Consider the following 72,089-nt stretch of genomic DNA (forward strand, 5'->3'; position numbering starts at 1 on the left):
TTTTTACTGTAAATGACTATTCTATGTAAATTATCACTTTTGGAACTAAAATAAGTGTTTAGAGTCACTTTAATGCCTGAAATTGGTCCAAATAGAAGCTTCTGAATAGGAGCAAAAGTCTGTAATAATGGCAATTTTGTCACATTGAAGCTTTAAAAAGTAGTTATTCAACATGAGGCACATTCCAAATGACATTTTTAATCAATTTTTCTACAGTCCAAAAAATCAATTTTCTGATGAAAAATGATGACCCGTGACCTCTCGAAATTTCTCCAGATGGTCAGAAATGGACATTTTTTAACGTTTAATGTTTTGACTGCAAATGACTATTCCATGTGAATTATCACTTTTGGAACTAAAATAAGTGTGTTTAGAATAATTTTAATTACTGAAATTGGTCAAAAAAGAAGCTTCTGAGTAGGAGAAAATGTCTGTAAAAATGGCAATTTTGGTCCCGTTGAGGCTTCAAAAAGTAGTTATTCAACATGAGGCACAATCCAAATGACATTTTTAATCAATTTTTCTACAGTCCAAAAAATCAATTTTCTGATGAAAAACGATGACCCGTGACCTGTCGAAATTTCTCCAGATGGTCAGAAATGGAAATTTTTTAATGTTTAATTTTTTGACTGCAAATGACTATTCCATGTGAATTATCACTTTTGGAACAAAGATAAGTGTGTTTAGAGTCACTTTAATGCCTGAAATTGGTCGAAATAGAAGCTTCTGAATAGGAGAAAATGTCTTTAAAAATGGCAATTTTTGTCACATTGAGGCTTTAAAAAGTAGTTATTCAACATGAGGCACAATCCAAATGACATTTTGAATCAATTTTTCTACAGTCCAAAAAAACAATTTTCTGATGAAAAACGATGACCCGTGACCTGTCGAAATTTCTCCAGATGGTCAGAAATGGAAATTTTTTAATGTTTAATTTTTATACTGTAAATGACTATTCCATGTGAATTATCACTTTTGGAATTTAAATAAGTGTGTTTAGAGTCACTTTAATGCCTGAAATTGGTCGAAGTAGAAGCTTCTGAATAGGAGAAAATGTCTGTATTAATGGCAATTTTGGTCACATTGAGGCTTCAAAAAGTAGTTATTCAACATGAGGCACAATCCAAATGACATTTTTAATCAATTTTTCTACAGTCCAAAAAATCAATTTTCTGATGAAAAACGATGACCCGTGACCTGTCGAAATTTCTCCAGATGGTCAGAAATGGAAATTTTTTAATGTTTAATTTTTTGACTGCAAATGACTATTCCATGTGAATTATCACTTTTGGAACAAAGATAAGTGTGTTTAGAGTCACTTTAATGCCTGAAATTGGTCGAAATAGAAGCTTCTGAATAGGAGAAAATGTCTTTAAAAATGGCAATTTTTGTCACATTGAGGCTTTAAAAAGTAGTTATTCAACATGAGGCACAATCCAAATGACATTTTGAATCAATTTTTCTACAGTCCAAAAAATCAATTTTCTGATGAAAAACGATGACCCGTGACCTGTCGAAATTTCTCCAGATGGTCAGAAATGGAAATTTTTTAATGTTTAATTTTTATACTGTAAATGACTATTCCATGTGAATTATCACTTTTGGAATTTAAATAAGTGTGTTTAGAGTCACTTTAATGCCTGAAATTGGTCGAAGTAGAAGCTTCTGAATAGGAGAAAATGTCTGTATTAATGGCAATTTTGGTCACATTGAGGCTTCAAAAAGTAGTTATTCAACATGAGGCACAATCCAAATGACATTTTGAATCAATTTTTCTACAGTCCAAAAAAATCAATTTTCTGATGAAAAACGATGACCCGTGACCTGTCGAAATTTCTCCAGATGGTCAGAAATGGACATTTTTTAATGTTTCATTTTTTGACTGTAAATGACTTTTCCATGTGAATTATCACTTTTGGAACTAAAATAAGTGTGTTTAGAATAATTTTAATTACTGAAATTGGTCAAAAAAGAAGCTTCTGAGTAGGAGAAAATGTCTGTAAAAATGGCAATTTTGGTCCCGTTGAGGCTTCAAAAAGTAGTTATTCAACATGAGGCACAATCCAAATGACATTTTTAATCAATTTTTCTACAGTCCAAAAAATCAATTTTCTGATGAAAAACGATGACCCGTGACCTGTCGAAATTTCTCCAGATGGTCAGAAATGGAAATTTTTTAATGTTTAATTTTTTGACTGCAAATGACTATTCCATGTGAATTATCACTTTTGGAACAAAGATAAGTGTGTTTAGAGTCACTTTAATGCCTGAAATTGGTCGAAATAGAAGCTTCTGAATAGGAGAAAATGTCTTTAAAAATGGCAATTTTTGTCACATTGAGGCTTTAAAAAGTAGTTATTCAACATGAGGCACAATCCAAATGACATTTTGAATCAATTTTTCTACAGTCCAAAAAAACAATTTTCTGATGAAAAACGATGACCCGTGACCTGTCGAAATTTCTCCAGATGGTCAGAAATGGAAATTTTTTAATGTTTAATTTTTATACTGTAAATGACTATTCCATGTGAATTATCACTTTTGGAATTTAAATAAGTGTGTTTAGAGTCACTTTAATGCCTGAAATTGGTCGAAGTAGAAGCTTCTGAATAGGAGAAAATGTCTGTATTAATGGCAATTTTGGTCACATTGAGGCTTCAAAAAGTAGTTATTCAACATGAGGCACAATCCAAATGACATTTTTAATCAATTTTTCTACAGTCCAAAAAATCAATTTTCTGATGAAAAACGATGACCCGTGACCTGTCGAAATTTCTCCAGATGGTCAGAAATGGAAATTTTTTAATGTTTAATTTTTTGACTGCAAATGACTATTCCATGTGAATTATCACTTTTGGAACAAAGATAAGTGTGTTTAGAGTCACTTTAATGCCTGAAATTGGTCGAAATAGAAGCTTCTGAATAGGAGAAAATGTCTTTAAAAATGGCAATTTTTGTCACATTGAGGCTTTAAAAAGTAGTTATTCAACATGAGGCACAATCCAAATGACATTTTGAATCAATTTTTCTACAGTCCAAAAAATCAATTTTCTGATGAAAAACGATGACCCGTGACCTGTCGAAATTTCTCCAGATGGTCAGAAATGGAAATTTTTTAATGTTTAATTTTTATACTGTAAATGACTATTCCATGTGAATTATCACTTTTGGAATTTAAATAAGTGTGTTTAGAGTCACTTTAATGCCTGAAATTGGTCGAAGTAGAAGCTTCTGAATAGGAGAAAATGTCTGTATTAATGGCAATTTTGGTCACATTGAGGCTTCAAAAAGTAGTTATTCAACATGAGGCACAATCCAAATGACATTTTGAATCAATTTTTCTACAGTCCAAAAAAATCAATTTTCTGATGAAAAACGATGACCCGTGACCTGTCGAAATTTCTCCAGATGGTCAGAAATGGACATTTTTTAATGTTTCATTTTTTGACTGTAAATGACTTTTCCATGTAAATTATCACTTATGAAAGAAAAATAAGTGTGTTTAGAGTCACTTTAATGCCTGAAATTGGTCGAAATAGAAGCTTCTGAATAGGAGAAAATGTCTTTAAAAATGGCAATTTTTGACACATTGAGGCTTTAAAAAGTAGTTATTCAACATGAGGCACAATCCAAATGACATTTTGAATCAATTTTTCTACAGTCCAAAAAAATCAATTTTCTGATGAAACACGATGACCTGTGACCTGTTGAAATTTCTCCAGATGGTCAGAAATGGACATTTTTTAATGTTTCATTTTTTGACTGCAAATGACTATTCCATGTAAATTATCACTTTTGGAACAAAAACAAGTGTGCTTAGAGTCACTTTAATGCCTGAAATTGGTCGAAGTAGAAGCTTCTGAATAGGAGAAAATGTCTGTATTAATGGCAATTTTGGTCACATTGAGGCTTCAAAAAGTAGTTATTCAACATGAGGCACAATCCAAATGACATTTTGAATCAATTTTTCTACAGTCCAAAAAAATCAATTTTCTGATGAAAAACGATGACCCGTGACCTGTCGAAATTTCTCCAGATGGTCAGAAATGGACATTTTTTAATGTTTCATTTTTTGACTGTAAATGACTTTTCCATGTAAATTATCACTTATGAAAGAAAAATAAGTGTGTTTAGAGTCACTTTAATGCCTGAAATTGGTCGAAATAGAAGCTTCTGAATAGGAGAAACTGTCTGTATTAATGGCAATTTTGGTCACATTGAGGCTTCAAAAAGTAGTTATTCAACATGAGGCACAATCCAAATGACATTTTGAATAAATTTTTCTACAGTCCAAAAAAATCAATTTTCTGATGAAAAACGATGACCGTGACCTGTCGAAATTTCTCCAGATGGTCAGAAATGGAATTTTTTTTATGTTTAATTTTTTTACTGTAAATGACTATTCCATGTGAATTATCACTTTTGGAACAAAAACAAGTGTGTTTAGAGGCACTTTAATGCCTGAAATTGGTCGAAAAAGAAGCTTCTGAGTAGGAGAAAAAGTCTGTAATTATATCAATTTTGGTCACATTGAGGCTTTAAAAAGTAGTTATTCAACATGAGGCACATTCCAAATGACATTTTTAATCAATTTTTCTACAGTCCAAAAAATCAATTTTCTGATGAAAAATGATGACCCGTGACCTCTCGAAATTTCTCCAGATGGTCAGAAATGGAAATTTTTTAACGTTTAATGTTTTGACTGCAAATGACTATTCCATGTGAATTATCACTTTTGGAACTAAAATAAGTGTGTTTAGAATAATTTTAATTACTGAAATTGGTCAAAAAAGAAGCTTCTGAGTAGGAGAAAATGTCTGTAAAAATGGCAATTTTGGTCACGTTGAGGCTTCAAAAAGTAGTTATTCAACATGAGGCACAATCCAAATGACATTTTTAATCAATTTTTCTACAGTCCAAAAAATCAATTTTCTGATGAAAAACGATGACCCTTGACCTGTCGAAATTTCTCCAGATGGCCAGAAATGGAAATTTTTTAATGTTTAATTTTTTGACTGCAAATGACTATTCCATGTGAATTATCACTTTTGGAACAAAGATAAATGTGTTTAGAGTCACTTTAATGCCTGAAATTGGTCGAAATAGAAGCTTCTGAATAGGAGAAAATGTCTTTAAAAATGGCAATTTTTGTCACATTGAGGCTTTAAAAAGTAGTTATTCAACATGAGGCACAATCCAAATGACATTTTTAATCAATTTTTCTACAGTCCAAAAAAATCAATTTTCTGATGAAACACGATGACCTGTGACCTGTTGAAATTTCTCCAGATGGTCAGAAATGGACATTTTTTAATGTTTCATTTTTTGACTGCAAATGACTATTCCATGTAAATTATCACTTTTGGAACAAAAACAAGTGTGCTTAGAGTCACTTTAATGCCTGAAATTGGTCGAAATAGAAGCTTCTGAATAGGAGAAAAAGTCTGTAATAATGGCAATTTTGGTCACATTGAGGCTTTAAAAAGTAGTTATTCAACATAAGGCACATTCCAAATGAGATTTTGAATCAATTTTTCTAGAGTCCAAAAACTCAATTTTCTGATGAAAAACGATGACCCGTGACGTGTCGAAATTTCTCCAGATGGTCAGAAATGGAAATTTTTTAATGTTTGATATTTTTACTGTAAAAGACTATTCCATGTAAATTATCACTTTTGGAACTAAAATAAGTGTTTAGAGTCACTTTAATGCCTGAAATTGGTCAAAATAGAAGCTTCTGAATAGGAGCAAAAGTCTGTAATAATGGCAATTTTGGTCACATTGAAGCTTTAAAAAGTAGTTATTCAACAGGAGGCACATTCCAAATGACATTTTTAATCAATTTTTCTACAGTCCAAAAAAGCAATTTTCTGATGAAAAACGATGACCCGTGACCTCTCGAAATTTCTCCAGATGGTCAGAAATGGAAATTTTTTAATGTTTAATTTTTATACTGTAAATGACTATTCCATGTGAATTATCACTTTTGGAATTTAAATAAGTGTGTTTAGAGTCACTTTAATGCCTGAAATTGGTCGAAGTAGAATCTTCTGAATAGGAGAAAATGTCTGTATTAATGGCAATTTTGGTCACATTGAGGCTTCAAAAAGTAGTTATTCAACATGAGGCACAATCCAAATGACATTTTGAATCAATTTTTCTACAGTCCAAAAAAATCTATTTTCTGATGAAAAACGATGACCTGTGACCTGTTGAAATTTCTCCAGATGGTCAGAAATGGACATTTTTTAATGTTTCATTTTTTGACTGCAAATGACTATTCCATGTAAATTATCACTTTTGGAACAAAAACAAGTGTGCTTAGAGTCACTTTAATGCCTGAAATTGGTCGAAATAGAAGCTTCTGAATAGGAGAAACTGTCTGTATTAATGGCAATTTTGGTCACATTGAGGCTTCAAAAAGTAGTTATTCAACATGAGGCACAATCCAAATGACATTTTGAATACATTTTTCTACAGTCCAAAAAATCAATTTTCTGATGAAAAACGATGACCCGAGACCTGTCGAAATTTCTCCAGATGGTCAGAAATGGAAATTTTTTAATGTTTAATATTTTTACTGTAAATGACTATTCCATGTAAATTATCACTTTTGGAACTAAAATAAGTGTTTAGAGTCACTTTAATGCCTGAAATTGGTCCAAATAGAAGCTTCTGAATAGGAGCAAAAGTCTGTAATAATGGCAATTTTGTCACATTGAAGCTTTAAAAAGTAGTTATTCAACATGAGGCACATTCCAAATGACATTTTTAATCAATTTTTCTACAGTCCAAAAAATCAATTTTCTGATGAAAAATGATGACCCGTGACCTCTCGAAATTTCTCCAGATGGTCAGAAATGGAAATTTTTTAACGTTTAGGTGCCGATCACGATCCGGTAAAAAATTCCCCCGTGCGACTCGTATCGGGTCTTTTTACCGTACGAATCGTACAAGTGCCGTACGAACTGGCAATCACGATTCGCATGGTAAAAAGTCCATACGAACCGCACCGGGAATCATTCCCCACACGTCCTCGGGTCGGAAAATGTGTCCGACACGTCCTCGGACGATTTACCTTACAAACGTAAAAATCCAAGTCCGACCGAGGAATCACGATCCATCCCGTGCGTCCGAGCCTACAACCGTATGGAAAAAACACCGTCCGCACCGAACACCAATAGCAACCATGGAGACATGTGCCCGCATACGCGCCCAACACTCCCCCCAGCCCCCGTACGTCCGACACGTACCCCCGTATATGTATACCCCCACCCGTCTATGTACACCCCAGTACGTACCAGTCGTACCCCCACCCCAGTACGTGTCGTACCACCGTCAATGTACACCCCCCCACCCCTGTACGTGTCGTACCACCGTCTATGTACACCCCAGTACGTTCCAGTCGCACCCCCACCCCAGTACGTGTCGTACCCCCCGTGTACCTACACCCCAGTACGTTCGAGCCACACCCCCACCCCAGTACGTGTCATAGCCCCGTCTACCTACACCCCAGTACGTTCCAGTCGTACCCCCACCCCAGTACGTGTTGTACCCCCCGTGTACCTACACCCCAGTACGTTCGAGCCACACCCCCACCCCAGTACGTGTCATAGCCCCGTCTACCTACACCCCAGTACGTTCCAGTCGTACCCCCACCCCAGTACGTGTCGTACCCCCCGTGTACCTACACCCCAGTACGTTCGAGCCACACCCCCACCCCAGTACGTGTCACAGCCCCGTCTACCTACACCCCAGTACGTTCCAGTCGTACCCCCACCCCAGTACGTGTCGTACCCCCCGTGTACCTACACCCCAGTACGTTCGAGCCACACCCCCACCCCAGTACATGTCATAGCCCCGTCTACCTACACCCCAGTACGTTCCAGTCGTACCCCCACCCCAGTACGTGTCGTACCCCCGTGTACCTACACCCCAGTACGTTCGAGCCACACCCCCACCCCAGTACGTGTCATAGCCCCGTCTACCTACACCCCAGTACGTTCCAGTCGTACCCCCACCCCAGTACGTGTCGTACCACCGTCAATGTACACCCCCCCACCCCTGTACGTGTCGTACCACCGTCAATGTACACCCCCCCACCCCTGTACGTGTCGTACCACCGTCTATGTACACCCCAGTACGTTCCAGTCGTACCCCCACCCCAGTACGTGTCGTACCACCGTCAATGTACACCCCCCCACCCCTGTACGTGTCATACCACCGTCTATGTACACCCCAGTACGTTCCAGTCGTACCCCCACCCCAGTACGTGTCGTACCACCGTCAATGTACACCCCCCCACCCCTGTACGTGTCGTACCACCGTCAATGTACACCCCCCCACCCCTGTACGTGTCGTACCACCGTCTATGTACACCCCAGTACGTTCCAGTCGTACCCCCACCCCAGTACGTGTCGTACCACCGTCAATGTACACCCCCCCACCCCTGTACGTGTCGTACCACCGTCTATGTACACCCCAGTACGTTCCAGTCGTACCCCCACCCCAGTACGTGTCGTACCACCGTCAATGTACACCCCCCCACCCCTGTACGTGTCATACCACCGTCTATGTACACCCCAGTACGTTCCAGTCGTACCCCCACCCCAGTACGTGTCGTACCACCGTCAATGTACACCCCCCCACCCCTGTACGTGTCGTACCACCGTCAATGTACACCCCCCCACCCCTGTACGTGTCGTACCACCGTCTATGTACACCCCAGTACGTTCCAGTCGTACCCCCACCCCAGTACGTGTCGTACCACCGTCAATGTACACCCCCCCACCCCTGTACGTGTCGTACCACCGTCTATGTACACCCCAGTACGTTCCAGTCGTACCCCCACCCCAGTACGTTCCTGGCGCACCCCCAACACAACCTCCTAAGTACGGAGCGCACCCCATGCCCCAACATCACAACCGCATGTACGAGTCGTACAAAGCCACACACAAGGACCAAATCGTACAACCAAATGGCCCATGTACACACCGTACACACGCACAAAACGCACGTACACAACAAGGACAAAACAAAACAACTCAACAATACACCATTCGAAAGGCACACAGCCACTAAACATGGCCAACAACCACTAAAATAACACAATCACTGACCTGCAACTGTCAAAAACAAACAGAGGCCCAATACACCACCACTCCTTATAACACACCCACCCAAAATTCAAACACTGCCACACCCACCCATGGACCAATAAAAAGGGCCCACACACACAAACCATGAGCCTTTGCAACAGACCCACTGCTGCCAGACACCACAGAACCAGACTACAAGCGACACCACATCTTACACTTGCACACCTTCACACGACCACCCTCACAAACACCCTCTCATCACATTCACACACACACACAACCATCCACACCCCCCCCAACATCCACACACCCCCCACACCCACACCATCCCCACCCACACCCCTCACCATGCCCACTACCAAGAATCCAAAGTTCAGTCACCGAGAGTTGGAGGTCCTTGTTGATCAAATCCTCAGAGTCGAGCCACAGATCTTTGGAACATTGGTCAGAAGCACCAGCCAGGCAGCCAAAACAGCCATGTGGCAGACCATCGTCGATGCTGTGAATGCTGTTGCGGACACCAGGAGGACCAAGCAGGATTGCCAGAACAGGTGGTACGATCTGCGGAGGAGGGTCAGAGCCAAGAGACAGGAGGAACACGACCAGGCCAACGCCACCGGAGGAGGGCCCTCCCGCAGACCCGTACAGTACCATCCCTGGGAGGAGAGGGTGATGGCCATACTGCCGGTGGAGGCAGTTGAAGGAGTAGAAGGACTCCGAGACCCGGGTGAGTACACAAACAACGCACCTCACATGGGGGGAACTGCAACCACAACCAAAATTAATAACAGGCACGCAACCACCACAAGCCATCGCATTACTCAACCACACTCCATGAGCAGGCACATGCCACTGCTGCCACCATGCCCCATGCACCCAGCTGGACAATGTCAAGTCACAGGCCACAGAAGACAACAACACATGACACGGTAACCCGGATGGCGGGAGGCTGGGCACCAAGAATCACATAGTGCGACTCCAAAGCAGACAACAATGCCCTCTGCCCATATGGCCTAGGTCACAGCCAGACAAACACTGTGTCCCAACACAGGAATGACTTGCCAGCAAATGGCGGATGCCTTGCATCAACACATGGGGGTGAAGGCACTGTTTTGCACATGCCAGCAGCTAATGAACAGCCAACAGTGTGAAAGAGTGGCAGCACACACCACCACAGCAGCAGCGCACAGACACACAGCAGACAAAATGGGTGCCTGGAGATCAGAAACAAACTCACATCAACAGGCCAAGGGCCACTCAAAGATCTGCTAACAGTGTGTGCCCAGGAAGCTGGGCCAAGGTGACAGAGGGTGACACACGGAGGGAGGGAGAGGGGGACACAGAGGGAGGGAGAGGGGGACTGAGAGGGAGGGAGACGGACAGAGGGAGGAGGCTGACACACAGAGGGAGGGAGAGGGGGACAGAGAGGGAGGGAGAGGGGGACACAGAGGGAGGGAGACACAGGAAGATGGACAGAGGGAGGAGGCTGACACACAGAGGGAGGGAGAGGGGGACACAGAGGGAGGGAGAGGGGGACACAGAGGGAGGGAGAGGGGGACACAGAGGGAGGGAGAGGGGGACAGAGAGGGAGGGAGAGGGGGACAGAGAAGGAGGGAGACACAGGGAGAGCAAATCAGTCCTGTGGTGTGTGGGAATGTCTGTTCGTCAGCAGGTGGACTGCGTGCATGTAGACAAGGGTGGCCAGTGCCAGAACCCCCCTCTTCATCATGGCAAAACGCAGGGCCATGTCACAACCTGTACACGAGCACAAGGACAGCCACCTGCATCATATGAGTGTGTGGATCCACTCCATGTGCACATGTACAGTGCTACAAGGAAGGCGCAAATGCATAGCTCGGCACACATGCACACTCCACTGCTGACTGCAGTCACACTTGACGCAGCAAGTAAGACTGTGCCACACATAGTTAAAGGGGCCAAATTGGTGCCCAAGGGACACACACATGCACAAGTGCACTGTGAGTGGAATGCAAGACAGATCCTAATTCCAAGAGGAAATGTGCCAACTTTGTAACGGATGAAACATGGATGTTGCATGGATCAAAATTTACATTTTCTCTCTCACACACAGGTCAACGTCGTGCTGCACCCCCCAACACTGGGGGGGAACACTCACAGGACCCGGATCTGCAGGAGACCGATCCCACCGGCAGCGACCACTCTCACCACTCTGCGGACGACCCCGACCGACCTGGCCCCTCTGGTGTCCAACCACCTGCAGCACCTGCGTCAGGTACAACCGTGCCAACCACCACCCCCACTCCTGCCACTTCCCAGGAGACACCCAGGATCCCTGCCCCAACACCACAATGCAGCCAGGCTCGCCAGGAGGGACACGGTGTCCCGGGCACCCAGGAGGAGGCAGGCGACAACGCCAATGCCACCCCTCAGGGGTCCCGGAGACCCGATGTGCCCACAAGTGCAGGCCAGACGCAAGTGGGCAGGGGTGGTGGGAGTGGAGGACGGCGGAGGCGCGAGCCTGACCAGTTGGCTGGGGATGCGGTATTTTCACATGTCCGTAACATCCTGGACTCATACCGGCAGGACACCACGGGCATGGCCCAGGTTGTGTCCGTCCTCGAGGGGATCAAGGTCCAGCAGGCCCAGCAACATGCGGAGCTAATAGCCTGTCTACAGCTACACCAACGGAGGATGGAGGACAGACAGGCTGAGCAAGTGACGGCGTCCCAGGGGATTCACGCTGAACTCCGTCGGATGGCCGACACCATGGCCGACCCTCCCTGTGCCAGAAGGCGGAGAACATCACCACCCACAGGGAGGGATCATGAGGAGGAGGAGGAAACATCCGACGGAGCATCCCAGACGTCGTCACGGCCTGCTGCTGAGGTTCCCCGCAGGAAGCCGGGTCGTCCACGGAAAGGACCGTGAGGGTGGCTGCTACATCACCATCGCCCAGGACACCTGGCCTGGCACCTGGCCCACTGGAGCAACAGCATCACAGCATCAAGAGACATTCTCTGCCACATGGCCCTGCTGGTCACTGGCTGACCAATGTTGACAAAGACTGTGGCATGGACTCTGAGGATTTCCAATGGCAAGGACACCAACTCCCCTACTGAACTTTGGATTCCCTAATCCCGGAAAGCCCCCCACTTTGTCCCCCCCCCCCCCCTAATAAATCACACTATTAAGAGTAGATGCCTGCTGGTAGCATTATTACCTAACATGTGTCTTGTACAGTCTAAACATGCCTGAGTCATCTGTTCACTTCAACCATCCACACCCTGGGGCCTGAGTCTGGCACAGGACACATGGGTCACAGTTTATTAGGCAAGACAGACATGGAGCACCATACACACCCGTGATGTGCAGAACCAGCTGAGGGGGTGGCCGAACAACCGTGCTGACAGACACATTGAGTACAGCAACAGTCATGCGCAGAGGTCAGGGAACCTGGCCCGTGTCCTGGGGGGCACCCAGGTACGTGTAGACAGGTGGCAGAACCATGTCCTGCAAGCTTGAGTCCGGTGGATGCAGAGAATGGGGGCCTGGACAACGTTGGATGCATGGGGATGGCACATGTCACACTACCCACACAGTCATGGACATCATGCCCAATACACAGTCTCAGCACACACACACAGCTTGCATCTTGCCACTCGACACATTGACACATAGCCACAATCTGGGAATACCATGCCAGACATGCAGGATGCACCGTGCCAACACACCAGCATTGACTGAGCAGAGGCACCTTGGAGGCATAGGGACACCTTTAATAGTCATGTTTTTGGGATTGCAGAGGCAACTTGAAGTACACATGAACACATCATGTGGAGTAACATGTGGCTCAAACACTGGCACCCCCCTTCTGCAGCACAAATGCGTGATAGCCATGGTACTGGCACACAAGCGTCGGCTAACAGCTAAATACCCACAGCTGCACACGGAGAGCCTGCCATACACCATAGATCCGCTGATGTGGAAGTCCCACGCCATGTCAAGCCAATGTCAACCGTATGTGTCCGAGGGCAGTGTCACACACATTGATGCCATCATCACAATCCACCATCCCATCACTGATGACTGACAACCAGGCAGCCCATCTATTCTGGTGTACCCAGCTGCATGTCGTGTCCCATGGGGATGCCACATGACTGCAGAGGAACCAAACCCCGACCTGGGCAGTGTGCACACATCGTGAACAACTGCCACACCCAATACACCCCAGATGCATCCCTTACCCCATGGAGACTTCCAAACGTGTCCGTGCCTGTAACGCTGAGTCAGCCCACGATGCCATGTCGATGAGGAATAGCAGTGCCACAACAATGCAACCAGCAGATGGCATGCGCAGGTACCTGGGGAAGAGAGACACACAAGAAGTCAGCCACAAAAAGCACAGCCACTTGCATGTGCATTGACTCGACACATGTATGGATGACAACATGCTAGGTCACAATTATGACTGGGGAAATACTACCATCACTGCCACCATCACTCCAGTGACACACCCACACACACCTCTGACTCACGTGCCATACATGCAGGTGGACACACCCATCACAACACATGCCACACGGGGACCAAGGCGTGCACACTCAGACACTGGTACTCACCACTAAGCAAAGAAGTCGCGTATGAGCCGAGTCCGGATGTCCTCTTGCGGCTCCACATCCTCCACATCACTAGCCCCATTGCCAAGCCCTTCGTCCTCCACGGGTGGATGGTCCTCGTCATGTTGATTCAGGATGAGTGGCACAGCTCTTTCAACTGCCATGTTGTGCAGCATGCAGCAGACCATGAAGATCTTGCAAACCTTTGCCGGGGCATATGGGAGTGCGCCGCCGGTCTTGTGGAGGCACCGGAATCGGCTCTTCAGCATGCCAAACGTCCTCTCTATCACTCGCCTTGTCCGGCCATGGGCGGTGTTGTAGCGGAGCTGGGCCGGCGTGATGGGGTTGCGGAGAGGTGTCAGCAGCCAAGGCATGTTGGGATAGCCAGCGTCCCCTAAATGGAAAGCACATGGATATCGTTAGAACTGGCGAAGCGGTAGTGCTGCTCGGCCAAACAGAATACAGGACAGACAGACTGTACCCACCAACAACACATGCTCGTTCGTTGCGCAGCTGCATCATCATATCAGGCATCCCGCTACGCCTCATGATGTAGGCATCGTGTGCTGATCCTGGGAAACGAGCACAGACATGTGAAATCACCATGTTGGACAGACACACCACAAGGGCATTGATGGAGTGGTAGTGCTTCCGATTGCGGTACACCACCTCCCGTGCGTGTGGTGGTACCAAACCTACATGTGTCCCATCTATGGACCCAATGACATGGGGCATCCCTCCCAGGGCATAGAAACCACGCTTGACCTCAGTCATCTGTTCAGGGGTTGGGAACTTGATGAAGTCATCCAGGTGAATCAACATGGCCTCCAAGAAATCATGCAGCACACCGCTGAACATGCTCTGGGACATGCCACCAACATGAGCTATGGTATTTTGGAAGGTACCCGTGGCAAGGAAATGTAGGGCAGCCATTACCTTCAGCTGGGGTGTCAGTGCCGTAGGATACCTGTGCTGCGGTTGCAGGTGTGGTGCCAGTCTCGCCGTCAGCTCCAGAATCAACGGTTGGGTGAAGCGGTAGAGCCGGATCCTGTCATTCTCCTGCATGGTGGCCAAGTCTGGAATTCTTCGGGCAACAGGAGGCGCTCTGCAGTAATTTGGAAGTGACAAGGAAGAGTGAGTGCACTACGAGAACAACTCATGTCTACTGAGCACATGTCAATCTGGCAATACACACATGCCACATAGGGAGTCAGGCATGTGCTACATGCCCAGGACACGTATGGATGCAAGGTGACACTCCTTCCAAGACCCAGCTACACACGGTGATTGAGAACCTCCCCATGCCACGCCATGGAAATAGCTGTGTCCCAGTGCAAGTGCACTGCCCGACGCAAGACAGGAGTGACATACACCCACACATCAGCAGAAGTGTGATGCCGATTGCAGAGACTGGCAGCGGAACACTTGAGCCACAGGTCACATGACATTACACTAGTCCAGCCCACACACCTTGCCATGAAGGTGCACATGTCATGACTCACCACACATTCCTTGTGAGTTTGCTGACATGGCCTTGTCACGCTACTCCGTGTCCCTTGCATACATGTGCACCTCACATCCGAGAACACATGGGGCATGGTGTTGGGAACAGTGTGCAATGACAATCTACACACAGCCACATGTTGGTTGCTGCAACGGCTGCAGCTTTTGAGGGTGCTACAACATCAACCTGATGTAAATCCCGGACACATATATGGCATAGTCACATTGTGCACTGTGGGTAGTGATAAGTCATGTGTCATGACCCCTGTACCTGGCATCATGGGACACTTCCGTGTGTTGGTGTCGGTGCCATGCCAGTGACGCTCACCCCAAGTGCGCAGTCCCACATGCACACATGTCAAAGGAGTCAAGGGCATGCCTGGCACACATTGCACCCTCACACAGTACACATGTACACATCTCATCATACATCTGGTGCCTTCTCCACTCAGGAGGCATGTTCCACATCACAGCCTGTGACACCTGTGCCCCACACATGTGGTAATGCACAGACGATGCCTTGATGTCCATTCCTGGACAAGTATGTCCATCCATGGACAAGTATGTCCGCCCTATTCCTACATGTGTGTCGCCTATCACCACAGTGATGTGTAAAATCCGCCGTACTGCTGCTGAGAGGGCCTGTGCATGTTCCCAAATCACTGTGGGAGTGCTGCCGTATGTGTACCCATCGTGATGGCGAGCGTAGATGCGAGTGTACGGTCCGTGTCACTACGGGTACGCATACGCGTGCAGACCCATAGTGATGGAGAGCGTAAATGTGAGTGTACGGTCCGTACCACTACGGGTACGCATACGCGTGCAGACCCATAGTGATAGCGAGCGTAGATGCGAGTGTACGGCCCTATCACTATGGGTCTGCACGCGTATGCGTACCCGTAGTGTTACGGACCGTACACTCGCATCTACGCTCACTATCACTATGGGTCTGCACGCGTATGCGTACCCGTAGTGGTACGGACCGTACACTCGCATCTACGCTCACTATCACTATGGGTCTGCACGCGTATGCGTACCCGTAGTGGTACGGACCGTACACTCGCATCTACGCTCACTATCACTATGGGTCTGCACGCGTATGCGTACCCGTAGTGGTACGGACCGTACACTCACATCTACGCTCACTATCACTATGGGTCTGCACGCGTATGCGTACCCGTAGTGGTACGGACCGTACACTCGCATCTACGCTCACTATCACTATGGGTCTGCACGCGTATGCGTACCCGTAGTGGTACGGACCGTACACTCGCATCTACGCTCACTATCACTATGGGTCTGCACGCGTATGCGTACCCGTAGTGGTACGGACCGTACACTCGCATCTACGCTCACTGTCACTACGAGTACGCATACGCGTGCAGACCCATATTGATGGAGAGCGTAGATGCGAGTGTACGGTCCGTACCACTACGGGTACGCATACGCGTGCAGACCCATAGTGATAGTGAGCGTAGATGCGAGTGTACGGTCCGTACCACTACGGGTACGCATACGCGTGCAGACCCATAGTGATAGTGAGCGTAGATGCGAGTGTACGGTCCGTACCACTACGGGTACGCATACGCGTGCAGACCCATAGTGATGGAGAGGGTAGGCATGCATGTACGGGCCGTTGCCATGCATTTGGGGTGCCCTAGGGCCCCCACACGCACCGTACCTGTGTGTGATGCTCCAAATTACATAGGGGACAAGTATTAAGGCCTACATGCATGCTGGTTGTCATGGAGACCAAGTTCAAAATTCGAAATTGTTCTGGAAGGTGCACAGCAGAAGTCAGTTGGAATTTGTCTACTTTGTTGCAATGTGTTTGTGGGGCTGACATCATGCAGGAGAATGAAACCGATAGAGAACCCACAGACTGCTAGGTTTGAAGGGATTGGTGGAAACATAGGATGCAAATGTGAGTGACCAATCACTCTGTACTCCTGTGCATGAGACTGGGCAGAAGGGCACATATAAGGCAGCCAGGTCCCATGAGGGAGCACTTGCCTGCACATCTTTGCATTCGTCGACCCAGCTGCTGCTACTGATTCCCTGGAACCATGTCAAGGGCTGTGGAGAGGACACAGCCATTCACCCTGGAGGAGAACATGGCTCTGCTGGATGTGATCCTCCCACAGTACCCCATGCTGTATGGGCGACCAGGGTATCAGGTGAGTGCATAGGCCACTGCCACAGACTGTCCCTATGTTGTGACTGTGACTTCTGCCATTGCGTCCAGGTGTAACACACATGCCATGTACTGTCGGGGGGGTCCCAGGGGGGGGTGCCTGATGTCTCCCAGCAGTGCCCTGAGACAGGAGGGGTGGGTACAGTGTGCTCCCAGCAGTGCCCTGAGACAGGAGGGGTGGGTACAGTGTGCTCCCAGCAGTGCCCTGAGACAGGAGGGGTGGGTACAGTGTGCTCCCAGCAGTGCCCTGAGACAGGAGGGGTGTGTGCCTATCACTAACAGCAGTGCCCTGAGACAGGAGGGGTGGGTGTGATGCACAGTGTGAGCCTTGATCATTGATTGTGACATTGCCATCATTCCACCTGTGTACCCACTGTGGCACGTAGTGCTTTTTCCCCTCAACAGGGGATGATGTCCCTATGACAAAGGTGCAATGCGTTGGCTGCATGACATGCCTTGTTGTAACCAGCTAATTTGTACCCATATGTCTCTCTGTGACATGTGGCTGGTGTATTGATGTGGTGTCACTTGTTCTACCTCACAGGTGGGCGCCACTGCCAAGGAGCAGATCTGGCTGACCGCCGTCAGTGCCGTGAGGCGTGTGGATGGTCGGAGGCGGAGCCTGCCCCAGGTGAGGAAACGCTGGCAGGATATCCGGTGCTGGACGCGGAGGATTGCACGGCTCCTGCTGGGGGACTCACCTGAGAGCCACAAGAACCGCGGCCGCCGCCGTCTGAGCCACCTCCACAGGCGTGTGCTGCCGGTGGTCTTTCCAGACCTGGAGAGGCGCTTACAGGCGATGCAGCAGCCGGAAGGGGGTAGGTACATGTGTGTTTGTTGTGTGTCACCGGCATTTGTAAGGGCACAGTAGCATGAATTCACTGGCAGGGTTTAAAGGTGCTGTGCAGATCCTGTTTGCCCCAGTATAGCACTGTGCCCCTGCCACCCTTCCCCTCCTTGCAATGTGTTCCCTGGTCTGTGTGTAGTCACTCCTCCACAGGGGAATGTAGGCTGGCGCTTTGTCCACGGGAACAATGTCTGTAGCATCATGTGTGGGGGTGGTGTGTAACAGGTTGTGGGACATTGCCTGTGCACTGTCAAGTTCACTGCATGTGGGTTCCATATCAGTTGGCACTGATGCTGACTCCAGACATGGGAGTTGGTCTCTCATGTGTCATGCCTTACAGCGCGCATGTCCCATGTAGTGGCCTGTGACATGATGTGCATGAGTGTGCGATACACATAGTGCGGGGATGGTGACGTGTGTTGCAGTCATTACCATTCAGTAGCATGTAGTTGCGTGCCCACTACTGTCCCCTGGGGCACCTTTTCCTCAGTGGTGTATGTGTCATCATAAACGTGGCCACTGTCAGTGTCTACAGCGTAAGTTGTGCTCTCTGCCATTGTCCCCTGTCACCATGTATATAGACGTGCTATTTTGTACAGGTGTCCACTGTGCAGCCTGACCTGATTGTCCTTCTTCATACTCACAGTTGCCAGTGCCTGTGTGTCTTGCTATACTCATCTGAGGATGGGCACTGGTACCACATTATTTGTACAGGCGCACCTTGGCTGTTTGGCGTCCAATCTCGCTTTTTGCCTGCCCCTGTGTGTATCACCCAGACTATGAGATGTTGGTGCCACCTGTGTCTCAACAATTTGCCTCGTGTAGGGTCTTGTTGGGGCGGGCAATGCCTATGTGTTAAATCCTGATTACCACTTGCTGGGTCTGGGCAGTGTGTGATGTGTCTGGACACACACGCAATGTGCAGTGACAGAGTCATGTTGTGCATGTTTTCAGCATTACCTATGCAGCATGTGTCTCAAGTTCATGGATATGGTCCCTGGTCATCGGTATTTTCGCCAACGCTGTGTGGTGCAGATGCAGTGCTGGATTGTCCCCAGGGCCTGGGTGCTATGTCAGACTCCTTTTCCTGTGTTTAGCTATTGTCTCATGCTCTCCATGGTATTTCAGTGGCATGGTGGCTCAACCAACTGTGTGTTTCATGCCCTACATCGGTACCCTGTTCAGTAGATGTTAGGGATCTTCCTTTTCAGGCCATGCAATGTTACCTATGTGGATTGGACTCATGTGACAGATGTGTACAGATGTCTGATTATTTCTGTCTCTCCACCCTGCCCACAGCATCGTCGGGGGACACAGAGGGAGACATGGACACAGACCAGGCGGAGGGACCGAGCACCAGTGCCAGCCGTGACATCGGGTCTGGCACATCGAGTGGTACAGAGGCGGAGGAGAGTGTGGCCGAGGACCTGTCGACTGGCACATCAGACTACGAAGCTGACAGGTCCGGGGATGATGTCTCCGAGTGGGCGGAGGCTGCACCAGCAGCTGACAGCGGAACAACACCTCGCACCGCCCCCTCAGTTTCCACCAGCCGCCTCCCACTTGCTTGTGTCCCTTCCCAGCGTGCCCGGTCACAGCATGTCTCCTTCCTGCCAGGCACCGCACCCCCTGCCCCTGTCTCCACTGCTGCCGCCAATGCAGAGTCTGTGGACATCCAGCGGCAACTGCAGGTTGGTCAGGCTGCGATCCTTAATGTCCTCCATGCCCACGGCAAAACCCTCACCAACATCGAGGCTTTCTTGGAGGGCATTCATTCATCGCAGGCTGACCAACGCAACTTGCTGAGGTCCATCGACTCCACACTGACTGCAGCAGTGGGTCTCCTGCAGCGCGACCTCCCCCCACCTACCCCTGCCCCATCCACACTTCCCACTCCCATGCCTGTCACACGTACACCCAGACGTCGGCATGCACCCACATCAACAGACACGGGCACCACACCAGCAGGGAAGGTCCACCGCACTCCTCCTGACACGCACACACAGGGTGAGGTAGGCACACCCACTGGGTCGGGGGGCAAACGTGTGACACGCAGCCATAGTGGGAGTCCGCATTCCACCCAGTCCACTCCCTCCAAATCCCCTCCCCTCAGCTCTCCTGGCCACATCTCCCCCAAGGACACCTTCATGGCCGCTCTGTCCCTGAGCCCCACAGTTACACCACCACGCAAGCGGTCAAGGAGGTCCCCGGTCAGGGTGGTTGAGTCTCCCCCCCTGTCTCAACCCTCCCCCGGTGGCGCTGCGACCCATCCCTCTGACCCCCCCCCCCTCCTTGGGGCCTGAGGTCCCTTCGGGTGCAGGGGACTCCCTGGAGGACCTTGCAAAGGTGTGTAGTGCCATCCTGGCCTCCGCCTTTGGCACTGACCCACCCCCTGTGGTGGAGTCCTCCATCCCTGCACCCACAACGCCTCCCCTTTGCCCTGATGTCCCTGCGGTGCCTGTTGCTTCCCCCCCCCTGATGCCCTCACCAGTGTGGAAGACGATGCCATTTGACTGTGCAGGCAATGTAGGGGACACGCATCCCACTGTGTCCCCCATCCAGCTGAGAATCATTGACTGCCCTATGGGCTTTGTGAAGATTGAACTGCCTGCGATCCACGGACATTGTGCTCATGCTGAATAAAGCTTAATTTTGTTTTCATTATCACACTACTGCTATGCTGGTATTGGTGTTGGTGGGGCTGCTACATGGTTTTGGGTGGTGTGTAAGGGTTTGGGTGTGTGGGATGTGTAGTAGTGTACTGCTCATTGGTGGGACCCTGTGATCTGTGTGCCATCACAAGGTGTTGGCTAACTTTCTTTGTTCATGTAAGCAGTTACTGCATGGTGCACTTGTCCCAGGGTGTATTCCTTCCTCTGTGTACCCAGCTTTCTTCCCTGCAGGGTGTTCCCAATGTTTAGCGCAGAGCTGTGTCTACATGAGCTGTGTGTGTGACGGAGCCCTTCTACTTTGGCCATGCATGCAGGGCCATGTCTCCACCTGCGACAATCGTGGCATCCTTGGTGATCACTGTACTTGTGTGTGGAGTCTGTTGACATGAGTTCATGGGGACATGTTCCCTTGTAGCCAGTATGCATGTGGATAATTCTGGCCTCACACACATGTGTTACACCCCTCCTGTATCAGGGCACTGCTGGGAGTGATGGGCACCCACCCCTCCTGTCTCAGGGCACTGCTGGGAGGACTCCACACCCACCCCTCCTGTCTCAGGGCACTGCTGGGAGGACTCTGCACACACCCTTCCTGGGTCTGGACACTGCTGGGAGGACTCCACACCCACCCCTCCTGTCTCAGGGCACTGCTGGGAGGACTCTGCACCCACCCCTCCTGTCTCAGGGCACTGCTGGGAGGACTCCACACCCACCCCTCCTGTCTCAGGGCACTGCTGGGAGGACTCCACACCCACCCCTCCTGTCTCAGGGCACTGCTGGGAGGACTCCACACCCACCCCTCCTGTCTCAGGGCACTGCTGGGAGGACTCTGCACCCACCCCTCCTGTCTCAGGGCACTGCTGGGAGGACTCCACACCCACCCCTCCTGTCTCAGGGCACTGCTGGGAGGACTCCACACCCACCCCTCCTGTCTCTGGGCACTGCTGGGAGGACTCTGCACACACCCCTCCTGTCTCAGGGCACTGCTGGGAGGACTCCATACCCACCCCTCCTGTCTCTGGGCACTGCTGGGAGGACTCTGCACACACCCCTCCTGGGTCTGGACACTGCTGGGGGGACTCTGCACACACCCCTCCTGGGTCTGGACACTGCTGGGAGGACTCTGCACCCACCCCTCCTGTCTCAGGGCACTGCTGGGAGGACTCTGCACACACCCTCCTGTCTCTGGGCACTGCTGGGAGGACTCTGCACACACACCTCCAATTTCTGGATATGTACGCTTGGGACATACACGGTGTGGGTGCGCTCCATGCATTCGAGGTGAGGGTACGGGTCGTACTTACACTGGTGGGGGTGGGGGTACGGTCCGTACGTCCGCGGGTGAGGGTTCGAGTCGTACTTACACTGTTGGGGTGGGGGGCACGCTCCATGCATACGCGGGTGGGGGTACGGGTCGTACTTACACTGTTGGCATGGGGGTTACTCTCCATGCATACGCGGGTGAGGGTACGGGTCGTACTTACACTGGTGGGGGTGGGGGTACGGTCCGTACGTCCGCGGGTGAGGGTTCGAGTCGTACTTACACTGTTGGGGTGGGGGGTACGCTCCTTGCATACGCGGGTGGGGGTACGGGTCGTACTTACACTGGTGGGGGTGGGGGTACGGTCCGTACGTCCGCGGGTGAGGGTTCGAGTCGTACTTACACTGTTGGGGTGGGGGGTACGCTCCATGCATACGCGGGTGGGGGTACGGGTCGTACTTACACTGTTGGCATGGGGGGTACGCTCCATGCATACGCGGGTGGGGGTACGGGTCGTACTTACACTGTTGGCATGGGGGGTACGCTCCATGCATACGCGGGTGGGGGTACGGGTCGTACTTCCACTGTTGGCATGGGGGGTACGGTCCGTACGTCCGCGGGTGAGGGTTCGAGTCGTACTTACACTGTTGGGGTGGGGGTACGCTCCATGCATACGCGGGTGGGGGTAGGGTCCGTACATATCCGTCCCCACGCTATGTGATGCTTGTGCGGGCCGTACCCAGGCCTTTGCCACGTGGGTACGATCCGTCCCGCCATTGTTGGGGTGACGTGTGTGTGGGCGTGGTACGACTCGTACCCACGCTCTTGAGGCGTGGGTACGGGACGTACCTGTCTGGTTGTGTTGCCGGTTCGCGTGGTGACGGACTTCCGTTGTGGCGGTCGCTGGCTTATCAGGACACACCCCCACCCCCTCGTGGTGGCCAGGGCATGGGAGTCAGGTATGTCCAGGCCATGTGTGACTTATGTGGTTGTTTTGTGGTCTGCCCTGGTCGTGCCACCCCCACCCCACCCCACTTTCCCCCCTCCCTTAGTTATTCTGACCTTCTGCGGCGTCTGCGTCGGTGCCTGTAGAGCAGGTGGACTGCTATGAGGGCAGGGATGACTCGTAGGTTCGGGTCCATGTCTGTCCGTCGCGTACTGGTACTCCAATCGCGTCGTCCTGTCGCGTACGGGTCCTCCTTGGTGGCGTCGTCCTGTGTGTCCGTCACGTACTGGTCCTCCTTGTTCGCGTCGTCGTCTGTCCGTCGCGTACTGGTGGTCCTTGTTCGCGTCGTCCTGATTTCCCGGCAGTTTTTGGCTGCCGCAAAATATTCAACGTGCGGGGTGACGTCGGTGCGAATCGTGATTCCTGGGTCGTGAATGGCTGGCTGCGAGCGTCCCGACGTCAGGTCGGCACTTTCCCGGATCGCATTGGTAGGTGTTTTTTTGTTCGGTCGGACTTTTTTACGAATCGTACGGTCATGGTGTACCCGTGCGAATCGTAATTCCTTGTTTGTAGAAATTGACGACCGGGTACGCGTCGGACGGAGAATATGCTCCGTCCGACGGTTCGTACCCGGTTTTTACCGGATCGTGATCGGCACCTTAATGTTTTGACTGCAAATGACTATTCCATGTGAATTATCACTTTTGGAACTAAAATAAGTGTGTTTAGAATAATTTTAATTACTGAAATTGGTCAAAAAAGAAGCTTCTGAGTAGGAGAAAATGTCTGTAAAAATGGCAATTTTGGTCACGTTGAGGCTTCAAAAAGTAGTTATTCAACATGAGGCACAATCCAAATGACATTTTTAATCAATTTTTCTACAGTCCAAAAAATCAATTTTCTGATGAAAAACGATGACCCTTGACCTGTCGAAATTTCTCCAGATGGTCAGAAATGGAAATTTTTTAATGTTTAATTTTTTGACTGCAAATGACTATTCCATGTGAATTATCACTTTTGGAACAAAGATAAGTGTGTTTAGAGTCACTTTAATGCCTGAAATTGGTCGAAATAGAAGCTTCTGAATAGGAGAAAATGTCTTTAAAAATGGCAATTTTTGTCACATTGAGGCTTTAAAAAGTAGTTATTCAACATGAGGCACAATCCAAATGACATTTTGAATCAATTTTTCTACAGTCCAAAAAAATCAATTTTCTGATGAAACACGATGACCTGTGACCTGTTGAAATTTCTCCAGATGGTCAGAAATGGACATTTTTTAATGTTTCATTTTTTGACTGCAAATGACTATTCCATGTAAATTATCACTTTTGGAACAAAAACAAGTGTGCTTAGAGTCACTTTAATGCCTGAAATTGGTCGAAATAGAAGCTTCTGAATAGGAGAAAAAGTCTGTAATAATGGCAATTTTGGTCACATTGAGGCTTTAAAAAGTAGTTATTCAACATAAGGCACATTCCAAATGAGATTTTGAATCAATTTTTCTAGAGTCCAAAAACTCAATTTTCTGATGAAAAACGATGACCCGTGACGTGTCGAAATTTCTCCAGATGGTCAGAAATGGAAATTTTTTAATGTTTGATATTTTTACTGTAAAAGACTATTCCATGTAAATTATCACTTTTGGAACTAAAATAAGTGTTTAGAGTCACTTTAATGCCTGAAATTGGTCAAAATAGAAGCTTCTGAATAGGAGCAAAAGTCTGTAATAATGGCAATTTTGGTCACATTGAAGCTTTAAAAAGTAGTTATTCAACAGGAGGCACATTCCAAATGACATTTTTAATCAATTTTTCTACAGTCCAAAAAAGCAATTTTCTGATGAAAAACGATGACCCTTGACCTCTCGAAATTTCTCCAGATGGTCAGAAATGGAAATGTTTTAATGTTTAATTTTTATACTGTAAATGACTATTCCATGTGAATTATCACTTTTGGAATTTAAATAAGTGTGTTTAGAGTCACTTTAATGCCTGAAATTGGTCGAAGTAGAAGCTTCTGAATAGGAGAAAATGTCTTTAAAAATGGCAATTTTTGTCACATTGAGGCTTCAAAAAGTAGTTATTCAACATGAGGCACAATCCAAATGACATTTTGAATCAATTTTTCTACAGTCCAAAAAAATCTATTTTCTGATGAAAAACGATGACCTGTGACCTGTTGAATTTTCTCCAGATGGTCAGAAATGGACATTTTTTAATGTTTCATTTTTTGACTGCAAATGACTATTCCATGTAAATTATCACTTTTGGAACAAAAACAAGTGTGCTTAGAGTCACTTTAATGCCTGAAATTGGTCGAAATAGAAGCTTCTGAATAGGAGAAACTGTCTGTATTAATGGCAATTTTGGTCACATTGAGGCTTCAAAAAGTAGTTATTCAACATGAGGCACAATCCAAATGACATTTTGAATACATTTTTCTACAGTCCAAAAAATCGATTTTCTGATGAAAAACGATGACCCGTGACCTGTCGAAATTTCTCCAGATGGTCAGAAATGGAAATTTTTTAATGTTTAATATTTTTACTGTAAATGACTATTCCATGTAAATTATCACTTTTGGAACTAAAATAAGTGTTTAGAGTCACTTTAATGCCTGAAATTGGTCCAAATAGAAGCTTCTGAATAGGAGCAAAAGTCTGTAATAATGGCAATTTTGTCACATTGAAGCTTTAAAAAGTAGTTATTCAACATGAGGCACATTCCAAATGACATTTTTAATCAATTTTTCTACAGTCCAAAAAATCAATTTTCTGATGAAAAATGATGACCCGTGACCTCTCGAAATTTCTCCAGATGGTCAGAAATGGAAATTTTTTAACGTTTAATGTTTTGACTGCAAATGACTATTCCATGTGAATTATCACTTTTGGAACTAAAATAAGTGTGTTTAGAATAATTTTAATTACTGAAATTGGTCAAAAAAGAAGCTTCTGAGTAGGAGAAAATGTCTGTAAAAATGGCAATTTTGGTCCCGTTGAGGCTTCAAAAAGTAGTTATTCAACATGAGGCACAATCCAAATGACATTTTTAATCAATTTTTCTACAGTCCAAAAAATCAATTTTCTGATGAAAAACGATGACCCGTGACCTGTCGAAATTTCTCCAGATGGTCAGAAATGGAAATTTTTTAATCTTTAATTTTTTGACTGCAAATGACTATTCCATGTGAATTATCACTTTTGGAACAAAGATAAGTGTGTTTAGAGTCACTTTAATGCCTGAAATTGGTCGAAATAGAAGCTTCTGAATAGGACAAAATGTCTTTAAAAATGGCAATTTTTGTCACATTGAGGCTTTAAAAAGTAGTTATTCAACATGAGGCACAATCCAAATGACATTTTTAATCAATTTTTCTACAGTCCAAAAAATCAATTTTCTGATGAAAAACGATGACCCGTGACCTGTCGAAATTTCTCCAGATGGTCAGAAATGGAAATTTTTTAATGTTTAATTTTTATACTGTAAATGACTATTCCATGTGAATTATCACTTTTGGAATTTAAATAAGTGTGTTTAGAGTCACTTTAATGCCTGAAATTGGTCGAAGTAGAAGCTTCTGAATAGGAGAAAATGTCTGTATTAATTGCAATTTTGGTCACATTGAGGCTTCAAAAAGTAGTTATTCAACATGAGGCACAATCCAAATGACATTTTGAATCAATTTTTCTACAGTCCAAAAAAATCAATTTTCTGATGAAAAACGATGACCCGTGACCTGTCGAAATTTCTCCAGATGGTCAGAAATGGACATTTTTTAATGTTTCATTTTTTGACTGTAAATGACTTTTCCATGTAAATTATCACTTATGAAAGAAAAATAAGTGTGTTTAGAGTCACTTTAATGCCTGAAATTGGTCGAAATAGAAGCTTCTGAATAGGAGAAAATGTCTTTAAAAATGGCAATTTTTGACACATTGAGGCTTTAAAAAGTAGTTATTCAACATGAGGCACAATCCAAATGACATTTTGAATCAATTTTTCTACAGTCCAAAAAAATCAATTTTCTGATGAAACACGATGACCTGTGACCTGTTGAAATTTCTCCAGATGGTCAGAAATGGACATTTTTTAATGTTTCATTTTTTGACTGCAAATGACTATTCCATGTAAATTATCACTTTTGGAACAAAAACAAGTGTGCTTAGAGTCACTTTAATGCCTGAAATTGGTCGAAATAGAAGCTTCTGAATAGGAGAAACTGTCTGTATTAATGGCAATTTTGGTCACATTGAGGCTTCAAAAAGTAGTTATTCAACATGAGGCACAATCCAAATGACATTTTGAATAAATTTTTCTACAGTCCAAAAAAATCAATTTTCTGATGAAAAACGATGACCCGTGACCTGTCGAAATTTCTCCAGATGGTCAGAAATGGAAATTTTTTTATGTTTAATTTTTTTACTGTAAATGACTATTCCATGTGAATTATCACTTTTGGAACAAAAACAAGTGTGTTTAGAGGCACTTTAATGCCTGAAATTGGTCGAAAAAGAAGCTTCTGAGTAGGAGAAAAAGTCTGTAATTATATCAATTTTGGTCACATTGAGGCTTTAAAAAGTAGTTATTCAACATGAGGCGCATTCTAAATGACATTTTGAATCAATTTTTCTACAGTCCAAAAAATCAATTTTCTGATGAAAAACGAAGACCCGTGACCTGTCAAAATTTCTCCAGATCGTCAGAAATGGAAATTTTTTAATGTTTAATTTTTTGACTGCAAATGACTATTCCATGTAAATTATCACTTTTGGAACAAAAACAAGTGTGCTTAGAGTCACTTTAATGACTGAAATTGGTCGAAATAGAAGCTTCTGAATAGGAGAAAAAGTCTGTAATAATGGCAATTTTGGTCACATTGAGGCTTTAAAAAGTAGTTATTCAACATAAGGCACATTACAAATGACATTTTGAATCAATTTTTCTAGAGTCCAAAAAATCAATTTTCTGATGAAAAACGATGACCCGTGACCTGTCGAAATTTCTCCAGATTGTCAGAAATGGAAATTTTTTAATGTTTAGTTTTTTGACTGCAAATAACTATTCCATGTAAACTATCACTTTTGGAACTAAAATAAGTGTTTAGAGTCACTTTAATGCCTGAAATTGATCAAAATAGAAGCTTCTGAATGGGAGCAAAAGTCTGTAATAATGGCAATTTTGGTCACATTGAAGCTTTAAAAAGTAGTTATTCAACATGAGGCACATTCCAAATGACATTTTTAATCAATTTTTCTACAGTCCAAAAAATCAATTTTCTGATGAAAAACGATGACCCGTGACCTCTCGAAATTTCTCCAGATGGTCAGAAATGGAAATATTTTAACGTTTAATTTTTTGACTGCAAATGACTATTCCATGTGAATTATCACTTTTGGAACTAAAATAAGTGTGTTTAGAGTAATTTTAATTACTGAAATTGGTCGAAAAAGAAGCTTCTGAGTAGGAGAAAATGTCTTTAAAAATGGCAATTTTCGTCACATTGAGGCTTTAAAAAGTAGATATTCAACATGAGGCACAATCCAAATGACATTTTGAATCAATTTTTCTACAGTCCAAAAAATCAATTTTCTGATGAAAAACGATGACCCGTGACCTGTCGAAATTTCTCCAGATGGTCAGAAATGGAAATTTTTTAATGTTTATTTTTTTTTACTGTAAATGACTATTCCATGTGAATTATCACTTTTGGAACAAAAATAAGGGTGTTTAGAGTCACTTTAATGCCTGAAATTGGTCGAAATAGAAGCTTCTGAATAGGAGAAAAAGTCTGTAATAATGGCAATTTTGGTCACATTAAGGTTTTAAAAAGTAGTTATTCAACATGAGGCACATTCCAAATGACATTTTTAATCAATTTTTCTACAGTCCAAAAAATCAATTTTCTGATGAAAAACGATGACCCGTGACCTGTCGAAATTTCTCCAGATTGTCAGAAATGGAAAATTTTTTATGTTTAATTTTTTTACTGTAAATGACTATTCCATGTGAATTATCACTTTTGGAACAAAAACAAGTGTGTTTAGAGGCACTTTAATGCCTGAAATTGGTCGAAAAAGAAGCTTCTGAGTAGGAGAAAAAGTCTGTAATTATATCAATTTTGGTCACATTGAGGCTTTAAAAAGTAGTTATTCAACATGAGGCGCATTCTAAATGACATTTTGAATCAATTTTTCTACAGTCCAAAAAATCAATTTTCTGATGATAAACGATGACCCGTGACCTGTCAAAATTTCTCCAGATCGTCAGAAATGGAAATTTTTTAATGTTTAATTTTTTGACTGCAAATGACTTTTCCATGTAAATTATCACTTTTGGAACAAAAACAAGTGTGCTTAGAGTCACTTTAATGCCTGAAATTGGTCGAAATAGAAGCTTCTGAATAGGAGAAAAAGTCTGTAATAATGGCAATTTGGGTCACATTGAGGCTTTAAAAAGTAGTTATTCAACATAAGGCACATTCCAAATGACATTTTGAATAAATTTTTCTAGAGTCCAAAAAATCAATTTGCTGATGAAAAACGATGACCCGTGACCTGTCGAAATTTCTCCAGATGGTCAGAAATGGAAATTTTTTAATGTTTAATTTGTATACTGTAAATGACTATTCCATGTGAATTATCACTTTTGGAACAAAGATAAGTGTGTTTAGAGTCACTTTAATGCCTGAAATTGGTCGAAATAGAAGCTTCTGAATTGGAGAAAATGTCTTTAAAAATGGCAATTTTCGTCACATTGAGGCTTTAAAAAGTAGTTATCCAACATGAGGCACAATCCAAATGACATTTTGAATCAATTTTTCTACAGTCCAAAAAATCAATTTTCTGATGAAAAACGATGACCCGTGACCTGTCGAAATTTCTCCAGATGGTCAGAAATGGAAATTTTTTAATGTTTAATTTTTATACTGTAAATGACTATTCCATGTGAATTATCACTTTTGGAATTTAAATAAGTGTGTTTAGAGTCACTTTAATGCCTGAAATTGGTCGAAGTAGAAGCTTCTGAATAGGAGAAAATGTCTGTATTAATGGCAATTTTGGTCACATTGAGGCTTCAAAAAGTAATTATTCAACATGAGGCACAATCCAAATGACATTTTGAATCAATTTTTCTACAGTCCAAAAAATCAATTTTCTGATGAAAAACGATGACCCGTGACGTGTCGAAATTTCTCCAGATGGTCAGAAATGGAAATTTTTTAATGTTTGATATTTTTACTGTAAAAGACTATTCCATGTAAATTATCACTTTTGGAACTAAAATAAGTGTTTAGAGTCACTTTAATGCCTGAAATTGGTCAAAATAGAAGCTTCTGAATAGGAGCAAAAGTCTGTAATAATGGCAATTTTGGTCACATTGAAGCTTTAAAAAGTAGTTATTCAACAGGAGGCACATTCCAAATGACATTTTTAATCAATTTTTCTACAGTCCAAAAAAGCAATTTTCTGATGAAAAACGATGACCCGTGACCTCTCGAAATTTCTCCAGATGGTCAGAAATGGAAATTTTTTAATGTTTAATTTTTATACTGTAAATGACTATTCCATGTGAATTATCACTTTTGGAATTTAAATAAGTGTGTTTAGATTCACTTTAATGCCTGAAATTGGTCGAAGTAGAAGCTTCTGAATAGGAGAAAATGTCTGTATTAATGGCAATTTTGGTCACATTGAGGCTTCAAAAAGTAGTTATTCAACATGAGGCACAATCCAAATGACATTTTGAATCAATTTTTCTACAGTCCAAAAAAATCTATTTTCTGATGAAAAACGATGACCTGTGACCTGTTGAAATTTCTCCAGATGGTCAGAAATGGACATTTTTTAATGTTTCATTTTTTGACTGCAAATGACTATTCCATGTAAATTATCACTTTTGGAACAAAAACAAGTGTGCTTAGAGTCACTTTAATGCCTGAAATTGGTCGAAATAGAAGCTTCTGAATAGGAGAAACTGTCTGTATTAATGGCAATTTTGGTCACATTGAGGCTTCAAAAAGTAGTTATTCAACATGAGGCACAATCCAAATGACATTTTGAATACATTTTTCTACAGTCCAAAAAATCTATTTTCTGATGAAAAACGATGACCCGTGACCTGTCGAAATTTCTCCAGATTGTCAGAAATGGAAATTTTTTAATGTTTAGTTTTTTGACTGCAAATGACTATTCCATGTAAATTATCACTTTTGGAACTAAAATAAGTGTTTAGAGTCACTTTAATGCCTGAAATTGGTCAAAATAGAAGCTTCTGAATAGGAGCAAAAGTGTTTAATAATGGCAATTTTGTCACATTGAAGCTTTAAAAAGTAGTTATTCAACATGAGGCACATTCCAAATGACATTTTTAATCAATTTTTCTACAGTCCAAAAAATCAATTTTCTGATAAAAAATGATGACCCGTGACCTCTCGAAATTTCTCCAGATGGTCAGAAATGGAATTTTTTTAACGTTTAATTTTTTGACTGCAAATGACTATTCCATGTGAATTATCACTTTTGGAACTAAAATAAGTGTGTTTAGAGTAATTTTAATTACTGAAATTGGTCAAAAAAGAAGCTTCTGAGTAGGAGAAAATGTCTGTAAAAATGGCAATTTTGGTCACGTTGAGGCTTCAAAAAGGAGTTATTCGACATGAGGCACAATCCAAATGACATTTTGAATCAATTTTTCTAGAGTCCAAAAAATCAATTTTCTGATGAAAAACGATGACCCGTGACCTGTCGAAATTTCTCCAGATTGTCAGAAATGGAAATTTTTTAATGTTTAGTTTTTTGACTGCAAATAACTATTCCATGTAAACTATCACTTTTGGAACTAAAATAAGTGTTTAGAGTCACTTTAATGCCTGAAATTGGTCAAAATAGAAGCTTCTGAATAGGAGCAAAAGTCTGTAATAATGGCAATTTTGGTCACATTGAAGCTTTAAAAAGTAGTTATTCAACATGAGGCACATTCCAAATGACATTTTTACTCAATTTTTCTACAGTCCAAAAAATCAATTTTCTGATGAAAAACGATGACCCGTGACCTCTCGAAATTTCTCCAGATGGTCAGAAATGGAAATATTTTAACGTTTAATTTTTTGACTGCAAATGACTATTCCATGTGAATTATCACTTTTGGAATTTAAATAAGTGTGTTTAGAGTCACTTTAATGCCTGAAATTGGTCGAAGTAGCAGCTTCAGAATAGGAGAAAATGTCTGTATTAATGGCAATTTTGGTCACATTGAGGCTTTAAAAAGTAGTTATTCAATATAAGGCACATTCCAAATGACATTTTGAATCAATTTTTCTAGAGTCCAAAAATTCAATTTTCTGATGAAAAACGATGACCCGTGACCTGTCGAAATTTCTCCAGATGGTCAGAAATGGAAATTTTTTAATGTTTAATATTTTTACTGTAAATGACTATTCCATGTAAATTATCACTTTTGGAACTAAAATAAGTGTTTAGAGTCACTTTAATGCCTGAAATTGGTCAAAATAGAAGCTTCTGAATAGGAGCAAAAGTCTGTAATAATGGCAATTTTGGTCACATTGAAGCTTTAAAAAGTAGTTAATCAACAGGAGGCACATTCCAAATGACATTTTTAATCAATTTTTCTACAGTCCAAAAAAGCAATTTTCTGATGAAAAACGATGACCCGTGACCTCTCGAAATTTCTCCAGATGGTCAGAAATGGAAATTTTTTAATGTTTAATATTTTTACTGTAAATGACTATTCCATGTGAATTATCACTTTTGGAATTTAAATAAGTGTGTTTAGAGTCACTTTAATGCCTGAAATTGGTCGAAGTAGAAGCTTCTGAATAGGAGAAAATGTCTGTATTAATGGCAATTTTGGTCACATTGAGGCTTCAAAAAGTAGTTATTCAACATGAGGCACAATCCAAATGACATTTTGAATCAATTTTTCTACAGTCCAAAAAAATCTATTTTCTGATGAAAAACGATGACCTGTGACCTGTTGAAATTTCTCCAGATGGTCAGAAATGGACATTTTTTAATGTTTCATTTTTTGACTGCAAATGACTATTCCATGTAAATTATCACTTTTGGAACAAAAACAAGTGTGCTTAGAGTCACTTTAATGCCTGAAATTGGTCGAAATAGAAGCTTCTGAATAGGAGAAACTGTCTGTATTAATGGCAATTTTGGTCACATTGAGGCTTCAAAAAGTAGTTATTCAACATGAGGCACAATCCAAATGACATTTTGAATACATTTTTCTACAGTCCAAAAAATCTATTTTCTGATGAAAAACGATGACCCGTGACCTGTCGAAATTTCTCCAGATTGTCAGAAATGGAAATTTTTGAATGTTTAGTTTTTTGACTGCAAATGACTATTCCATGTAAATTATCACTGTTGGAACTAAAATAAGTGTTTAGAGTCACTTTAATGCCTGAAATTGGTCAAAATAGAAGCTTCTGAATAGGAGCAAAAGTGTGTAATAATGGCAATTTTGTCACATTGAAGCTTTAAAAAGTAGTTATTCAACATGAGGCACATTCCAAATGACATTTTTAATCAATTTTTCTACAGTCCAAAAAATCAATTTTCTGATAAAAAATGATGACCCGTGACCTCTCGAAATTTCTCCAGATGGTCAGAAATGGAATTTTTTTAACGTTTAATTTTTTGACTGCAAATGACTATTCCATGTGAATTATCACTTTTGGAACTAAAATAAGTGTGTTTAGAGTCACTTTAATGCCTGAAATTGTTCGAAGTAGCAGCTTCAGAATAGGAGAAAATGTCTGTATTAATGGCAATTTTGGTCACATTGAGGCTTTAAAAAGTAGTTATTCAACATAAGGCACATTCCAAATGACATTTTGAATCAATTTTTCTAGAGTCCAAAAAATCAATTTTCTGATGAAAAACGATGACCCGTGACCTGTCGAAATTTCTCCAGATGGTCAGAAATGGAAATTTTTTAATGTTTAATATTTTTACTGTAAATGACTATTCCATGTAAATTATCGCTTTTGGAACTAAAATAAGTGTTTAGAGTCACTTTAATGCCTGAAATTGGTCAAAATAGAAGCTTCTGAATAGGAGCAAAAGTCTGTAATAATGGCAATTTTGGTCACATTGAAGCTTTAAAAAGTAGTTAATCAACAGGAGGCACATTCCAAATGACATTTTTAATCAATTTTTCTACAGTCCAAAAAAGCAATTTTCTGATGAAAAACGATGACCCGTGACCTCTCGAAATTTCTCCAGATGGTCAGAAATGGAAATTTTTTAATGTTTAATTTTTATACTGTAAATGACTATTCCATGTGAATTATCACTTTCGGAATTTAAATAAGTGTGTTTAGAGTCACTTTAATGCCTGAAATTGGTCGAAGTAGAAGCTTCTGAATAGGAGAAAATGTCTGTATTAATGGCAATTTTGGTCACATTGAGGCTTCAAAAAGTAGTTATTCAACATGAGGCACAATCCAAATGACATTTTGAATCAATTTTTCTACAGTCCAAAAAAATCTATTTTCTGATGAAAAACGATGACCTGTGACCTGTTGAAATTTCTCCAGATGGTCAGAAATGGACATTTTTTAATGTTTCATTTTTTGACTGCAAATGACTATTCCATGTAAATTATCACTTTTGGAACAAAAACAAGTGTGCTTAGAGTCACTTTAATGCCTGAAATTGGTCGAAATAGAAGCTTCTGAATAGGAGAAACTGTCTGTATTAATGGCAATTTTGGTCACATTGAGGCTTCAAAAAGTAGTTATTCAACATGAGGCACAATCCAAATGACATTTTGAATAAATTTTTCTACAGTCCAAAAAATCAATTTTCTGATGAAAAACGATGACCCGTGACCTGTCGAAATTTCTCCAGATGGTCAGAAATGGAAATTTTTTTATGTTTAATTTTTTTACTGTAAATGACTATTCCATGTGAATTATCACTTTTGGAACAAAAACAAGTGTGTTTAGAGTCACTTTAATGCCTGAAATTGGTCGAAATAGAAGCTTCTGAATTGGAGAAAATGTCTTTAAAAATGGCAATTTTCGTCACATTGAGGCTTTAAAAAGTAGTTATCCAACATGAGGCACAATCCAAATGACATTTTGAATCAATTTTTCTACAGTCCAAAAAATCAATTTTCTGATGAAAAACGATGACCCGTGACCTGTCGAAATTTTTCCAGATGGTCAGAAATGGAAATTTTTTAATGTTTAACTTTTTATACTGTAAATGACTATTCCATGTGAATTATCACTTTTGGAATTTAAATAAGTGTGTTTAGAGTCACTTTAATGCCTGAAATTGGTCGAAGTAGAAGCTTCTGAATAGGAGAAAATGTCTGTATTAATGGCAATTTTGGTCACATTGAGGCTTCAAAAAGTAGTTATTCAACATGAGGCACAATCCAAATGACATTTTGAATCAATTTTTCTACAGTCCAAAAAAATCAATTTTCTGATGAAAAACGATGACCTGTGACCTGTTGAAATTTCTCCAGATGGTCAGAAATGGACATTTTTTAATGTTTCATTTTTTGACTGCAAATGACTATTCCATGTAAATTATCACTTTTGGAACAAAAACAAGTGTGCTTAGAGTCACTTTAATGCCTGAAATTGGTCGAAATAGAAGCTTCTGAATAGGAGAAAAAGTCTGTAATAATGGCAATTTTGGTCACATTGAGGCTTTAAAAAGTAGTTATTCAACATAAGGCACATTCCAAATGACATTTTGAATCAATTTTTCTAGAGTCCAAAAACTCAATTTTCTGATGAAAAACGATGACCCGTGACCTGTCGAAATTTCTCCAGATGGTCAGAAATGGAAATTTTTTAATGTTTTATATTTTTACTGTAAAAGACTATTCCATGTAAATTATCACTTTTGGAACTAAAATAAGTGTTTAGAGTCACTTTAATGCCTGAAATTGGTCATAAATAGAAGCTTCTGAATAGGAGCAAAAGTCTGTAATAATGGCAATTTTGGTCACATTGAAGCTTTAAAAAGTAGTTATTCAACAGGAGGCACATTCCAAATGACATTTTTAATCAATTTTTCTACAGTCCAAAAAAGCAATTTTCTGATGAAAAACGATGACCCGTGACCTCTCGAAATTTCTCCAGATGGTCAGAAATGGAAATTTTTTAATGTTTATTTTTTTTACTGTAAATGACTATTCCATGTGAATTATCACTTTTGGAACAAAAATAAGGGTGTTTAGAGTCACTTTAATGCCTGAAATTGGTCGAAATAGAAGCTTCGGAATAGGAGAAAATGTCTTTAAAAATGGCAATTTTCGTCACATTGAGGCTTTAAAAAGTAGATATTCAACATGAGGCACAATCCAAATGACATTTTGAATCAATTTTTCTACAGTCCAAAAAATCAATTTTCTGATGAAAAACGATGACCCGTGACCTGTCGAAATTTCTCCAGATGGTCAGAAATGGAAATTTTTTAATGTTTAATTTTTATACTGTAAATGACTATTCCATGTGAATTATCACTTTTGGAATTTAAATAAGTGTGTTTAGAGTCACTTTAATGCCTGAAATTGGTCGAAATAGAAGCTTCTGAATAGGAGAAACTGTCTGTATTAATGGCAATTTTGGTCACATTGAGGCTTCAAAAAGTAGTTATTCAACATGAGGCACAATCCAAATGACATTTTGAATACATTTTTCTACAGTCCAAAAAATCTATTTTCTGATGAAAAACGATGACCCGTGACCTGTCGAAATTTCTCCAGATTGTCAGAAATGGAAATTTTTTAATGTTTAGTTTTTTGACTGCAAATAACTATTCCATGTAAAATATCACTTTTGGAACAAAAATAAGTGTGTTTAGAGTCACTTTAATGCCTGAAATTGGTCGAAAAAGAAGCTTCTGAGTAGGAGAAAATGTCTGTAAAAATGGCAATTTTGGTCACATTGAGGCTTTAAAAAGTAGTTATTCAACACGATGCACATTCCAAATGACATTTTGAATCAATTTTTCTACAGTCCAAAAAATCAATTTTCTGATGAAAAACGATGACCCGTGACCTGTCGAAATTTCTCCAGATGGTCAGAAATGGAAATTTTTTAATGTTTAATATTTTTACTGTAAATGACTATTCCATGTAAATTATCACTTTTGGAACTAAAATAAGTGTTTAGAGTCACTTTAATGCCTGAAATTGGTCAAAATAGAAGCTTCTGAATAGGAGCAAAAGTCTGTAATAATGGCAATTTTGTCACATTGAAGCTTTAAAAAGTAGTTATTCAACATGAGGCACATTCCAAATGACATTTTTAATCAATTTTTCTACAGTCCAAAAAATCAATTTTCTGATAAAAAATGATGACCCGTGACCTCTCGAAATTTCTCCAGATGGTCAGAAATGGAATTTTTTTAACGTTTAATTTTTTGACTGCAAATGACTATTCCATGTGAATTATCACTTTTGGAACTAAAATAAGTGTGTTTAGAGTAATTTTAATTACTGAAATTGGTCAAAAAAGAAGCTTCTGAGTAGGAGAAAATGTCTGTAAAAATGGCAATTTTGGTCACGTTGAGGCTTCAAAAAGTAGTTATTCAACATGAGGCACAATCCAAATGACATTTTGAATCAATTTTTCTAGAGTCCAAAAAATCAATTTTCTGATGAAAAACGATGACCCGTGACCTGTCGAAATTTCTCCAGATTGTCAGAAATGGAAATTTTTTAATGTTTAGTTTTTTGACTGCAAATAACTATTCCATGTAAACTATCACTTTTGGAACTAAAATAAGTGTTTAGAGTCACTTTAATGCCTGAAATTGGTCAAAATAGAAGCTTCTGAATAGGAGCAAAAGTCTGTAATAATGGCAATTTTGGTCACATTGAAGCTTTAAAAAGTAGTTATTCAACATGAGGCACATTCCAAATGACATTTTTAATCAATTTTTCTACAGTCCAAAAAATCAATTTTCTGATGAAAAACGATGACCCGTGACCTCTCGAAATTTCTCCAGATGGTCAGAAATGGAAATATTTTAACGTTTAATTTTTTGACTGCAAATGACTATTCCAAGTAAATTATCACTTTTGGAACACAAATAAGGGTGTTTAGAGTCACTTTAATGCCTGCAATTGGTCGAAAAAGAAGCTTCTGAGTAGGAGAAAAAGTCTGTAATTATATCAATTTTGGTCACATTGAAGCTTTAAAAAGTAGTTATTCAACATGAGGCACATTCCAAATGACATCTTGAATCAATTTTTCTACAGTCCAAAAAATCAATTTTCTGATGAAAAACGATGACACGTGACCTGTCGAAATTTCTCCAGATGGTCAGAAATGGAAATTTTTTAATGTTTAATATTTTTACTGTAAATGACTATTCCATGTAAATTATCACTTTTGGAACTAAAATAAGTGTTTAGAGTCACTTTAATGCCTGAAATTGGTCAAAATAGAAGCTTCTGAATAGGAGCAAAAGTCTGTAATAATGGCAATTTTGGTCACATTGAAGCTTTAAAAAGTAGTTATTCAACATGAGGCACATTCCAAATGACATTTTTAATCAATTTTTCTACAGTCCAAAAAAATCAATTTTCTGATGAAAAACGATGACCCGTGACCTCTCGAAATTTCTCCAGATGGTCAGAAATGGAAATTTTTTAACGTTTAATTTTTTGACTGCAAATGACTATTCCATGTGAATTATCACTTTTGGAACTAAAATAAGTGTGTTTAGAGTAATTTTAATTACTGAAATTGGTTGAAAAAGAAACTTCTGAGTAGGAGAAAATGTCTGTAAAAATGGCAATTTTGGTCACGTTGAGGCTTCAAAAAGTAGTTATTCAACATGAGGCACAATCCAAATGACATTTTGAATCAATTTTTCTACAGTCCAAAAAATCAATTTTCTGATGAAAAACGAAGACCCGTGACCTGTCGAAATTTCTCCAGATGGTCAGAAATGGAAATTTTTTAATGTTTAATTTTTATACTGTAAATGACTATTCCATGTGAATTATCACTTTTGGAATTTAAATAAGTGTGTTTAGAGTCACTTTAATGCCTGAAATTGGTCGAAGTAGAAGCTTCTGAATAGGAGAAAATGTCTGTATTCATGGCAATTTTGGTCACATTGAGGCTTCAAAAAGTAGTTATTCAACATGAGGCACAATCCAAATGACATTTTGAATCAATTTTTCTACAGTCCGAAAAAATCAATTTTCTGATGAAAAACGATGACCTGTGACCTGTTGAAATTTCTCCAGATGGTCAGAAATGGACATTTTTTAATGTTTCATTTTTTGACTGCAAATTACTATTCCATGTAAATTATCACTTTTGGAACAAAAACAAGTGTGTTTAGAGGTACTTTAATGCCTGAAATTGGTCGAAAAAGAAGCTTCTGAGTAGGAGAAAAAGTCTGTAATTATATCAATTTTGGTCACATTGAGGCTTTAAAAAGTAGTTATTCAACATAAGGCACATTCCAAATGACATTTTGAATCAATTTTTCTAGAGTCCAAAAAATCAATTTTCTGATGAAAAACGATGACCCGTGACCTGTCGAAATTTCTCCAGATTGTCAGAAATGGAAATTTTTTAATGTTTAGTTTTTTGACTGCAAATAACTATTCCATGTAAAATATCACTTTTGGAACAAAAATAAGGGTGTTTAGAGTCACTTTAATGCCTGAAATTGGTCGAAATAGAAGCTTCTGAATAGGAGAAAATGTCTTTAAAATGGCAATTTTCGTCACATTGAGGCTTTAAAAAGTAGTTATTCAACATGAGGCACAATCGAAATGACATTTTGAATCAATTTTTCTACAGTCCAAAAAATCAATTTTCTGATGAAAAACGATGACCCGTGACCTGTCGAAATTTCTCCAGATGGTCAGAAATGGAAATTTTTTAATGTTTAATTTTTATACTGTAAATGACTATTCCATGTGAATTATCACTTTTGGAATTTAAATAAGTGTGTTTAGAGTCACTTTAATGCCTGAAATTGGTCGAAGTAGCAGCTTCAGAATAGGAGAAAATGTCTGTATTAATGGCAATTTTGGTCACATTGAGGCTTCAAAAAGTAGTTATTCAACATGAGGCACAATCCAAATGACATTTTGAATCAATTTTTCTACAGTCCAAAAAATCAATTTTCTGATGAAAAACGATGACCCGTGACCTGTCAAAATTTTTCCAGATCGTCAGAAATGGAAATTTTTTAATGTTTAATTTTTTGACTGCAAATGACTATTCCATGTAAATTATCACTTTTGGAACAAAAACAAGTGTGCTTAGAGTCACTTTAATGCCTGAAATTGGTCGAAATAGAAGCTTCTGAATAGGAGAAAAAATCTGTAATAATGGCAATTTTGGTCACATTGAGGCTTTAAAAAGTAGTTATTCAACATAAGGCACATTCCAAATGACATTTTGAATCAATTTTTCTAGAGTCCAAAAAATCAATTTTCTGATGAAAAACGATGACCCGTGACCTGTCGAAATTTCTTCAGATGGTCAGAAATGGAAATTTTTTAATGTTTAATATTTTTACTGTAAATGACTATTCCATGTAAATTATCACTTTTGGAACTAAAATAAGTGTTTAGAGTCACTTTAATGCCTGAAATTGGTCGAAGTAGAAGCTTCTGAATCGGAGAAACTGTCTGTATTAATGGCAATTTTGGTCACATTGAGGCTTCAAAAAGTAGTTATTCAACATAAGGCACATTCCAAATGACATTTTGAATCAATTTTTCTAGAGTCCAAAAAAACAATTTTCTGATGAAAAACGATGACCCGTGACCTGTCGAAATTTTCCAGATTGTCAGAAATGGAAATTTTTTAATGTTTAGTTTTTTGACTGCGAATAACTATTCCATGTAAAATATCACTTTTGGAACAAAAATAAGGGTGTTTAGAGTCACTTTAATGCCTGAAATTGGTCAAAATAGAAGCTTCTGAATAGGAGAAAATGTCTTTAAAATGGCAATTTTCGTCACATTGAGGCTTTAAAAAGTAGTTATTCAACATAAGGCACAATCCAAATGACATTTTGAATCAATTTTTCTACAGTCCAAAAAATCAATTTTCTGATGAAAAACGATGACCCGTGACCTGTCGAAATTTCTCCAGATGGTCAGAAATGGAAATTTTTTAATGTTTAATTTTTATACTGTAAATGACTATTCCATGTGAATTATCACTTTTGGAATTTAAATAAGTGTGTTTAGAGTCACTTTAATGCCTGAAATTGGTCGAAGTAGCAGCTTCAGAATAGGAGAAAATGTCTGTATTAATGGCAATTTTGGTCACATTGAGGCTTCAAAAAGTAGTTATTCAACATGAGGCACAATCCAAATGACATTTTGAATCAATTTTTCTACAGTCCAAAAAAATCAATTTTCTGATGAAAAACGAAGACCCGTGACCTGTCGAAATTTCTCCAGATTGTCAGAAATGGAAATTTTTTAATGTTTAGTTTTTTGACTGCAAATAACTATTCCATGTAAAATATCACTTTTGGAACAAAAATAAGGGTGTTTAGAGTCACTTTAATGCCTGAAATTGGTCGAAATAGAAGCTTCTGAATAGGAGAAAATGTCTTTAAAATGGCAATTTTCGTCACATTGAGGCTTTAAAAAGTAGTTATTCAACATGAGGCACAATCGAAATGACATTTTGAATCAATTTTTCTACAGTCCAAAAAATCAATTTTCTGATGAAAAACGATGACCCGTGACCTGTCGAAATTTCTCCAGATGGTCAGAAATGGAAATTTTTTAATGTTTAATTTTTATACTGTAAATGACTATTCCATGTGAATTATCACTTTTGGAATTTAAATAAGTGTGTTTAGAGTCACTTTAATGCCTGAAATTGGTCGAAGTAGCAGCTTCAGAATAGGAGAAAATGTCTGTTTTAATGGCAATTTTGGTCACATTGAGGCTTCAAAAAGTAGTTATTCAACATGAGGCACAATCCAAATGACATTTTGAATCAATTTTTCTACAGTCCAAAAAAATCAATTTTCTGATGAAAAACGATGACCCGTGACCTGTCGAAATTTCTCCAGATGGTCAGAAATGGAATTTTTTTATGTTTAAATTTTTTTACTGTAAATGACTATTCCATGTGAATTATCACTTTTGGAACAAAAACAAGTGTGTTTAGAGGCACTTTAATGCCTGAAATTGGTCGAAAAAGAAGCTTCTGAGTAGGAGAAAAAGTCTGTAATTATATCAATTTTGGTCACATTGAGGCTTTAAAAAGTAGTTATTCAACATGAGGCGCATTATAAATGACATTTTGAATCAATTTTTCTACAGTCCAAAAAATCAATTTTCTGATGAAAAACGATGACCCGTGACCTGTCAAAATTTTTCCAGATCGTCAGAAATGGAAATTTTTTAATGTTTAATTTTTTGACTGCAAATGACTATTCCATGTAAATTATCACTTTTGGAACAAAAACAAGTGTGCTTAGAGTCACTTTAATGCCTGAAATTGGTCGAAATAGAAGCTTCTGAATAGGAGAAAAAATCTGTAATAATGGCAATTTTGGTCACATTGAGGCTTTAAAAAGTAGTTATTCAACATAAGGCACATTCCAAATGACATTTTGAATCAATTTTTCTAGAGTCCAAAAAATCAATTTTCTGATGAAAAACGATGACCCGTGACCTGTCGAAATTTCTTCAGATGGTCAGAAATGGAAATTTTTTAATGTTTAATATTTTTACTGTAAATGACTATTCCATGTAAATTATCACTTTTGGAACTAAAATAAGTGTTTAGAGTCACTTTAATGCCTGAAATTGGTCGAAGTAGAAGCTTCTGAATCGGAGAAACTGTCTGTATTAATGGCAATTTTGGTCACATTGAGGCTTCAAAAAGTAGTTATTCAACATAAGGCACATTCCAAATGACATTTTGAATCAATTTTTCTAGAGTCCAAAAAAACAATTTTCTGATGAAAAACGATGACCCGTGACCTGTCGAAATTTTCCAGATTGTCAGAAATGGAAATTTTTTAATGTTTAGTTTTTTGACTGCGAATAACTATTCCATGTAAAATATCACTTTTGGAACAAAAATAAGGGTGTTTAGAGTCACTTTAATGCCTGAAATTGGTCAAAATAGAAGCTTCTGAATAGGAGAAAATGTCTTTAAAATGGCAATTTTCGTCACATTGAGGCTTTAAAAAGTAGTTATTCAACATAAGGCACAATCCAAATGACATTTTGAATCAATTTTTCTACAGTCCAAAAAATCAATTTTCTGATGAAAAACGATGACCCGTGACCTGTCGAAATTTCTCCAGATGGTCAGAAATGGAAATTTTTTAATGTTTAATTTTTATACTGTAAATGACTATTCCATGTGAATTATCACTTTTGGAATTTAAATAAGTGTGTTTAGAGTCACTTTAATGCCTGAAATTGGTCGAAGTAGCAGCTTCAGAATAGGAGAAAATGTCTGTATTAATGGCAATTTTGGTCACATTGAGGCTTCAAAAAGTAGTTATTCAACATGAGGCACAATCCAAATGACATTTTGAATCAATTTTTCTACAGTCCAAAAAAATCAATTTTCTGATGAAAAACGATGACCCGTGACCTGTCGAAATTTCTCCAGATGGTCAGAAATGGAATTTTTTTATGTTTAATTTTTTTTACTGTAAATGACTATTCCATGTGAATTATCACTTTTGGAACAAAAATAAGGGTGTTTAGAGTCACTTTAATGCCTGAAATTGGTCGAAATAGAAGCTTCTGAATAGGAGCAAAAGTGTGTAATAATGGCAATTTTGTCACATTGAAGCTTTAAAAAGTAGTTATTCAACATGAGGCACATTCCAAATGACATTTTTAATCAATTTTTCTACAGTCCAAAAAATCAATTTTCTGATAAAAAATGATGACCCGTGACCTCTCGAAATTTCTCCAGATGGTCAGAAATGGAATTTTTTTAACGTTTAATTTTTTGACTGCAAATGACTATTCCATGTGAATTATCACTTTTGGAACTAAAATAAGTGTGTTTAGAGTAATTTTAATTACTGAAATTGGTCAAAAAAGAAGCTTCTGAGTAGGAGAAAATGTCTGTAAAAATGGCAATTTTGGTCACGTTGAGGCTTCAAAAAGGAGTTATTCGACATGAGGCACAATCCAAATGACATTTTGAATCAATTTTTCTAGAGTCCAAAAAATCAATTTTCTGATGAAAAACGATGACCAGTGACCTCTCGAAATTTCTCCAGATGGTCAGAAATGGAAATATTTTAACGTTTAATTTTTTGACTGCAAATGACTATTCCATGTGAATTATCACTTTTGGAATTTAAATAAGTGTGTTTAGAGTCACTTTAATGCCTGAAATTGGTCGAAGTAGCAGCTTCAGAATAGGAGAAAATGTCTGTATTAATGGCAATTTTGGTCACATTGAGGCTTTAAAAAGTAGTTATTCAACATAAGGCACATTCCAAATGACATTTTGAATCAATTTTTCTAGAGTCCAAAAAATCAATTTTCTGATGAAAAACGATGACCCGTGGTGACCTGTCGAAATTTCTCCAGATGGTCAGAAATGGAAATTTTTTAATGTTTAATATTTTTACTGTAAATGACTATTCCATGTAAATTATCACTTTTGGAACTAAAATAAGTGTTTAGAGTCACTTTAATGCCTGAAATTGGTCAAAATAGAAGCTTCTGAATAGGAGCAAAAGTCTGTAATAATGGCAATTTTGGTCACATTGAAGCTTTAAAAAGTAGTTAATCAACAGGAGGCACATTCCAAATGACATTTTTAATCAATTTTTCTACAGTCCAAAAAAGCAATTTTCTGATGAAAAACGATGACCCGTGACCTCTCGAAATTTCTCCAGATGGTCAGAAATGGACATTTTTTAATGTTTAATTTTTATACTGTAAATGACTATTCCATGTGAATTATCACTTTTGGAATTTAAATAAGTGTGTTTAGAGTCACTTTAATGCCTGAAATTGGTCGAAGTAGAAGCTTCTGAATAGGAGAAAATGTCTGTATTAATGGCAATTTTGGTCACATTGAGGCTTCAAAAAGTAGTTATTCAACATAAGGCACATTCCAAATGACATTTTGAATCAATTTTTCTAGAGTCCAAAAACTCAATTTTCTGATGAAAAACGATGACCCGTGACCTGTCGAAATTTCTCCAGATGGTCAGAAATGGAAATTTTTTAATGTTTAATATTTTTACTGTAAAAGACTATTCCATGTAAATTATCACTTTTGGAACTAAAATAAGTGTTTAGAGTCACTTTAATGCCTGAAATTGGTCATAAATAGAAGCTTCTGAATAGGAGCAAAAGTCTGTAATAATGGCAATTTTGGTCACATTGAAGCTTTAAAAAGTAGTTATTCAACAGGAGGCACATTCCAAATGACATTTTTAATCAATTTTTCTACAGTCCAAAAAAGCAATTTTCTGATGAAAAACGATGACCCGTGACCTCTCGAAATTTCTCCAGATGGTCAGAAATGGAAATTTTTTAATGTTTATTTTTTTTACTGTAAATGACTATTCCATGTGAATTATCACTTTTGGAACAAAAATAAGGGTGTTTAGAGTCACTTTAATGCCTGAAATTGGTCGAAATAGAAGCTTCGGAATAGGAGAAAATGTCTTTAAAAATGGCAATTTTCGTCACATTGAGGCTTTAAAAAGTAGATATTCAACATGAGGCACAATCCAAATGACATTTTGAATCAATTTTTCTACAGTCCAAAAAATCAATTTTCTGATGAAAAACGATGACCCGTGACCTGTCGAAATTTCTCCAGATGGTCAGAAATGGAAATTTTTTAATGTTTAATTTTTATACTGTAAATGACTATTCCATGTGAATTATCACTTTTGGAATTTAAATAAGTGTGTTTAGAGTCACTTTAATGCCTGAAATTGGTCGAAATAGAAGCTTCTGAATAGGAGAAACTGTCTGTATTAATGGCAATTTTGGTCACATTGAGGCTTCAAAAAGTAGTTATTCAACATGAGGCACAATCCAAATGACATTTTGAATACATTTTTCTACAGTCCAAAAAATCTATTTTCTGATGAAAAACGATGACCCGTGACCTGTCGAAATTTCTCCAGATTGTCAGAAATGGAAATTTTTTAATGTTTAGTTTTTTGACTGCAAATAACTATTCCATGTAAAATATCACTTTTGGAACAAAAATAAGTGTGTTTAGAGTCACTTTAATGCCTGAAATTGGTCGAAAAAGAAGCTTCTGAGTAGGAGAAAATGTCTGTAAAAATGGCAATTTTGGTCACATTGAGGCTTTAAAAAGTAGTTATTCAACACGATGCACATTCCAAATGACATTTTGAATCAATTTTTCTACAGTCCAAAAAATCAATTTTCTGATGAAAAACGATGACCCGTGACCTGTCGAAATTTCTCCAGATGGTCAGAAATGGAAATTTTTTAATGTTTAATATTTTTACTGTAAATGACTATTCCATGTAAATTATCACTTTTGGAACTAAAATAAGTGTTTAGAGTCACTTTAATGCCTGAAATTGGTCAAAATAGAAGCTTCTGAATAGGAGCAAAAGTCTGTAATAATGGCAATTTTGTCACATTGAAGCTTTAAAAAGTAGTTATTCAACATGAGGCACATTCCAAATGACATTTTTAATCAATTTTTCTACAGTCCAAAAAATCAATTTTCTGATAAAAAATGATGACCCGTGACCTCTCGAAATTTCTCCAGATGGTCAGAAATGGAATTTTTTTAACGTTTAATTTTTTGACTGCAAATGACTATTCCATGTGAATTATCACTTTTGGAACTAAAATAAGTGTGTTTAGAGTAATTTTAATTACTGAAATTGGTCAAAAAAGAAGCTTCTGAGTAGGAGAAAATGTCTGTAAAAATGGCAATTTTGGTCACGTTGAGGCTTCAAAAAGTAGTTATTCAACATGAGGCACAATCCAAATGACATTTTGAATCAATTTTTCTAGAGTCCAAAAAATCAATTTTCTGATGAAAAACGATGACCCGTGACCTGTCGAAATTTCTCCAGATTGTCAGAAATGGAAATTTTTTAATGTTTAGTTTTTTGACTGCAAATAACTATTCCATGTAAACTATCACTTTTGGAACTAAAATAAGTGTTTAGAGTCACTTTAATGCCTGAAATTGGTCAAAATAGAAGCTTCTGAATAGGAGCAAAAGTCTGTAATAATGGCAATTTTGGTCACATTGAAGCTTTAAAAAGTAGTTATTCAACATGAGGCACATTCCAAATGACATTTTTAATCAATTTTTCTACAGTCCAAAAAATCAATTTTCTGATGAAAAACGATGACCCGTGACCTCTCGAAATTTCTCCAGATGGTCAGAAATGGAAATATTTTAACGTTTAATTTTTTGACTGCAAATGACTATTCCAAGTAAATTATCACTTTTGGAACACAAATAAGGGTGTTTAGAGTCACTTTAATGCCTGCAATTGGTCGAAAAAGAAGCTTCTGAGTAGGAGAAAAAGTCTGTAATTATATCAATTTTGGTCACATTGAAGCTTTAAAAAGTAGTTATTCAACATGAGGCACATTCCAAATGACATCTTGAATCAATTTTTCTACAGTCCAAAAAATCAATTTTCTGATGAAAAACGATGACACGTGACCTGTCGAAATTTCTCCAGATGGTCAGAAATGGAAATTTTTTAATGTTTAATATTTTTACTGTAAATGACTATTCCATGTAAATTATCACTTTTGGAACTAAAATAAGTGTTTAGAGTCACTTTAATGCCTGAAATTGGTCAAAATAGAAGCTTCTGAATAGGAGCAAAAGTCTGTAATAATGGCAATTTTGGTCACATTGAAGCTTTAAAAAGTAGTTATTCAACATGAGGCACATTCCAAATGACATTTTTAATCAATTTTTCTACAGTCCAAAAAAATCAATTTTCTGATGAAAAACGATGACCCGTGACCTCTCGAAATTTCTCCAGATGGTCAGAAATGGAAATTTTTTAATGTTTAGTTTTTTGACTGCAAATAACTATTCCATGTAAAATATCACTTTTGGAACAAAAATAAGGGTGTTTAGAGTCACTTTAATGCCTGAAATTGGTCGAAATAGAAGCTTCTGAATAGGAGAAAATGTCTTTAAAATGGCAATTTTCGTCACATTGAGGCTTTAAAAAGTAGTTATTCAACATGAGGCACAATCGAAATGACATTTTGAATCAATTTTTCTACAGTCCAAAAAATCAATTTTCTGATGAAAAACGATGACCCGTGACCTGTCGAAATTTCTCCAGATGGTCAGAAATGGAAATTTTTTAATGTTTAATTTTTATACTGTAAATGACTATTCCATGTGAATTATCACTTTTGGAATTTAAATAAGTGTGTTTAGAGTCACTTTAATGCCTGAAATTGGTCGAAGTAGCAGCTTCAGAATAGGAGAAAATGTCTGTATTAATGGCAATTTTGGTCACATTGAGGCTTCAAAAAGTAGTTATTCAACATGAGGCACAATCCAAATGACATTTTGAATTAATTTTTCTACAGTCCAAAAAAATCAATTTTCTGATGAAAAACGATGACCCGTGACCTGTCGAAATTTCTCCAGATGGTCAGAAATGGAATTTTTTTATGTTTAAATTTTTTTACTGTAAATGACTATTCCATGTGAATTATCACTTTTGGAACAAAAACAAGTGTGTTTAGAGGCACTTTAATGCCTGAAATTGGTCGAAAAAGAAGCTTCTGAGTAGGAGAAAAAGTCTGTAATTATATCAATTTTGGTCACATTGAGGCTTTAAAAAGTAGTTATTCAACATGAGGCGCATTATAAATGACATTTTGAATCAATTTTTCTACAGTCCAAAAAATCAATTTTCTGATGAAAAACGATGACCCGTGACCTGTCAAAATTTTTCCAGATCGTCAGAAATGGAAATTTTTTAATGTTTAATTTTTTGACTGCAAATGACTATTCCATGTAAATTATCACTTTTGGAACAAAAACAAGTGTGCTTAGAGTCACTTTAATGCCTGAAATTGGTCGAAATAGAAGCTTCTGAATAGGAGAAAAAATCTGTAATAATGGCAATTTTGGTCACATTGAGGCTTTAAAAAGTAGTTATTCAACATAAGGCACATTCCAAATGACATTTTGAATCAATTTTTCTAGAGTCCAAAAAATCAATTTTCTGATGAAAAACGATGACCCGTGACCTGTCGAAATTTCTTCAGATGGTCAGAAATGGACATTTTTTAATGTTTAATATTTTTACTGTAAATGACTATTCCATGTAAATTATCACTTTTGGAACTAAAATAAGTGTTTAGAGTCACTTTAATGCCTGAAATTGGTCGAAGTAGAAGCTTCTGAATCGGAGAAACTGTCTGTATTAATGGCAATTTTGGTCACATTGAGGCTTCAAAAAGTAGTTATTCAACATAAGGCACATTCCAAATGACATTTTGAATCAATTTTTCTAGAGTCCAAAAAAACAATTTTCTGATGAAAAACGATGACCCGTGACCTGTCGAAATTTTCCAGATTGTCAGAAATGGAAATTTTTTAATGTTTAGTTTTTTGACTGCGAATAACTATTCCATGTAAAATATCACTTTTGGAACAAAAATAAGGGTGTTTAGAGTCACTTTAATGCCTGAAATTGGTCAAAATAGAAGCTTCTGAATAGGAGAAAATGTCTTTAAAATGGCAATTTTCGTCACATTGAGGCTTTAAAAAGTAGTTATTCAACATAAGGCACAATCCAAATGACATTTTGAATCAATTTTTCTACAGTCCAAAAAATCAATTTTCTGATGAAAAACGATGACCCGTGACCTGTCGAAATTTCTCCAGATGGTCAGAAATGGAAATTTTTTAATGTTTAATTTTTATACTGTAAATGACTATTCCATGTGAATTATCACTTTTGGAATTTAAATAAGTGTGTTTAGAGTCACTTTAATGCCTGAAATTGGTCGAAGTAGCAGCTTCAGAATAGGAGAAAATGTCTGTATTAATGGCAATTTTGGTCACATTGAGGCTTCAAAAAGTAGTTATTCAACATGAGGCACAATCCAAATGACATTTTGAATCAATTTTTCTACAGTCCAAAAAAATCAATTTTCTGATGAAAAACGATGACCCGTGACCTGTCGAAATTTCTCCAGATGGTCAGAAATGGAATTTTTTTATGTTTAATTTTTTTTACTGTAAATGACTATTCCATGTGAATTATCACTTTTGGAACAAAAATAAGGGTGTTTAGAGTCACTTTAATGCCTGAAATTGGTCGAAATAGAAGCTTCTGAATAGGAGCAAAAGTGTGTAATAATGGCAATTTTGTCACATTGAAGCTTTAAAAAGTAGTTATTCAACATGAGGCACATTCCAAATGACATTTTTAATCAATTTTTCTACAGTCCAAAAAATCAATTTTCTGATAAAAAATGATGACCCGTGACCTCTCGAAATTTCTCCAGATGGTCAGAAATGGAATTTTTTTAACGTTTAATTTTTTGACTGCAAATGACTATTCCATGTGAATTATCACTTTTGGAACTAAAATAAGTGTGTTTAGAGTAATTTTAATTACTGAAATTGGTCAAAAAAGAAGCTTCTGAGTAGGAGAAAATTTCTGTAAAAATGGCAATTTTGGTCACGTTGAGGCTTCAAAAAGGAGTTATTCGACATGAGGCACAATCCAAATGACATTTTGAATCAATTTTTCAAGAGTCCAAAAAATCAATTTTCTGATGAAAAACGATGACCAGTGACCTCTCGAAATTTCTCCAGATGGTCAGAAATGGAAATATTTTAACGTTTAATTTTTTGACTGCAAATGACTATTCCATGTGAATTATCACTTTTGGAATTTAAATAAGTGTGTTTAGAGTCACTTTAATGCCTGAAATTGGTCGAAGTAGCAGCTTCAGAATAGGAGAAAATGTCTGTATTAATGGCAATTTTGGTCACATTGAGGCTTTAAAAAGTAGTTATTCAACATAAGGCACATTCCAAATGACATTTTGAATCAATTTTTCTAGAGTCCAAAAAATCAATTTTCTGATGAAAAACGATGACCCGTGACCTGTCGAAATTTCTCCAGATGGTCAGAAATGGAAATTTTTTAATGTTTAATATTTTTACTGTAAATGACTATTCCATGTAAATTATCACTTTTGGAACTAAAATAAGTGTTTAGAGTCACTTTAATGCCTGAAATTGGTCAAAATAGAAGCTTCTGAATAGGAGCAAAAGTCTGTAATAATGGCAATTTTGGTCACATTGAAGCTTTAAAAAGTAGTTAATCAACAGGAGGCACATTCCAAATGACATTTTTAATCAATTTTTCTACAGTCCAAAAAAGCAATTTTCTGATGAAAAACGATGACCCGTGACCTCTCGAAATTTCTCCAGATGGTCAGAAATGGAAATTTTTTAATGTTTAATTTTTATACTGTAAATGACTATTCCATGTGAATTATCACTTTTGGAATTTAAATAAGTGTGTTTAGAGTCACTTTAATGCCTGAAATTGGTCGAAGTAGAAGCTTCTGAATAGGAGAAAATGTCTGTATTAATGGCAATTTTGGTCACATTGAGGCTTCAAAAAGTAGTTATTCAACATGAGGCACAATCCAAATGACATTTTGAATCAATTTTTCTACAGTCCAAAAAAATCTATTTTCTGATGAAAAACGATGACCTGTGACCTGTTGAAATTTCTCCAGATGGTCAGAAATGGACATTTTTTAATGTTTCATTTTTTGACTGCAAATGACTATTCCATGTAAATTATCACTTTTGGAACAAAAACAAGTGTGCTTAGAGTCACTTTAATGCCTGAAATTGGTCAAAATAGAAGCTTCTGAATAGGAGAAACTGTCTGTATTAATGGCAATTTTGGTCACATTGAGGCTTCAAAAAGTAGTTATTCAACATGAGGCACAATCCAAATGACATTTTGAATAAATTTTTCTACAGTCCAAAAAAATCAATTTTCTGATGAAAAACGATGACCCGTGACCTGTCGAAATTTCTCCAGATGGTCAGAAATGGAAATTTTTTTATGTTTAATTTTTTTACTGTAAATGACTATTCCATGTGAATTATCACTTTTGGAACAAAAACAAGTGTGTTTAGAGTCACTTTAATGCCTGAAATTGGTCGAAATAGAAGCTTCTGAATTGGAGAAAATGTCTTTAAAAATGGCAATTTTCGTCACATTGAGGCTTTAAAAAGTAGTTATCCAACATGAGGCACAATCCAAATGACATTTTGAATCAATTTTTCTACAGTCCAAAAAATCAATTTTCTGATGAAAAACGATGACCCGTGACCTGTCGAAATTTTTCCAGATGGTCAGAAATGGAAATTTTTTAATGTTTAATTTTTATACTGTAAATGACTATTCCATGTGAATTATCACTTTTGGAATTTAAATAAGTGTGTTTAGAGTCACTTTAATGCCTGAAATTGGTCGAAGTAGAAGCTTCTGAATAGGAGAAAATGTCTGTATTAATGGCAATTTTGGTCACATTGAGGCTTCAAAAAGTAGTTATTCAACATGAGGCACAATCCAAATGACATTTTGAATCAATTTTTCTACAGTCCAAAAAAATCAATTTTCTGATGAAAAACGATGACCTGTGACCTGTTGAAATTTCTCCAGATGGTCAGAAATGGACATTTTTTAATGTTTCATTTTTTGACTGCAAATGACTATTCCATGTAAATTATCACTTTTGGAACAAAAACAAGTGTGCTTAGAGTCACTTTAATGCCTGAAATTGGTCGAAATAGAAGCTTCTGAATAGGAGAAAAAGTCTGTAATAATGGCAATTTTGGTCACATTGAGGCTTTAAAAAGTAGTTATTCAACATAAGGCACATTCCAAATGACATTTTGAATCAATTTTTCTAGAGTCCAAAAACTCAATTTTCTGATGAAAAACGATGACCCGTGACCTGTCGAAATTTTTCCAGATGGTCAGAAATGGAAATTTTTTAATGTTTAATATTTTTACTGTAAAAGACTATTCCATGTAAATTATCACTTTTGGAACTAAAATAAGTGTTTAGAGTCACTTTAATGCCTGAAATTGGTCATAAATAGAAGCTTCTGAATAGGAGCAAAAGTCTGTAATAATGGCAATTTTGGTCACATTGAAGCTTTAAAAAGTAGTTATTCAACAGGAGGCACATTCCAAATGACATTTTTAATCAATTTTTCTACAGTCCAAAAAAGCAATTTTCTGATGAAAAACGATGACCCGTGACCTCTCGAAATTTCTCCATATGGTCAGAAATAGAAATTTTTTAATGTTTATTTTTTTTACTGTAAATGACTATTCCATGTGAATTATCACTTTTGGAACAAAAATAAGGGTGTTTAGAGTCACTTTAATGCCTGAAATTGGTCGAAATAGAAGCTTTGGAATAGGAGAAAATGTCTTTAAAAATGGCAATTTTCGTCACATTGAGGCTTTAAAAAGTAGATATTCAACATGAGGCACAATCCAAATGACATTTTGAATCAATTTTTCTACAGTCCAAAAAATCAATTTTCTGATGAAAAACGATGACCCGTGACCTGTCGAAATTTCTCCAGATGGTCAGAAATGGAAATTTTTTAATGTTTAATTTTTATACTGTAAATGACTATTCCATGTGAATTATCACTTTTGGAATTTAAATAAGTGTGTTTAGAGTCACTTTAATGCCTGAAATTGGTCGAAATAGAAGCTTCTGAATAGGAGAAACTGTCTGTATTAATGGCAATTTTGGTCACATTGAGGCTTCAAAAAGTAGTTATTCAACATGAGGCACAATCCAAATGACATTTTGAATAAATTTTTCTACAGTCCAAAAAATCTATTTTCTGATGAAAAACGATGACCCGTGACCTGTCGAAATTTCTCCAGATTGTCAGAAATGGAAATTTTTTAATGTTTAGTTTTTTGACTGCAAATAACTATTCCATGTAAAATATCACTTTTGGAACAAAAATAAGTGTGTTTAGAGTCACTTTAATGCCTGAAATTGGTCGAAAAAGAAGCTTCTGAGTAGGAGAAAATGTCTGTAAAAATGGCAATTTTGGTCACATTGAGGCTTTAAAAAGTAGTTATTCAACACGATGCACATTCCAAATGACATTTTGAATCAATTTTTCTACAGTCCAAAAAATCAATTTTCTGATGAAAAACGATGACCCGTGACCTGTCGAAATTTCTCCAGATGGTCAGAAATGGAAATTTTTTAATGTTTAATATTTTTACTGTAAATGACTATTCCATGTAAATTATCACTTTTGGAACTAAAATAAGTGTTTAGAGTCACTTTAATGCCTGAAATTGGTCAAAATAGAAGCTTCTGAATAGGAGCAAAAGTCTGTAATAATGGCAATTTTGTCACATTGAAGCTTTAAAAAGTAGTTATTCAACATGAGGCACATTCCAAATGACATTTTTAATCAATTTTTCTACAGTCCAAAAAATCAATTTTCTGATAAAAAATCATGACCCGTGACCTCTCGAAATTTCTCCAGATGGTCAGAAATGGAATTTTTTTAACGTTTAATTTTTTGACTGCAAATGACTATTCCATGTGAATTATCACTTTTGGAACTAAAATAAGTGTGTTTAGAGTAATTTTAATTACTGAAATTGGTCAAAAAAGAAGCTTCTGAGTAGGAGAAAATGTCTGTAAAAATGGCAATTTTGGTCACGTTGAGGCTTCAAAAAGTAGTTATTCAACATGAGGCACAATCCAAATGACATTTTGAATCAATTTTTCTAGAGTCCAAAAAATCAATTTTCTGATGAAAAACGATGACCCGTGACCTGTCGAAATTTCTCCAGATTGTCAGAAATGGAAATTTTTTAATGTTTAGTTTTTTGACTGCAAATAACTATTCCATGTAAACTATCACTTTTGGAACTAAAATAAGTGTTTAGAGTCACTTTAATGCCTGAAATTGGTCAAAATAGAAGCTTCTGAATAGGAGCAAAAGTCTGTAATAATGGCAATTTTGGTCACATTGAAGCTTTAAAAAGTAGTTATTCAACATGAGGCACATTCCAAATGACATTTTTAATCAATTTTTCTACAGTCCAAAAAATCAATTTTCTGATGAAAAACGATGACCCGTGACCTCTCGAAATTTCTCCAGATGGTCAGAAATGGAAATATTTTAACGTTTAATTTTTTGACTGCAAATGACTATTCCAAGTAAATTATCACTTTTGGAACACAAATAAGGGTGTTTAGAGTCACTTTAATGCCTGAAATTGGTCGAAATAGAAGCTTCGGAATAGGAGAAAATGTCTTTAAAAATGGCAATTTTCGTCACATTGAGGCTTTAAAAAGTAGATATTCAACATGAGGCACAATCCAAATGACATTTTGAATCAATTTTTCTACAGTCCAAAAAATCAATTTTCTGATGAAAAACGATGACCCGTGACCTGTCGAAATTTCTCCAGATGGTCAGAAATGGAAATTTTTTAATGTTTAATTTTTATACTGTAAATGACTATTCCATGTGAATTATCACTTTTTGGAATTTAAATAAGTGTGTTTAGAGTCACTTTAATGCCTGCAATTGGTCGAAAAAGAAGCTTCTGAGTAGGAGAAAAAGTCTGTAATTATATCAATTTTGGTCACATTGAAGCTTTAAAAAGTAGTTATTCAACATGAGGCACATTCCAAATGACATCTTGAATCAATTTTTCTACAGTCCAAAAAATCAATTTTCTGATGAAAAACGATGACACGTGACCTGTCGAAATTTCTCCAGATGGTCAGAAATGGAAATTTTTTAATGTTTAATATTTTTACTGTAAATGACTATTCCATGTAAATTATCACTTTTGGAACTAAAATAAGTGTTTAGAGTCACTTTAATGCCTGAAATTGGTCAAAATAGAAGCTTCTGAATAGGAGCAAAAGTCTGTAATAATGGCAATTTTGGTCACATTGAAGCTTTAAAAAGTAGTTATTCAACATGAGGCACATTCCAAATGACATTTTTAATCAATTTTTCTACAGTCCAAAAAAATCAATTTTCTGATGAAAAACGATGACCTGTGACCTCTCGAAATTTCTCCAGATGGTCAGAAATGGAAATTTTTTAACGTTTAATTTTTTGACTGCAAATGACTATTCCATGTGAATTATCACTTTTGGAACTAAAATAAGTGTGTTTAGAGTAATTTTAATTACTGAAATTGGTTGAAAAAGAAACTTCTGAGTAGGAGAAAATGTCTGTAAAAATGGCAATTTTGGTCACGTTGAGGCTTCAAAAAGTAGTTATTCAACATGAGGCACAATCCAAATGACATTTTGAATCAATTTTTCTACAGTCCAAAAAATCAATTTTCTGATGAAAAACGAAGACCCGTGACCTGTCGAAATTTCTCCAGATGGTCAGAAATGGAAATTTTTTAATGTTTAATTTTTATACTGTAAATGACTATTCCATGTGAATTATCACTTTTGGAATTTAAATAAGTGTGTTTAGAGTCACTTTAATGCCTGAAATTGGTCGAAGTAGAAGCTTCTGAATAGGAGAAAATGTCTGTATTCATGGCAATTTTGGTCACATTGAGGCTTCAAAAAGTAGTTATTCAACATGAGGCACAATCCAAATGACATTTTGAATCAATTTTTCTACAGTCCGAAAAAATCAATTTTCTGATGAAAAACGATGACCTGTGACCTGTTGAAATTTCTCCAGATGGTCAGAAATGGACATTTTTTAATGTTTCATTTTTTGACTGCAAATTACTATTCCATGTAAATTATCACTTTTGGAACAAAAACAAGTGTGTTTAGAGGTACTTTAATGCCTGAAATTGGTCGAAAAAGAAGCTTCTGAGTAGGAGAAAAAGTCTGTAATTATATCAATTTTGGTCACATTGAGGCTTTAAAAAGTAGTTATTCAACATGAGGCGCATTCTAAATGACATTTTGAATCAATTTTTCTACAGTCCAAAAAATCAATTTTCTGATGAAAAACGATGACCCGTGACCTGTCAAAATTTCTCCAGATCGTCAGAAAGGGAAATATTTAATGTTTAATTTTTTGGCTGCAAATGACTATTCCATGTAAATTATCACTTTTGGAACAAAAACAAGTGTGCTTAGAGTCACTTTAATGCCTGAAATTGGTCGAAATCGAAGCTTCTGAATAGGAGAAACTGTCTGTATTAATGGCAATTTTGGTCACATTGAGGCTTCAAAAAGTAGTTATTCAACATAAGGCACATTCCAAATGACATTTTGAATCAATTTTTCTAGAGTCCAAAAAATCAATTTTCTGATGAAAAACGATGACCCGTGACCTGTCGAAATTTCTCCAGATTGTCAGAAATGGAAATTTTTTAATGTTTAGTTTTTTGACTGCAAATAACTATTCCATGTAAAATATCACTTTTGGAACAAAAATAAGGGTGTTTAGAGTCACTTTAATGCCTGAAATTGGTCGAAATAGAAGCTTCTGAATAGGAGAAAATGTCTTTAAAATGGCAATTTTCGTCACATTGAGGCTTTAAAAAGTAGTTATTCAACATGAGGCACAATCGAAATGACATTTTGAATCAATTTTTCTACAGTCCAAAAAATCAATTTTCTGATGAAAAACGATGACCCGTGACCTGTCGAAATTTCTCCAGATGGTCAGAAATGGAAATTTTTTAATGTTTAATTTTTATACTGTAAATGACTATTCCATGTGAATTATCACTTTTGGAATTTAAATAAGTGTGTTTAGAGTCACTTTAATGCCTGAAATTGGTCGAAGTAGCAGCTTCAGAATAGGAGAAAATGTCTGTATTAATGGCAATTTTGGTCACATTGAGGCTTCAAAAAGTAGTTATTCAACATGAGGCACAATCCAAATGACATTTTGAATCAATTTTTCTACAGTCCAAAAAAATCAATTTTCTGATGAAAAACGATGACCCGTGACCTGTCGAAATTTCTCCAGATGGTCAGAAATGGAATTTTTTTATGTTTAAATTTTTTTACTGTAAATGACTATTCCATGTGAATTATCACTTTTGGAACAAAAACAAGTGTGTTTAGAGGCACTTTAATGCCTGAAATTGGTCGAAAAAGAAGCTTCTGATTAGGAGAAAAAGTCTGTAATTATATCAATTTTGGTCACATTGAGGCTTTAAAAAGTAGGTATTCAACATGAGGCGCATTATAAATGACATTTTGAATCAATTTTTCTACAGTCCAAAAAATCAATTTTCTGATGAAAAACGATGACCCGTGACCTGTCAAAATTTTTCCAGATCGTCAGAAATGGAAATTTTTTAATGTTTAATTTTTTGACTGCAAATGACTATTCCATGTAAATTATCACTTTTGGAACAAAAACAAGTGTGCTTAGAGTCACTTTAATGCCTGAAATTGGTCGAAATAGAAGCTTCTGAATAGGAGAAAAAATCTGTAATAATGGCAATTTTGGTCACATTGAGGCTTTAAAAAGTAGTTATTCAACATAAGGCACATTCCAAATGACATTTTGAATCAATTTTTCTAGAGTCCAAAAAATCAATTTTCTGATGAAAAACGATGACCCGTGACCTGTCGAAATTTCTCCAGATGGTCAGAAATGGAAATTTTTTAATGTTTAATATTTTTACTGTAAATGACTATTCCATGTAAATTATCACTTTTGGAACTAAAATAAGTGTTTAGAGTCACTTTAATGCCTGAAATTGGTCGAAGTAGAAGCTTCTGAATCGGAGAAACTGTCTGTATTAATGGCAATTTTGGTCACATTGAGGCTTCAAAAAGTAGTTATTCAACATAAGGCACATTCCAAATGACATTTTGAATCAATTTTTCTAGAGTCCAAAAAAACAATTTTCTGATGAAAAACGATGACCCGTGACCTGTCGAAATTTTCCAGATTGTCAGAAATGGAAATTTTTTAATGTTTAGTTTTTTGACTGCAAATAACTATTCCATGTAAAATATCACTTTTGGAACAAAAATAAGGGTGTTTAGAGTCACTTTAATGCCTGAAATTGGTCAAAATAGAAGCTTCTGAATAGGAGAAAATGTCTTTAAAATGGCAATTTTCGTCACATTGAGGCTTTAAAAAGTAGTTATTCAACATGAGGCACAATCCAAATGACATTTTGAATCAATTTTTCTACAGTCCAAAAAATCAATTTTCTGATGAAAAACGATGACCCGTGACCTGTCGAAATTTCTCCAGATGGTCAGAAATGGAAATTTTTTAATGTTTAATTTTTATACTGTAAATGACTATTCCATGTGAATTATCACTTTTGGAATTTAAATAAGTGTGTTTAGAGTCACTTTAATGCCTGAAATTGGTCGAAGTAGCAGCTTCAGAATAGGAGAAAATGTCTGTATTAATGGCAATTTTGGTCACATTGAGGCTTCAAAAAGTAGTTATTCAACATGAGGCACAATCCAAATGACATTTTGAATCAATTTTTCTACAGTCCAAAAAAATCAATTTTCTGATGAAAAACGATGACCCGTGACCTGTCGAAATTTCTCCAGATGGTCAGAAATGGAATTTTTTTATGTTTAATTTTTTTTACTGTAAATGACTATTCCATGTGAATTATCACTTTTGGAACAAAAATAAGGGTGTTTAGAGTCACTTTAATGCCTGAAATTGGTCGAAATAGAAGCTTCTGAATAGGAGCAAAAGTGTGTAATAATGGCAATTTTGTCACATTGAAGCTTTAAAAAGTAGTTATTCAACATGAGGCACATTCCAAATGACATTTTTAATCAATTTTTCTACAGTCCAAAAAATCAATTTTCTGATAAAAAATGATGACCCGTGACCTCTCGAAATTTCTCCAGATGGTCAGAAATGGAATTTTTTTAACGTTTAATTTTTTGACTGCAAATGACTATTCCATGTGAATTATCACTTTTGGAACTAAAATAAGTGTGTTTAGAGTAATTTTAATTACTGAAATTGGTCAAAAAAGAAGCTTCTGAGTAGGAGAAAATGTCTGTAAAAATGGCAATTTTGGTCACGTTGAGGCTTCAAAAAGGAGTTATTCGACATGAGGCACAATCCAAATGACATTTTGAATCAATTTTTCTAGAGTCCAAAAAATCAATTTTCTGATGAAAAACGATGACCAGTGACCTCTCGAAATTTCTCCAGATGGTCAGAAATGGAAATATTTTAACGTTTAATTTTTTGACTGCAAATGACTATTCCATGTGAATTATCACTTTTGGAATTTAAATAAGTGTGTTTAGAGTCACTTTAATGCCTGAAATTGGTCGAAGTAGCAGCTTCAGAATAGGATAAAATGTCTGTATTAATGGCAATTTTGGTCACATTGAGGCTTTAAAAAGTAGTTATTCAACATAAGGCACATTCCAAATGACATTTTGAATCAATTTTTCTAGAGTCCAAAAAATCAATTTTCTGATGAAAAACGATGACCCGTGACCTGTCGAAATTTCTCCAGATGGTCAGAAATGGAAATTTTTTAATGTTTAATATTTTTACTGTAAATGACTATTCCATGTAAATTATCACTTTTGGAACTAAAATAAGTGTTTAGAGTCACTTTAATGCCTGAAATTGGTCAAAATAGAAGCTTCTGAATAGGAGCAAAAGTCTGTAATAATGGCAATTTTGGTCACATTGAAGCTTTAAAAAGTAGTTAATCAACAGGAGGCACATTCCAAATGACATTTTTAATCAATTTTTCTACAGTCCAAAAAAGCAATTTTCTGATGAAAAACGATGACCCGTGACCTCTCGAAATTTCTCCAGATGGTCAGAAATGGAAATTTTTTAATGTTTAATTTTTATACTGTAAATGACTATTCCATGTGAATTATCACTTTTGGAATTTAAATAAGTGTGTTTAGAGTCACTTTAATGCCTGAAATTGGTCGAAGTAGAAGCTTCTGAATAGGAGAAAATGTCTGTATTAATGGCAATTTTGGTCACATTGAGGCTTCAAAAAGTAGTTATTCAACATGAGGCACAATCCAAATGACATTTTGAATCAATTTTTCTACAGTCCAAAAAAATCAATTTTCTGATGAAAAACGATGACCTGTGACCTGTTGAAATTTCTCCAGATGGTCAGAAATGGAAATTTTTTAATGTTTCATTTTTTGACTGCAAATGACTATTCCATGTAAATTATCACTTTTGGAACAAAAACAAGTGTGCTTAGAGTCACTTTAATGCCTGAAATTGGTCGAAATAGAAGCTTCTGAATAGGAGAAAAAGTCTGTAATAATGGCAATTTTGGTCACATTGAGGCTTTAAAAAGTAGTTATTCAACATAAGGCACATTCCAAATGACATTTTGAATCAATTTTTCTAGAGTCCAAAAACTCAATTTTCTGATGAAAAACGATGACCCGTGACCTGTCGAAATTTTTCCAGATGGTCAGAAATGGAAATTTTTTAATGTTTAATATTTTTACTGTAAAAGACTATTCCATGTAAATTATCACTTTTGGAACTAAAATAAGTGTTTAGAGTCACTTTAATGCCTGAAATTGGTCATAAATAGAAGCTTCTGAATAGGAGCAAAAGTCTGTAATAATGGCAATTTTGGTCACATTGAAGCTTTAAAAAGTAGTTATTCAACAGGAGGCACATTCCAAATGACATTTTTAATCAATTTTTCTACAGTCCAAAAAAGCAATTTTCTGATGAAAAACGATGACCCGTGACCTCTCGAAATTTCTCCATATGGCCAGAAATAGAAATTTTTTAATGTTTATTTTTTTTACTGTAAATGACTATTCCATGTGAATTATCACTTTTGGAACAAAAATAAGGGTGTTTAGAGTCACTTTAATGCCTGAAATTGGTCGAAATAGAAGCTTCGGAATAGGAGAAAATGTCTTTAAAAATGGCAATTTTCGTCACATTGAGGCTTTAAAAAGTAGATATTCAACATGAGGCACAATCCAAATGACATTTTGAATCAATTTTTCTACAGTCCAAAAAATCAATTTTCTGATGAAAAACGATGACCCGTGACCTGTCGAAATTTCTCCAGATGGTCAGAAATGGAAATTTTTTAATGTTTAATTTTTATACTGTAAATGACTATTCCATGTGAATTATCACTTTTGGAATTTAAATAAGTGTGTTTAGAGTCACTTTAATGCCTGAAATTGGTCGAAATAGAAGCTTCTGAATAGGAGAAACTGTCTGTATTAATGGCAATTTTGGTCACATTGAGGCTTCAAAAAGTAGTTATTCAACATGAGGCACAATCCAAATGACATTTTGAATAAATTTTTCTACAGTCCAAAAAATCTATTTTCTGATGAAAAACGATGACCCGTGACCTGTCGAAATTTCTCCAGATTGTCAGAAATGGAAATTTTTTAATGTTTAGTTTTTTGACTGCAAATAACTATTCCATGTAAAATATCACTTTTGGAACAAAAATAAGTGTGTTTAGAGTCACTTTAATGCCTGAAATTGGTCGAAAAAGAAGCTTCTGAGTAGGAGAAAATGTCTGTAAAAATGGCAATTTTGGTCACATTGAGGCTTTAAAAAGTAGTTATTCAACACGATGCACATTCCAAATGACATTTTGAATCAATTTTTCTACAGTCCAAAAAATCAATTTTCTGATGAAAAACGATGACCCGTGACCTGTCGAAATTTCTCCAGATGGTCAGAAATGGAAATTTTTTAATGTTTAATATTTTTACTGTAAATGACTATTCCATGTAAATTATCACTTTTGGAACTAAAATAAGTGTTTAGAGTCACTTTAATGCCTGAAATTGGTCAAAATAGAAGCTTCTGAATAGGAGCAAAAGTCTGTAATAATGGCAATTTTGTCACATTGAAGCTTTAAAAAGTAGTTATTCAACATGAGGCACATTCCAAATGACATTTTTAATCAATTTTTCTACAGTCCAAAAAATCAATTTTCTGATAAAAAATCATGACCCGTGACCTCTCGAAATTTCTCCAGATGGTCAGAAATGGAATTTTTTTAACGTTTAATTTTTTGACTGCAAATGACTATTCCATGTGAATTATCACTTTTGGAACTAAAATAAGTGTGTTTAGAGTAATTTTAATTACTGAAATTGATCAAAAAAGAAGCTTCTGAGTAGGAGAAAATGTCTGTAAAAATGGCAATTTTGGTCACGTTGAGGCTTCAAAAAGTAGTTATTCAACATGAGGCACAATCCAAATGACATTTTGAATCAATTTTTCTAGAGTCCAAAAAATCAATTTTCTGATGAAAAACGATGACCCGTGACCTGTCGAAATTTCTCCAGATTGTCAGAAATGGAAATTTTTTAATGTTTAGTTTTTTGACTGCAAATAACTATTCCATGTAAACTATCACTTTTGGAACTAAAATAAGTGTTTAGAGTCACTTTAATGCCTGAAATTGGTCAAAATAGAAGCTTCTGAATAGGAGCAAAAGTCTGTAATAATGGCAATTTTGGTCACATTGAAGCTTTAAAAAGTAGTTATTCAACATGAGGCACATTCCAAATGACATTTTTAATCAATTTTTCTACAGTCCAAAAAATCAATTTTCTGATGAAAAACGATGACCCGTGACCTCTCGAAATTTCTCCAGATGGTCAGAAATGGAAATATTTTAACGTTTAATTTTTTGACTGCAAATGACTATTCCAAGTAAATTATCACTTTTGGAACACAAATAAGGGTGTTTAGAGTCACTTTAATGCCTGAAATTGGTCGAAATAGAAGCTTCGGAATAGGAGAAAATGTCTTTAAAAATGGCAATTTTCGTCACATTGAGGCTTTAAAAAGTAGATATTCAACATGAGGCACAATCCAAATGACATTTTGAATCAATTTTTCTACAGTCCAAAAAATCAATTTTCTGATGAAAAACGATGACCCGTGACCTGTCGAAATTTCTCCAGATGGTCAGAAATGGAAATTTTTTAATGTTTAATTTTTATACTGTAAATGACTATTCCATGTGAATTATCACTTTTGGAATTTAAATAAGTGTGTTTAGAGTCACTTTAATGCCTGCAATTGGTCGACAAAGAAGCTTCTGAGTAGGAGAAAAAGTCTGTAATTATATCAATTTTGGTCACATTGAAGCTTTAAAAAGTAGTTATTCAACATGAGGCACATTCCAAATGACATCTTGAATCAATTTTTCTACAGTCCAAAAAATCAATTTTCTGATGAAAAACGATGACACGTGACCTGTCGAAATTTCTCCAGATGGTCAGAAATGGAAATTTTTTAATGTTTAATATTTTTACTGTAAATGACTATTCCATGTAAATTATCACTTTTGGAACTAAAATAAGTGTTTAGAGTCACTTTAATGCCTGAAATTGGTCAAAATAGAAGCTTCTGAATAGGAGCAAAAGTCTGTAATAATGGCAATTTTGGTCACATTGAAGCTTTAAAAAGTAGTTATTCAACATGAGGCACATTCCAAATGACATTTTTAATCAATTTTTCTACAGTCCAAAAAAATCAATTTTCTGATGAAAAACGATGACCCGTGACCTCTCGAAATTTCTCCAGATGGTCAGAAATGGAAATTTTTTAACGTTTAATTTTTTGACTGCAAATGACTATTCCATGTGAATTATCACTTTTGGAACTAAAATAAGTGTGTTTAGAGTAATTTTAATTACTGAAATTGGTCAAAAAAGAAGCTTCTGAGTAGGAGAAAATTTCTGTAAAAATGGCAATTTTGGTCACGTTGAGGCTTCAAAAAGGAGTTATTCGACATGAGGCACAATCCAAATGACATTTTGAATCAATTTTTCTAGAGTCCAAAAAATCAATTTTCTGATGAAAAACGATGACCAGTGACCTCTCGAAATTTCTCCAGATGGTCAGAAATGGAAATATTTTAACGTTTAATTTTTTGACTGCAAATGACTATTCCATGTGAATTATCACTTTTGGAATTTAAATAAGTGTGTTTAGAGTCACTTTAATGCCTGAAATTGGTCGAAGTAGCAGCTTCAGAATAGGATAAAATGTCTGTATTAATGGCAATTTTGGTCACATTGAGGCTTTAAAAAGTAGTTATTCAACATAAGGCACATTCCAAATGACATTTTGAATCAATTTTTCTAGAGTCCAAAAAATCAATTTTCTGATGAAAAACGATGACCCGTGACCTGTCGAAATTTCTCCAGATGGTCAGAAATGGAAATTTTTTAATGTTTAATATTTTTACTGTAAATGACTATTCCATGTAAATTATCACTTTTGGAACTAAAATAAGTGTTTAGAGTCACTTTAATGCCTGAAATTGGTCAAAATAGAAGCTTCTGAATAGGAGCAAAAGTCTGTAATAATGGCAATTTTGGTCACATTGAAGCTTTAAAAAGTAGTTAATCAACAGGAGGCACATTCCAAATGACATTTTTAATCAATTTTTCTACAGTCCAAAAAAGCAATTTTCTGATGAAAAACGATGACCCGTGACCTCTCGAAATTTCTCCAGATGGTCAGAAATGGAAATTTTTTAATGTTTAATTTTTATACTGTAAATGACTATTCCATGTGAATTATCACTTTTGGAATTTAAATAAGTGTGTTTAGAGTCACTTTAATGCCTGAAATTGGTCGAAGTAGAAGCTTCTGAATAGGAGAAAATGTCTGTATTAATGGCAATTTTGGTCACATTGAGGCTTCAAAAAGTAGTTATTCAACATGAGGCACAATCCAAATGACATTTTGAATCAATTTTTCTACAGTCCAAAAAAATCAATTTTCTGATGAAAAACGATGACCTGTGACCTGTTGAAATTTCTCCAGATGGTCAGAAATGGACATTTTTTAATGTTTCATTTTTTGACTGCAAATGACTATTCCATGTAAATTATCACTTTTGGAACAAAAACAAGTGTGCTTAGAGTCACTTTAATGCCTGAAATTGGTCGAAATAGAAGCTTCTGAATAGGAGAAAAAGTCTGTAATAATGGCAATTTTGGTCACATTGAGGCTTTAAAAAGTAGTTATTCAACATAAGGCACATTCCAAATGACATTTTGAATCAATTTTTCTAGAGTCCAAAAACTCAATTTTCTGATGAAAAACGATGACCCGTGACCTGTCGAAATTTTTCCAGATGGTCAGAAATGGAAATTTTTTAATGTTTAATATTTTTACTGTAAAAGACTATTCCATGTAAATTATCACTTTTGGAACTAAAATAAGTGTTTAGAGTCACTTTAATGCCTGAAATTGGTCATAAATAGAAGCTTCTGAATAGGAGCAAAAGTCTGTAATAATGGCAATTTTGGTCACATTGAAGCTTTAAAAAGTAGTTATTCAACAGGAGGCACATTCCAAATGACATTTTTAATCAATTTTTCTACAGTCCAAAAAAGCAATTTTCTGATGAAAAACGATGACCCGTGACCTCTCGAAATTTCTCCATATGGCCAGAAATAGAAATTTTGTAATGTTTATTTTTTTTACTGTAAATGACTATTCCATGTGAATTATCACTTTTGGAACAAAAATAAGGGTGTTTAGAGTCACTTTAATGCCTGAAATTGGTCGAAATAGAAGCTTCGGAATAGGAGAAAATGTCTTTAAAAATGGCAATTTTCGTCACATTGAGGCTTTAAAAAGTAGATATTCAACATGAGGCACAATCCAAATGACATTTTGAATCAATTTTTCTACAGTCCAAAAAATCAATTTTCTGATGAAAAACGATGACCCGTGACCTGTCGAAATTTCTCCAGATGGTCAGAAATGGAAATTTTTTAATGTTTAATTTTTATACTGTAAATGACTATTCCATGTGAATTATCACTTTTGGAATTTAAATAAGTGTGTTTAGAGTCACTTTAATGCCTGAAATTGGTCGAAATAGAAGCTTCTGAATAGGAGAAACTGTCTGTATTAATGGCAATTTTGGTCACATTGAGGCTTCAAAAAGTAGTTATTCAACATGAGGCACAATCCAAATGACATTTTGAATAAATTTTTCTACAGTCCAAGAAATCTATTTTCTGATGAAAAACGATGACCCGTGACCTGTCGAAATTTCTCCAGATTGTCAGAAATGGAAATTTTTTAATGTTTAGTTTTTTGACTGCAAATAACTATTCCATGTAAAATATCACTTTTGGAACAAAAATAAGTGTGTTTAGAGTCACTTTAATGCCTGAAATTGGTCGAAAAAGAAGCTTCTGAGTAGGAGAAAATGTCTGTAAAAATGGCAATTTTGGTCACATTGAGGCTTTAAAAAGTAGTTATTCAACACGATGCACATTCCAAATGACATTTTGAATCAATTTTTCTACAGTCCAAAAAATCAATTTTCTGATGAAAAACGATGACCCGTGACCTGTCGAAATTTCTCCAGATGGTCAGAAATGGAAATTTTTTAATGTTTAATATTTTTACTGTAAATGACTATTCCATGTAAATTATCACTTTTGGAACTAAAATAAGTGTTTAGAGTCACTTTAATGCCTGAAATTGGTCAAAATAGAAGCTTCTGAATAGGAGCAAAAGTCTGTAATAATGGCAATTTTGTCACATTGAAGCTTTAAAAAGTAGTTATTCAACATGAGGCACATTCCAAATGACATTTTTAATCAATTTTTCTACAGTCCAAAAAATCAATTTTCTGATAAAAAATCATGACCCGTGACCTCTCGAAATTTCTCCAGATGGTCAGAAATGGAATTTTTTTAACGTTTAATTTTTTGACTGCAAATGACTATTCCATGTGAATTATCACTTTTGGAACTAAAATAAGTGTGTTTAGAGTAATTTTAATTACTGAAATTGGTCAAAAAAGAAGCTTCTGAGTAGGAGAAAATGTCTGTAAAAATGGCAATTTTGGTCACGTTGAGGCTTCAAAAAGTAGTTATTCAACATGAGGCACAATCCAAATGACATTTTGAATCAATTTTTCTAGAGTCCAAAAAATCAATTTTCTGATGAAAAACGATGACCCGTGACCTGTCGAAATTTCTCCAGATTGTCAGAAATGGAAATTTTTTAATGTTTAGTTTTTTGACTGCAAATAACTATTCCATGTAAACTATCACTTTTGGAACTAAAATAAGTGTTTAGAGTCACTTTAATGCCTGAAATTGGTCAAAATAGAAGCTTCTGAATAGGAGCAAAAGTCTGTAATAATGGCAATTTTGGTCACATTGAAGCTTTAAAAAGTAGTTATTCAACATGAGGCACATTCCAAATGACATTTTTAATCAATTTTTCTACAGTCCAAAAAATCAATTTTCTGATGAAAAACGATGACCCGTGACCTCTCGAAATTTCTCCAGATGGTCAGAAATGGAAATATTTTAACGTTTAATTTTTTGACTGCAAATGACTATTCCAAGTAAATTATCACTTTTGGAACACAAATAAGGGTGTTTAGAGTCACTTTAATGCCTGAAATTGGTCGAAATAGAAGCTTCGGAATAGGAGAAAATGTCTTTAAAAATGGCAATTTTCGTCACATTGAGGCTTTAAAAAGTAGATATTCAACATGAGGCACAATCCAAATGACATTTTGAATCAATTTTTCTACAGTCCAAAAAATCAATTTTCTGATGAAAAACGATGACCCGTGACCTGTCGAAATTTCTCCAGATGGTCAGAAATGGAAATTTTTTAATGTTTAATTTTTATACTGTAAATGACTATTCCATGTGAATTATCACTTTTGGAATTTAAATAAGTGTGTTTAGAGTCACTTTAATGCCTGCAATTGGTCGACAAAGAAGCTTCTGAGTAGGAGAAAAAGTCTGTAATTATATCAATTTTGGTCACATTGAAGCTTTAAAAAGTAGTTATTCAACATGAGGCACATTCCAAATGACATCTTGAATCAATTTTTCTACAGTCCAAAAAATCAATTTTCTGATGAAAAACGATGACACGTGACCTGTCGAAATTTCTCCAGATGGTCAGAAATGGAAATTTTTTAATGTTTAATATTTTTACTGTAAATGACTATTCCATGTAAATTATCACTTTTGGAACTAAAATAAGTGTTTAGAGTCACTTTAATGCCTGAAATTGGTCAAAATAGAAGCTTCTGAATAGGAGCAAAAGTCTGTAATAATGGCAATTTTGGTCACATTGAAGCTTTAAAAAGTAGTTATTCAACATGAGGCACATTCCAAATGACATTTTTAATCAATTTTTCTACAGTCCAAAAAAATCAATTTTCTGATGAAAAACGATGACCCGTGACCTCTCGAAATTTCTCCAGATGGTCAGAAATGGAAATTTTTTAACGTTTAATTTTTTGACTGCAAATGACTATTCCATGTGAATTATCACTTTTGGAACTAAAATAAGTGTGTTTAGAGTAATTTTAATTACTGAAATTGGTTGAAAAAGAAACTTCTGAGTAGGAGAAAATGTCTGTAAAAATGGCAATTTTGGTCACGTTGAGGCTTCAAAAAGTAGTTATTCAACATGAGGCACAATCCAAATGACATTTTGAATCAATTTTTCTACAGTCCAAAAAATCAATTTTCTGATGAAAAACGAAGACCCGTGACCTGTCGAAATTTCTCCAGATGGTCAGAAATGGAAATTTTTTAATGTTTAATTTTTATACTGTAAATGACTATTCCATGTGAATTATCACTTTTGGAATTTAAATAAGTGTGTTTAGAGTCACTTTAATGCCTGAAATTGGTCGAAGTAGAAGCTTCTGAATAGGAGAAAATGTCTGTATTCATGGCAATTTTGGTCACATTGAGGCTTCAAAAAGTAGTTATTCAACATGAGGCACAATCCAAATGACATTTTGAATCAATTTTTCTACAGTCCGAAAAAATCAATTTTCTGATGAAAAACGATGACCTGTGACCTGTTGAAATTTCTCCAGATGGTCAGAAATGGACATTTTTTAATGTTTCATTTTTTGACTGCAAATTACTATTCCATGTAAATTATCACTTTTGGAACAAAAACAAGTGTGTTTAGAGGTACTTTAATGCCTGAAATTGGTCGAAAAAGAAGCTTCTGAGTAGGAGAAAAAGTCTGTAATTATATCAATTTTGGTCACATTGAGGCTTTAAAAAGTAGTTATTCAACATGAGGCGCATTCTAAATGACATTTTGAATCAATTTTTCTACAGTCCAAAAAATCAATTTTCTGATGAAAAACGATGACCCGTGACCTGTCAAAATTTCTCCAGATCGTCAGAAAGGGAAATATTTAATGTTTAATTTTTTGGCTGCAAATGACTATTCCATGTAAATTATCACTTTTGGAACAAAAACAAGTGTGCTTAGAGTCACTTTAATGCCTGAAATTGGTCGAAATCGAAGCTTCTGAATAGGAGAAACTGTCTGTATTAATGGCAATTTTGGTCACATTGAGGCTTCAAAAAGTAGTTATTCAACATAAGGCACATTCCAAATGACATTTTGAATCAATTTTTCTAGAGTCCAAAAAATCAATTTTCTGATGAAAAACGATGACCCGTGACCTGTCGAAATTTCTCCAGATTGTCAGAAATGGAAATTTTTTAATGTTTAGTTTTTTGACTGCAAATAACTATTCCATGTAAAATATCACTTTTGGAACAAAAATAAGGGTGTTTAGAGTCACTTTAATGCCTGAAATTGGTCGAAATAGAAGCTTCTGAATAGGAGAAAATGTCTTTAAAATGGCAATTTTCGTCACATTGAGGCTTTAAAAAGTAGTTATTCAACATGAGGCACAATCGAAATGACATTTTGAATCAATTTTTCTACAGTCCAAAAAATCAATTTTCTGATGAAAAACGATGACCCGTGACCTGTCGAAATTTCTCCAGATGGTCAGAAATGGAAATTTTTTAATGTTTAATTTTTATACTGTAAATGACTATTCCATGTGAATTATCACTTTTGGAATTTAAATAAGTGTGTTTAGAGTCACTTTAATGCCTGAAATTGGTCGAAGTAGCAGCTTCAGAATAGGAGAAAATGTCTGTATTAATGGCAATTTTGGTCACATTGAGGCTTCAAAAAGTAGTTATTCAACATGAGGCACAATCCAAATGACATTTTGAATCAATTTTTCTACAGTCCAAAAAAATCAATTTTCTGATGAAAAACGATGACCCGTGACCTGTCGAAATTTCTCCAGATGGTCAGAAATGGAATTTTTTTATGTTTAAATTTTTTTACTGTAAATGACTATTCCATGTGAATTATCACTTTTGGAACAAAAACAAGTGTGTTTAGAGGCACTTTAATGCCTGAAATTGGTCGAAAAAGAAGCTTCTGAGTAGGAGAAAAAGTCTGTAATTATATCAATTTTGGTCACATTGAGGCTTTAAAAAGTAGTTATTCAACATGAGGCGCATTATAAATGACATTTTGAATCAATTTTTCTACAGTCCAAAAAATCAATTTTCTGATGAAAAACGATGACCCGTGACCTGTCAAAATTTTTCCAGATCGTCAGAAATGGAAATTTTTTAATGTTTAATTTTTTGACTGCAAATGACTATTCCATGTAAATTATCACTTTTGGAACAAAAACAAGTGTGCTTAGAGTCACTTTAATGCCTGCAATTGGTCGAAATAGAAGCTTCTGAATAGGAGAAAAAATCTGTAATAATGGCAATTTTGGTCACATTGAGGCTTTAAAAAGTAGTTATTCAACATAAGGCACAATCCAAATGACATTTTGAATCAATTTTTCTACAGTCCAAAAAAATCAATTTTCTGATGAAAAACGATGACCCGTGACCTGTCGAAATTTCTCCAGATGGTCAGAAATGGAATTTTTTTATGTTTAATTTTTTTTACTGTAAATGACTATTCCATGTGAATTATCACTTTTGGAACAAAAATAAGGGTGTTTAGAGTCACTTTAATGCCTGAAATTGGTCGAAATAGAAGCTTCTGAATAGGAGCAAAAGTGTGTAATAATGGCAATTTTGTCACATTGAAGCTTTAAAAA

The sequence above is a fragment of the Triturus cristatus genome, chromosome 10 (genome assembly GCF_964204655.1).
Source record: "Triturus cristatus chromosome 10, aTriCri1.1, whole genome shotgun sequence".
Lineage (NCBI taxonomy): Eukaryota > Metazoa > Chordata > Amphibia > Caudata > Salamandridae > Triturus > Triturus cristatus.